This window comes from Azolla caroliniana, unplaced genomic scaffold, assembly GCF_043228905.1.
Source record: "Azolla caroliniana isolate FFs.n. ecotype wild unplaced genomic scaffold, voAzoCaro1.0.p SCAF_1, whole genome shotgun sequence".
NCBI lineage: Eukaryota > Viridiplantae > Streptophyta > Polypodiopsida > Salviniales > Salviniaceae > Azolla > Azolla caroliniana.
In genome coordinates this window covers 1,618,045-1,669,620 of record NW_028230436.1, presented here as the reverse complement: position 1 = coordinate 1,669,620, position 51,576 = coordinate 1,618,045, and the positions used below count along the sequence as shown (strand labels likewise).

Genomic DNA, 51,576 nt, shown 5'->3' with positions numbered 1-51,576 from the left:
AGTTTAAAGTTTTTGATCCCATAACGACTCAAGTGTATTTCTGATAATCTCCAAGTTAGGAGAACAAAAAGAGCTCTAGCTTCACACCATAATTATTCTTTTTTTGAGTTATCAAGAAAAGGATGCTCATTTTCCCAGCGAGGGTTTTTTGTGGAAATCAAGCAAGACCAGCTACAAGTGTTTGCAATATTGAAGCTTATTACCTTGTGATCAGGGAGGATGAGACTGCGGAAGATGATACAATTTTTTTTCAAAGTCAATAAATGTCAAATGCATGGTGAATATAGGAAAATGTATTGCTCATCGAGGAAGTATAAGATCAGATATTCTTTTGTTTTTGCAATAGATATTTGTTTTGAGATATAGGAATGTGGAGTCTGGGTTAGTTGTATGGACTCTTAACCACAAAATCGTGCGGTGTGATTGGTGTTGACCACTTTTCTGGGTATGTACTGTAGAAGGAAGCTGAAATTATGTTACTTAGGATAACTATGTAAAAAGAAGCTGAAAGGTCTCATTAATTCAGCCCTAGCTTTCTCTTGAGACTAGACGTAAGATGATTTTGTATTCAATTGTAAGGAGCTATGCTGTCTTTGGAGGGCTGAGAACCAGCAAACTACACATAATGGGATTGTCATTAGTACTAGTACCCCGGCGTATGTTCTAAATCTTTTGCTTCAGTTTAAGTACCTGTTTGAAAGTATCTTTGTGCTAAAGGATTTGTTGTGACTCGGTTCTTGTATTTTACCACAACAATAATGAATGGATCCAACACCAAATTACAAGTTCCCATAAAATAATTTGAAGCTCACCAGAGTTACTAACGTCATGGAAGCTGATTATCCTAAAAGTCTAAAAGCCCAAAGATTTAGTGGGCAAATGAAAAGACTTGGCAAGTATTTAAGATATCTTGCAAAAAATTCAAATACCCTTTTCTTGCATCACAATGAAGGATATTCCTTGTTTATACGGAGAAGATACTAGAAGTTCTTATTATCTAAACACCTCAATGGGATCTCCCATTTCATAACTTTGTTGCCACATTTGATATTCCAATCATAGTTGTGTTAATTCAAAAAAAACGGGAAAGGATGGTTCAAACTTATACCTATCCGTTATGCTAGACAAATGTGGATTTATAATGTAATCAAAAGGGTCAAGCCTTGGGCATTGTTTATGCAATCCCAAAATGTAGACATTACTTCTTGGTCAATGAGGTAATGTTTCATCTGGATCACCAAGCAGTTATATTATTTGACAATGTGGGTCTTACTTCTTCAACTGCTCATAGCAAGATAAGAGAGAAATGATTGGCAAATATAGCAAGCCTTAGGCAAACCAAGGAGACAAAGAACGCATAACAATAAATTGAAGGTCAAATGCTTGGTGTTGATTTACGTGAGATCAACTTGTGGGGGAGATCCCATATTATACATTATAGAAGTGCCATTCCAAGACTATCCACATTAACAATGGATTTCACACTACACAATCTCACAAATTTGACTTTATAATATGGCCTTTCAAACTTCACACTCTAGAATTTAAGATCATCCACTACCTTAGAGGCCATCATATCATATGCTCCAACATCGACAACTTACAAAGAGTAAGTTCATGTGGGTACTTACTACTAACAGTGAAACTAATGGATGGTGACTTCCAATAGTTCCGAATGGTAAAACAATTCAAGTGTTCTTTGTTCTTGATGACAGAAGGCAAATTGTGATGATTCATGATTCATGAATGAAGAATTATTAGTATGTTTGGCTACATATTGTATCTGTGAATGGGCCAAGTGGGAGAGATAGTAAATCACGTTGTGTTATGTAACATGGCCAATGTAATATGGCAAATTAGACATATTGGAGAAGCATCGTCCACTCTACAATCAAGTATAGCAGCACATAATGGTCCATGTGGAATGACAAATTAAACACAAAGAGTTCATGATGGAACTCTTTGGCACTATAGATCATTCCAATGGTTTTCCTCTCTTTAATGGAGTAATTTTGCTCTATGTTGGATAGTTTACAACTAGCATAGTAAACAAGTTGTTACAATTTCGGATCATATAGTTGCATTGACATGAACCCGATGGCGGAATCAGATGCATCGACAAACACACGAAACTCTTAGTTCAAATCTCGTTATCATACAAGTGGTGCAAGCAAGTTTTTAAGTGCTTGAAAATCACGATATTAGACCTTGGTCCACAAAAAGAGAGGTGTACTAAAGCATCCAAAGATTCATTGTAATTGCCTTAGAAAGTGCAAGGGACATGAGTGTCTCCCATTGTGGTGGTTCCAAAAAAAGTTTAAAAGACGAATAGTAAGGCAAGTATCATGTGCACATTCTCATTCCTTCACCCTACCCATATTGAACAGAATCATTGCTAGATGAATTGTCTAACCAAGAAAGTACACTTTCTTTGATGGATTCAATGGGTATAACCAAGTAAAGATGGATTTGAAAAATGAAACAACATTCGTTAGGATGATTTCTTATATGATTAGAGAGTTGACTAGAATACTTTTTTATTTGCCATTGCGGTGGTCATGTTGTCAATTCAAAATTTTCCACACCACCAACCCTAGGATTGCAATATTACTCTATGAAAATAAATGTAAGAATATTAAAAATTTAATCAAGATCTTTTGACATCAAACATTTCTAAACTTTTAAATAGTTTTCCAATGGAAACATAACAACTCAATCTAATTGAAGCAAAAACATGGTAAGAAAAATTATTCAATAATGATTATGCTTAAAGTTCATAGTTTTTTTTTTCAAAACAATATATCCTTCTGTTAGTTTTAAAAAAAGGTATATCAACTACACCATACAAAATAGATGGAAAGGAAGCAACTATCCTTCCCAAGCCCATCTTGTGTAAGACAATGGCTAGCCATGGATCCTTCATTTAAATGAGCTAAGGAAACAAATATATATACATCCAAAGTAGAAGAAAACAACCAACAAACAGGGAGAAAACTTCAAGATTATCATGGAATCTATCAATCGAAATATTGGAATGCAACTCCAAAGCGTAAAATTCATAGTTGGTAAGATTTGTGAATGTTAAAACATTTCAATAGTGCATCTCACTAGTTTTCAATTTAAAAATGTCCAATCTGGTTGGGCTTTCTATAGAGATACTAAACCTGTTCTTCAATCCTCACTCAATTTGTGGCAAGCAAATATTGTTAAATACTTATGATCTCATATTAAAGAAATGTAAAGTTTTGTAAGGCAAAGTTTTCATTATGATTACGGCTTTGATTATGCTTCTATGCACAAATCCCACTTCTCTTTATAATTGCAACACATCACAGGCGGTGACATCCTCAACTCAACCATTGGCATATTTTTTAGGTAGTGACGGTACCCTTGGGGAGTCAACTATATAGAAAGTCTTCTTATCATGTGCGTTTGAGCAATCTTTTACAAACCACTTAGTACTAGAAAACCCCTAGAACATACCACCACTTATTTTTTTAAATAAACTAATAGCTTAAGCCCTTTGTATCAATATATTATTTCAAGTCATATGTTAATAACCTATTCATATAGTTTTTCATTTCTAGACTTCAATCTCTACACCTCAACAAAGACTAAGTTCTACATCATGTTTTACGCTTAACCACTTCATGATTGTAAGTATATGTGACATGTGCCAGCATTGTTATTAGGTCAAGGGTTAAATTTAGTAGCTTTGTCTTGTCTTTTGCTTATCATAATATGAAACTTCTATGTATGAGAGGGCCCTTTTAATAACCGTCACATTAACATGTAGTTGCACAATTTCCCTACTAGATAGAGCCAAGATCTACCTTAATCAAAATCATGTTATAACCAATAACATTAATATCCTCTTTCCTCAAGATTGCCTTGTCTACAAGACTCCAAGAATTGTATTGTTGATGTAGCCACACATCCAATTAGATGAAAATAGTGTGACCATGTACCATTGGATGGTACAAGATGGATTTTCAATCATAGTTGAGTATTCATGTTCAAAAGGCATCAAAATGCATTCCCCTTTGAATGAACATACCAACTTGTTATTCGTCACTTGAATGATTTGTGGAGTATTAAGCCCAATCCCTTTGATATTGAGTTGACAATTAGCCTAAATAGCAAGGGATATTTGAATTTCTCTATCCTTTTGTTTACTAATCATCCAACTAATTTATGACCTTTGATGTTTATATACATCTAAGAAATTTGTATATAAATCATAAAACCCCATGTATTTCCTATTCTTTAGTGGATACCATGTTTATTTAAGGATGGTATCCCTTTTAATTGTTGCCAAGTTCTTCTTTCGTATAGTGTGGGGTGCCTATATTTCTCATCCTGTAATATTATATTCAAACATAATAAAAAATTTGTATGGTGTCTCAGTCAAGACAAATGATCTAGATTTAAGTTCCTTCACTTCCATGAATTTACCATGTTAATTTTTTATTGTTCTTTCATGTTCATGATACTATAAATGTAATGGGAAATCAATTCAGTCTCATAACATTTTATTTATTCAATGAAAATTTCGACTTAAAATCACAAAACATGGATCGAGTTTCAATTGATTGTTATTAGTAATCTGAATTGCATCCCTACCAAAGGTGACAATTTGATGATGTGAAATGCAAGTCCCTAAAGGTGGAGTAACATGCCCAAGGCACCCTACATACAGGCGCGCACACGCATGCACGCTCAAACAAAGTGGAATCCTCATGAATAAGTTCTTGAGCCAATGCAATTCATAAGAAAGGTTCATATATATTTCACCAAAAGGGTTATAACAACAATGGTAGACGTGGATTTTGCTATGGAGCTTGTGGGAGTAACCTCATGCACTGTATGGATAAGATGACACACCCAATATGTATTGATGTCGAACACATGCATGCAAATACGACAAAGTGATGCTAATGGGGGCACCTATGTTTTGTATCAGAAGCATCTTACAGATCGAATCTATGATAAAAAAAGTTAAAAACTATTAAGTTAGGAATCATTTGATGAAGAGGGGAATTTTCGGGCAATACAACATGCTAAGGTTGATGTAAAAAGGTAAGTGTAAGGGTTAAGACTTTTTTTAAGATAAGCTTCACTTTTTCTTTACAACCCAACAACAATGTTAGTACAAATCTAACCATTTGTGAACTTTTCATACCAAATATTTGTTTTATTATTTATTCCAAATTAGTTGTTCTTGCTACACCCTAGACCATAAATATCAAGAAAATTTATGATAAGGATGTTTATCTTATACTACCATTTGTGGATACTTAAATACCTCTTACTTTGACACTTTTGATAATTTTGGATACAAATTCCTGTCAATGTGTCTTAAACTTCACGAAAAATATTCATCTCACCACTATATTGTTTTATATCTTGGATATAATGGGTAATCATTCTATCATTTCTTATTGTAATATGATAATGATGAATTCCTAGTCATTATAATCGTGTTAATATCCAAAACGATAATGTATTAATAATTGTCTTAATGTTTTGCAAATATGATAGATGGGTATATGTTTATATGTTTATTTATACACCACTAATCATGGTGTCATCAATCCTTTATCACTATAATAATAAGTTATGTTGTTGCTTTACTGCACATACAATTATTACATGGTTGGTTTGGTAGTTAAAAGTTAAATAGTTTTGTGTGTATTGAGGGTTAAATCTCTAACTTTACCAAAACAATGGGTATACAAATTATCAACTTTTGTCGGGTCAATGCCCAACATTTCTTATCACGATGTCAGACTTTTTAAATTTTTTATGATATATGAATGTGACAGGACTCTTAAGTCTACATTGAATCCCAATGAATTGTAGCTCTTGCTAGTGTGAACACGCACACAACAATGGAACCAATGATTAGAACCCAACATATACACATTACCCAAAGATGCCTCCTTACATCAAAATCTCTCTTCGTTTTCATCATCAGCCTTCTTCAAGCTTTGGGATCCTCAATGCTCATCTAAGATCTTGTTTGTTAAAATGAGGCACATTCTTCACATGAGGAAACTCAATACTAATAACTAACTACTAACTAACTAGCGCACACATTCTCCCACTATATTTTCTGCTAATTTTGTGGGCATTAAAGACCTCGTATTTGAGGTTTTATAATTACTCTAGGTAGACCATACCAGCTTTGTATGAGGCCTCCCTTGGAACCCCATCATGGTAGATACAATAGATAAACACACATATCCAAAGCTAGACCCCTCACATATCGGAAAATGTCTTGAAATACAAGGGAATTAGGTGCCACACCTAGCTAGGTATGTTGGGCCCTCTCTTGCAGAAATTGGTACCCTTGAGCTCTATATAGGGAGACACCTAGGTTCTAAGCATGTAGTTTCTTGCATGGATTATAAGTTCATAACGTTGAACAATACAACAAAAAATATATGGGAGAAAATATACATAATGTTACTCATGGGAAATGATTGTGATCTACTTAATGTAATGATATGCATAAGCACTACCTTAAGCACCATGGACCATTGTCCCAACACTTGTATGTTTTGAAGCTCAATCATCAAATGTCACTCTCAAATTTCAATTGGTTAATATATATATATATAGTGACACAACTCCCATAATTCAAGTGGGTGAGCTACTTTCGTCTTTTACACAGCTCAATTGTATTATTAGTGCACATTTTGACTCATCTTCCGAACATTGGAAAATGTGTGTAGGTAATGTATATGTGTAGTGATGAGATTTTGTCACATTATAACAATCAATATGAATGATTTCATTGTGCATTTTCCAGCCATTCATTTATATTGTAAACATACATGATAATGTAGAATGGAGCACTAAGTGAAACGATCAATGCCAAACTCCATACAAGGAAAAACACTATGTAATGAGACATTCATCATATTAGACTAATTGCAAGGTAAGGGATCACGATCCAACCAAATCTAATCCGAACATTAACAAAGTTATATGAGCCATACTTATCTATACAATGATTTGGGGCCAAGAAATGAATGAATTATAAGAGAGGTATTATCAATGATACAAAGAGAGGAACTATGACGACGATGTGAGTTAGCCATGGTGATGACAAACAAACATCGAAATATAACTATGTTGTTATCTTTCTTTTATTGTTGTATAGGGAGTGTGACCAGCCTCTCAATGAGGGAGAGTGTTAAAATGAAGCAAAGAAGAAGAGTTTGAGAGTATCCTAGTGTATATAAGATTTTGTCTAGTTATAAATGAATTAATTGGTGCTTTCCATGGAAAACCATACTTCTTTGTCCATGACAAAAAACCCTTAATGCACAAGACCAAACACATACACACAACACACACACAGACAAAAGAAAAGAAGAAGAACAAATGAGCGTTTCATACGTTTGTTATTGAGAATTGGTTCCGGCGTCACGATCACCACCACCACCGCTAGCTGCCTCGCTAGGCGTACCTTCGATATGTCGGCGCTGATGGCGATGATGATGAGGATTATGACGGGATACAGTGGTGCCGGCTCCGACATTATGGGTTTGTTCGTCCTCGTGCGGCACAAGGGTAGATGGGCTCGACCTAGAGATCACACTAGTGGGAAATGCATTCACATTGAAAGCATGGGCAAGCATACCCAGATGTTGGTCTGCACTAGAAGAAGAAGATGATGATGATGATGATGATGACCCCATCACTGGCACGTGCAGGCTGCTTATGGCATGGTGCCCATATTGAACCCCATGGTGGTGACCTGGTATGAAACTGTGGTCCATATTAGTGGCACCCATCCCACCTCCTATTCTATGCATGAATGAGAGTGAACTTGTAGTTGGGAGCATGGGTGGTGTCGATCCGCCACTGCCGGCCACATCGGAAGTGGAAGCCGATGTCGTGGCCGTGGATGGAGAGAGATATTCACCTGTCGGGCCAGGCATTGCGTGCATACGATACATGGCTCCAGCATTCGAAGGACCATGTGCACTGGGGAATGCCCACAATTGCTGCTGCTGTTGTTGTTGTTGATGATGATGGTGTTGTTGCTGTTGTTGTTGTGGGTCGAGAGAAGGACCTGACAAAATGGTGCCGCCATTGCCGCCTCCGGTGCCGGTCACCGGAAGCATCCAAAATGCCCCCGGCAATCCTGTGTTGATCATGCTGTTGGTTAATGCCGGCGGTGTCGGCCCGGCTGCAAGTGCCCACATTGGCATCAAACCGCCCGAGCCTGCACCCGCACCCCCTACCCCTACCGCGCCCGCGCCCCCGTAAATGTGAGATGGTGTCGCAGTTGACGTACTCATCGGCCTCATCACCGACAGCAATGGCCTTGTGATATCCGATGTTTGCTGTTGATCCACATGATCCTTCAGATGGCTCAAAGGTCCAACTCTCAGCCTCTTTTTGCTAGGTGAATCTGAACCTCCACCCCCTCCGGCCCCAGTTCCTTCCCCTGTCTGCTCGACCACCACCATATGATTCAAACCACTCTGATCCGGATGTTGTTGCAAGCCGGACATGGCAATCGCATCCTGATGCTGATTATGCCCCAAGGATGCGTGATGATGATGATGATGATGATGATCTCCTTGACCAATGTATAACCCCATACTCCTCATATGCGTGCCGTGTTGATCATGTGGAGGAGTAGCACCCCCTAGATGATGATGATGATGGTCCCAGTGATCATCCGTACGAGGTGTCCGGCCACTATAACCTGCATGGTGATCCGAATTCCCCACATCCCGGCTCAGGGCCGACAATCCAAGCGCTGTGGTGCCGCCGACATGGTGGAAGTTTCCGGTAATCATCATGCTGTTTGCGGCGCTAGGGTTCCGGGATGCAGCGTGATGAGTGTTGGATGTGGAGGGTGAGGGGTTAAGGTTAGAGTACGAGGAAGGCATGATGGAGCGCATGGAGCCACTGGAGGTCTGGAAGGAGGCCGGGATCGTGCCGGTGCCGGTTGCGGCAATCACGGCAGGCTCCGCGTGGTGGAGCAGCCACTCCACCGTCTCTCCGTCCGACTTGTGGCCCAATTCACGCGTGAGTTGGAAGATCCGGGCCGCGCACGCAGCAGGCATCCGGATCCGCCTGCCCCGCCCATCCACTTTGGTGTGCCGGTCTTTAGTGGAGCTCCTCTTAGGGGCAGGCTTCTTGGGGACAACGTTAAGCTCAATGTTGTTGGAATTAGGGTTCAGATGGTGATGGTGATGATGGTGATGATGCCCCAGCACCATATTCCCTATGTTATTAGTAGGTGTGCTAGATTGACCATGTGCGGAGGGCCCAGCTAACTGCTTCAATGGCAAGGGTAATGTTTTACTGCTACTGCTTGCAATGACCTGATCTTCTTCTTCTCCTCGTCCTCCTCCTTCTTCTATTTGTGCCTCTCTTCCTCTTCTTCTCTCTTGACCTTGATCCCTTTCTTCTTCTTCGTCTTCTTCGTCCTCTTCTTCCTGGTCTTCTTCTTCTTCTTCTGCTCCAGCTTGATCTTGACTTTGATGATGTTGATGTTGAGAGGGTGCAATGCTATTACCCGTGCTTGAGATTGCCAAAGATGCATCAAGAGTTGGATTTGTAGCAGTGGAACTAGAGATTGCACCATTCATCACCATGGTTCCTGTATTTTGGAATTGACTGGCCCTACAATAAGATCATATATAGTTGACCTGACTTCACTTGGAATGATGCAATGAGAGATTGGGTACCCTTCTCCTGATCTAATTACATTAGGAGCACATTGTAATGGAGTTACCAAGTGACGGAGTCGTCTGTTAGTGAATAGATCGATCGACCTATCGATCTATCCATGCAGAAAAATGGGATGCTACATGTGCATACATGTATGCAAATAAGTAGAGGAGATCATTGAATGGTTTCTGGTATGAACCCTTGTGTGTTTACACCAGATCATTAGCTAGCCATATATATTATGTATATGGATCCAATATGACATATTGGAATCTATGGATTCCTTTAGTCTTCTTTACAAATAGTTAGCTACACAAATTAGGCATGCCTTATGAGCTCAATCCAGAGCTAGGATTTAATGGGGCAAACAAGGAAAACAGAACATGATGGATTAGGGTTGGGATTGGGATTGGGATTGGGATTGGGATTGTGGAGTTACAGGATTCTGAACATTGGGGAGGCAGAGATTAATTAAGTGGAGAGGACCTTAGAAATGTGATTGGAATGGGTATGACCAGATCAAGGTAGAAAGATTTGGAGGAAGGAAGGGGTGTGTTTTTTTTACACTTGAGATTTGGTAATGGAACAGGGGAGAGGAGAGAGAAAGAGAGAGAACCTTTTTAGCTGGCTGCTTTGGCTAGACTCCAAAACTTATTTTAAGTGTTGGTTGAAGTTTATTAGATAAAGAACTTAAAAGTAGGTTTTGGTTATTTACAGATGTAACCTTACCTTTCCCTTCCCTTTCTTTTCCCTCCACTCCACTCCACACTCTCAATCTGTGTCCATTCATACATACTTACTACTAGTACTAGTAGAGTATAAAGGATTGATCCATTCATGCCTTCTCCTCACCACCACCACCACCACCACCACATGACGTACCCACGTTATGGAAAACGACAAAACCACAACAAACGAAAGAAAAAGAAAAAAATTTAACAAAGGAGGAGAAGACGAATACGAGTTTAAAAAGCGAAAAAGGCTAAATGTGATATAGAGAAAGAAGATTTTGATGTGCTTTTCCTTTTCCTTTATTTTCTTTTGCAACCTTTACACCCCTGAATGAGAGGGAGGGAGGGAGGGAGAGAATCGTATATATTACCGTCTTTTAAGAGGCTGAAAATGGTGTATGTGCCGGACCGCACGAGAGAGAGATTACATCTTAAACCTTTGTCTCGTGTGAGAGCGAGATGCAAGAGAGGGAGTGATCGAGATAGCGTGGGAGTAAAATTAAGGAAACAAACAAACCAAGTAAAGAAGATGAAGAAGAAAAGAAAGTAAAAACAAAAAACACAAAAGAGTGAGGAAATGATGAAAAAGTGAGAGACATTGCCCAGGCTTGCTCTGCCACAAGGTGAGCTGTGAAGGGGACAAAACAACAAAACTATTAAGAAAAAGGGCGCATACACACACACAAACACACACAAAAGAAAGGAAGATAAAGGAACAAAGACATGTAGACAAGATAGAAAGTAAAAAAGTACCCTCCCTTTTGGCTAAAAACGATAAAAAAGTGTTTCCTCTTTATTATGGGTGGAATTTTATTACCCCCTCCTAACCCTTTTCCTCACCCTCGCCTTGATCCGTCTCTCGATCTCTAGATTCTCATCCACTTTTCTTTTCCTCTTTGATCGCTATACCTATGTTAGCTCCATGTCATCAGTGACACCCTTGCTCAAATTAATGTGTCATCTCATCCCCTGGTGCACATATGCTTTCAAAGCTCTAACCGAAAGCTTAATCGGCGGGATGCCAGACAAACCCAGTTTAATTCGCACAACCTCACTTTCAATCAGAGCTTCCAAAGCAACCGAATCAAGATAGTTCTCATTGGTGTAAACAAGCACCAACCACCCTCTTGAGTGTGGTCCATGGATTGACTAGCGAATTTAATTTAACAACTTTATGCATTTCAAAGAAACTTAGAGAGAGTTTTGGTGTTATTTCTTCACTTCACCACTTATTTATATGTATTTGTTTCCCCCTCTAACATAGTCCCCTTTAGTGCACTACTTTTAGTTTCATTGGTTACTCTTTTGAGTATATGCTATACCACTTCTACACTCGTTCCTCAACAAAGGTTTTTGGAATATGAGACTTGAGCAAGGACAAAATCAACTAATCAAGGTCTATGAGTGCTTGGTTAAGTGGCCCATATAGGATTTTGCAAGCAATGTTGGATACGGGACTCGTAACATGTCCATTCCATAACTATTAGTACTTCTGGCAGGGAATCTCAATGAGGTGAAATACATTTCGTACATTTCAAGATGTCCACCATGTTAGCTTCTAATGAGTCAATGGGAACAATAGATCCAAAGAACTAGTTGGTCATCAATGGAATTTGGTAGTATGGAAAAGCGGAATGAGAACGCGTTGTGTACAATTGTCATGGCTACAACTAATGAAGATTATGCATGCATTCAAGGCAAGGTGGTGAATGTTAGGGCCAAAGCCAAAAAGGCATTGAATTGGAAAAGGAAATGAGAAAAAGAAAAGAAAGAAGGATTGAATATTTACATGCAAGAAGAACAAGGATAGCGCCTATAAAATGTGTTACAATAACTGTTGCATGGCATGTTAGAGTAACATGAGTTTAATGACAAGTACCATGAGCCAAGATGCACACAACACAATCAAAGCATGGGTGTATATGGATATCAATCATGAAAATTTGTTACAAGATCTAGGGTATTCGCAAGATTCTGTGTGAATTCCCATATTGTTTGGTCATTCCATAAAATGTAAGCAGTTCCCAGTCAACCCAATCATCATCTTTATGGTTGATGAAGCAACTAAGATACTACTCTAGCATATATTATTTGTGCTTTCAATTTAATTATCAATATGTGCATAAAAACTGAAAGAGATCTTACAAGAGATTTTGTCTAGCTTGAGCAAGTGCTTCAATATTTCAAGATGAATTATGGTCCACATTGGCCAACGATGTCATTTGGAGAATCATGATGCTTGAATATTTCACATATAATCAAATATGTTGCCTCTTGAATATTAGCAATTGCTGCATGGAAAGAAATTTCTCATCTCAATGAACTAATACACTATAATGAGAATAGGTTTTGACCTAGTTACGCCAACATACATCATCACTAGTCATAAGTCTTCTGCACACACAACATGGGTTATTTTCTCATTTGTATGTTGGCTTATTCATAATATTGTGCAAACAAATATACATCATCACTAGTTGTAAGTCTTTACGCACTCAAAAATGAATGTCATGCACCTTTGTGGGTGACATGATCGGGTTACGTATACACCAACACACATGATCGCTAGTTCTAAGTCCTATGCACTAAAAAATGATTTGTCATGATCCCGTTTGGGTATCATGGTCATACTCTCATATCTAAAGACAAAGACCATTAGAAGCACAAATAAGAATTTTTTTTAAATGTTCCATTGCTACACTTGAGCTAATGGTAATCCATATGAAAAAGTGCTTGGAATAATGTGAAACAAGTTTTTTTTATCAAGAGGCATTGTCATATGAGAGTGTTTGGAACAATATGAAACATGTTTTATTGAGGAATTATCTAGATAGACATTTGTGCAAATGGAATCAAGGATGCTTGAATTTAGGGATGCTTTGAAGAAATTAGCTATCATATGTCATAGGTGATCAAGACCCAAAAGGATTTGGTTCTAATGGTCAAAACAAACTCTATTTGGACAAGGCATCAAATAAGAGTGGTGAGATGAACACCCATGCCATACAATATTAGGAAATTAAAACATGTGATTCGAAACTACACCTAATGATCTTATCGTTTATTCAAGAATTGGGCATCGAATTTGATACATGCGAGGCACTTATGATCATTATACATGATGATTTGGTTAGGAGAACCCTCCAAAAATAGGTGCCACTACACAATAATAAACAACTAGAAGCTCATGAATTTTGTAATTGATTTTTGTAGCGTCAATGTTTTTGCCAATGAAAAGGTGCTAGATACATGTTGTTGCATGGAATACCAAATTTGTCAACTTCCATGAAAACCAGCTTGATTAGATCAACATGGACTGAAATTGGGATGAATGTAAACGCTTGCTTTAAGTTGTCAAATGCTACAATTGCACTTGAAGTTCATGTACAAATCTTGAAATAATCTTGATGAGCTTGCCACAAAAGTTTGAAAATCCTAACAAATATCCCACATCGTGCATTGAACATGGTGTCTACTATTATTTTATCATTAAGTTTATATCATGATGTAACGAAAGTAGAATTTACACATATTTATAATTAGAGTATTGTCTTTAGAAGTTCTCAAATAACTAATAATAATAGTTTTAATATTTAGGTTTTCATGAATTTATTAACATTATGTATTATACTTACTTTTATACTCATAGGCGTGTTATTTGAAGAAACAAATAAGCCCCAACATGAGATAAAACAAAGTGATAAGGATTACACTATTTATGACTAGTATTGAATCCTCGAAGATGAAGATTCGGATCTTTGGGTTCTCACTCACGACCAAAGTAGAACAATTTCTAAGTTACTAAAAGTGCAATATAATTAACAATTCCTTTAACAATGATACACTTAAAATGACTATGCGCCATCTAATCTAAAGGGTATGAGATCAATGGCAAGGCGTATTTATTTCGAATGATGACCTTTTCCAATCATGGATAATTATTTAGTGAAATTACATCACATTCTTTAGTTCTAACAACCCTATAAGGCTTAACATTTCAAATCTCCTCATATTGTGATTTTTGGGGAACTACCTTATATTTTGTACAAGTGGCTAATGATTAATGGGCTTGTAATATGAAAGCAACCTTTTCAGGTTTCCAAATTATATTAAAGGGCAAGAGCTCTCATGTAAAAGGGGAACTTGGGTGCCCTAACTGACTAGTTATTGGTATGCAATCTCTCCTGTTTGTATCCATTAAGAATCACTTTCTTCCATGAGCTTTTTCACATTAATTAATTGAGGTATATATATATATTATCGATTATTTGAGACAACTCATATGTTCCTTGTGTAGCAATTATCTATTTAATTGAGACCAACATATATTTTTAATTAGTGTAGTGATTAGGTGTGTGTTAATTTTAGATGAACTTAAGAAGCCATAGAGGCATATAGAATTGTGTGGAGTTGAAAGGTAACTAGTTTTATGCATTATGATGTGGTCTTTGCCATTGGGGAGCAATGCACCCCAATCCTTCCCTATAATTGTTATAGATTAGGTGGATGATATGAAGTCATGGTCTATCCATGATGATGTATCAATTGCAATCTAGATTGCTTGCTTGCATAACTTACTTAATGACAAGTTTCAACATTCTAGATATTTGCCAAACATATGGAATGCATGCATCGAAGGTATGTCTACTCGAATCTTCCGCAGTTCTCTACATTTTTCTTGTTTGTTGATTGAGCAAAAAAACATTCGCTGGTTGTAACCAAATGGTTGATACTTTGAAAACTTTTGGAACCACCTCACAAACTAGAACGAATCATGGATAAGCAAGACAAAATAACTCATGGCCTAATTAAATGGACGACTAAGTTTAGAAGTTGTAAGAGTCATTACATATTCTTTGACTCCTAATCTAGGGTTACTCTGGAGTTGTAGCCAAGCAATGGTTGGACAGAGAAGTTTATTGCTATATCTAATAAGTTCAATATTGTAATTTATTATAATGTACTCGGATGTGTAGCAACTTTAGAAGTGATGGATGACCTTGGCTATGTGAAGCTCTCTCTTGTTTTTTTAAGACTTACATATGAGAGAAGACTTTTGTTATAAAACAACAGAGAAAGGAAGAGAGGGAGCTTTCGAAGAAGGTTTAGAATAAAGGAGCCTTTTAATTGCAGATCATTTTTCGTACATCTCTGTTGCTTCCCCTGATCGTGGAAATATTCAGGTAAGCTTTTGCATAATCTCTATGTCTCTCTCACACACACACAGAATTGTTTTCATACATATTTAGTGTCTTTTTTGTTGTGTTTTGGAGAGAGAGAGAGAGAGAGAGAGAGATCCATTTCATAGACGTTCAGTACTTGTTTGATCATCTTTCTGTTCAGATAGATAAATGTATAGTTTTTACTATCATTCTCAGAGGTCAACTATGGCCTATAGGACTATAGTTATAGTCTTTGTTTGATTATCAGAGAGGCTTTGTTTATATATGGTTTGGTTTTATTGATAGTTTCTCGTTTTCATGTAGCTGCAAAACTCATTATTATTCTAAATCTGTAAGTCATTATGGCAATCCAACAAGCAACCTTTGCTGCCGGGTGTTTCTGGAGTGTTGAGTTGGCATTCCAACGAGTTCCTGGTGTAGTAAAGGTGAGCATATTTTGTTAATTCCGATCCATTTTGTTAATCCCTTGTTTGGACCATTTGTTTGCCTACTTCTTTTTCCTTCTGTCATGCACATGTTACCAATTCAGCAATGGTGCTGCACGTTAATCAAACAATTTACAATGATATCCATTTTTATTAAACAATCACTACAATATTTATGCGACCAGACCACTGTAGGGTACACCCAGGGTACTACGAAGAACCCTACTTATCAAGAAGTATGCTCTGGGAAAACAAATCATGTGGAAGCAGTTCTGGTTGAGTATGATTCAGATCAAGTAACGTATGAGGAACTTTTGAAGGTGTTTTGGAGCAAACATGATCCCACACAATCTAATGGACAGGTCAGTAGAATAGTGTTATAATTTGAGCCAGGGATATGTGTACACTGTATGAAATAAGTGTTGTAGCTTTAGTACATATATATATATATATACTAAAGCTAGTATCTGAAAATTTTGTGTCTGCATTTTGAAGGGAAATGATATTGGCACACAGTATCGGTCAGGCATCTACTTCCACGTCCCTGAACATGAGCAACTAGCGAAGTCTTCGTTGGAGAAAGAAGAACATCATCTTGAGAAAAAGATTATGACTGAGATTCTGCCAGCAGCCGAGTTTTTCCCTGCAGAAGAGTATCACCAGCAATATCTTGAGAATGGTGGTCGTTTCGGTCTCAAACAATCAGCCAGGAAAGGCTGCAATGATCCTATCAGATGCTATGGATGATGATGATGATGATAAACAATTGGCCATCTTTCTAAATTTCTGTTGCTACTCTATATTGGAGGCTGTATAATTACATGATTAAATAATTAACAATAACATATCATCAAAGGTTGGATCACTAGGTTATTTACATCACACTTTGAAAGACTTTAAATAAACCTCTACATTCTAATGTTATGATTGGTTTTATTATTTTGAAAGACTATTGGAGGAATGGTTTTTACACTTCCATGATTTGGTTAACAATCACCTTTATATTATCTAGTTGGAGCAAGTCACCTCATGCAAAAGTCTGGTTACTGCCACGTCCGACCTTCCATTCAAGGATTTATTTTATACACTCTTTCTTGGTTTCTCTCACCCTACTCTTTCATTTATATGAATCTATGATGTTACCACTTCCTCTTTCATCTCCCGAAAAGTGCTTTGAGCCTCACCTTCTACCTGGCCGTATTTGTTGTGTTGAGGCCCAGTTATGTGAATCCTTAGGCATGTGTTAGTTAATGTATGATTTTGTGCATTCAAGTCATGCATGTGTTGAGAGAACCCTGACAACTGAATGATCCTTTAACAGTTTGTTGTGGTCCAATGTATTAGTACTTGTTTCAAAGGTGCAGTTCCAGGGACTCAGCCTTGAAAATACCTTTTTTGCGCTCATCCTTGATTAGAAGAGGGACGTGATAAATGTTATGGCATGCACAACACTACTGGAATGTAAATGGTTGCATTGCTTATTGAGTGAGCACATGCTTTACAACCATAATCACAAAGCTATTCAGTGGTTAAATGTATCAAAGTAGTGGAATTTTATTCTTCATGCCTATCAACACTATCTTGTGCATTTTCAGACAAACAATCATATCTCTTGAGAGAATGGCATAGGCCCTTTCAAGATTACAGTTTGACAGTAGAATGGCATCACCTTTTACATCATCCGAATATATGTTTTAACATCATTTAAGTACATTTTAATGGATGTGGCAACCATCCTAGAAGCTCCCCTGTCAAAAATTCTTACTCTCATTTAATACATTCCTGTCCCTTGATGCAACAATATGGTTAATTGGAGGGAGCTGCTAGATAGTACACAACATAGGAATATTTTCAATAACCTCTCTTCTCCCACCAACAAACCACACCCGGAATTTTGTAAAATAACCGCCTTGTATAGACTCCCTTATTGCTTTAAAAAAATTCAAGTAATGATGTGTATTATGTCTGCAAAACAATTGTAGAAAGAGGGTCTTTATTAGATTCTATTCACAAGATACTAAAGTGTTGACAATCTCAACATGCCAAATGCACAATTACAAAGGATTACCTTATCTATATAGTTTGCAAGAAGACAACCTCAACACTTGAAAACCAAAACATAGTAGTTTTATGTTTTATGTCTCATCATACAGAACTATTGAAGTAGGATAACAGAAATGATAACGCAAAATAAGCGCTATAATGGGACTACGTTTCATGATATATTCCTATAGCAACTTGAACGTGAACGCTAGTGAATCAGGTTTTGCTCTTTTTATATGATTGTGTCCAAAGAGCAAGTTCAAAAACTGAAGAGTAATGCAGCACAATACATAAAAATAAACGAATTGACATATCCTGAAAGGCAAAACCAAACATATGATACTAATATAATCTACAAAATAAGATACAAGAAAAGCAACAATATTTAGCATATTGGAGAGATGATTGATAGAAAGAGGAATATAACCCATATCCTGGACCATCTAGTATTCATTTGGAAACAAAAAATAATTATTCCCATAAGTAATACTCACATATCAAGGAGAGTCTGAGCCAACATTTCATGTGTATTCAGTAAATGATTTATATACGCTTTCGTATGTTTCACACATGTATAGCATCTGCACTCTTCTAGTATCGGTGATGTGTCATTTCTGCTTAAGAAAAACAAAAAGAATGTATAAAATAATGATTTCAATACTAACTTATACTTGCAGTCTACTTATTCAAGACAAATGACAGAGATCATACGCTGCATTTGCCAAATGGTCAACTAATTAACTTACTATCATCCCTCCTCCAATGCCGTTGCTCACGAAAAATACAACTTCAGACTAAATTCTAAATTATTCACACCCACTCAAGCCACAACTTCATGTTTCATTAAATTACATTGAACAGTACCATTCCACATATATCTAGATTTCCCTACATCTACCATTCTGCAGCACCTCTAGGAAAGAAAAAACTTCAACCAATGAGTCCAAGCATTCATATTGTGAATACTGCAATCAACTGGGTTGTCTACACTGTTTTAAAACCCAAATAATGGTCTATGTCCACTTTTCTTCAGTAAGAAAGGAAAAAACAACTCAAGGATAGTACAGTTGGCTGGAGCTAAGAGCTGGTGGATTGTTGCCAATCATGCATTACTAGCATGTCTCTACACAGTGCACACAATACATATGGAAATGAGTGGCAAGGTGTCTATGGTTTTCCCTATGCAACATAAGATGTCTATGGTTTTCCCTACGTTCAATGTGCCTACTGGTCAACAAATAGCCTTAGTAACATCATCATGCACACTGGGCCCTGCCTCTAGAGTCGAGATACAGGAGACAAATAACTCTCTAACAGACATTGGTGGTAGGTAAAGACTGTATACCAAGCATCCCAAAATTAGTTATGAACCAGTTATCTGAACTCAAATGGCTCCAGTGTGTAGGAATGAGAAGGATTTTATGCCAAGTAGGGTTTGCTACTTACAAATGATCAATTAGTAGAATTATGTGAGAAGTTCCTCTGGAAATTACCCATGATGTGTTGGTGTAATGGTAATGGGGGGACACTCCAACCGCTAGGTTGGAGGTTCGAGTCTCCCCGCACCAACATACATGCCTAAAAAGGGCGGTTTGTGCCCGTAAGTGACGACGACGAAGATGGTGACGGTGACAACAATGATGGTTTCGACGATGAAGAAGGTAAAATGTAGCCTGTCTACAAGTTGCATGATGGAACGTGGTGCGAGTCTCATCATATCCTAGAGGTCATCCTGTGCATGTATCTCACTCGTACCATTCGGTACACCCCCTGATGGACTATGTACTGCTAATAGAACATGACTTCGGGCGAGCCAAAGATAAAAAATACTAAAAGTTCCTCTGGAAATTCTAAAAATAGAGCCCATTTGACATCCTGTGGAAATATCGATGCCCACGGAGAATCCATTTGACATCCTGTAAAATTCCTATTTATGCATGATACCCAAGTAAAACCACAAAGGTGACGAAGTGTGACGTTGCATTATGACCAGTTAGCACCCCAAAATATCATAACAGACCTGGCCTCCACCCACAAATGAAGACACCACATGTCTAAAGGCCAAATGCATTCTACTTCTGCTCTTACAGTAGGCTTAAATTTATAACAATTGACCTACCCTCCATACAACAAGTGAAGAGCAACATGGCTAAAAGACATATTCATTTTTCTTCTCCACTTCAGGTGGTGATAGGTGATTTTGTTTGTGTTGGTTTTCCATTTGAGCACCTCTTATGCTAAGCTTAACATTGTGCACTATATCTTTTCTAATCTCCCCTCCTTAGGCCTCAAGTGCTGCGCAATGGCTTGTGATTTCCTGTGTAAAGTGATACTCCAAGCTTGGCTATAAGAATGTAGATGATATGGCTATTTATATTCTAGACTTTGAGATTACCTTGCCAGAGAAAATATATAGGACCACCTCATAACCTTATAGAAGAAAATGAATCGTTTCAATTATGTGCCATGAATAAGGTGTCTGTGAATCATGACTTATAATGGCTGCACTACGATAAGTGGCAGTAATATATTATAGATCTTATTCATTGGGATTCAAGGTATAAGACATCACTATTCCAAAGTCAAGTCTTGTCACTCTTGAAAATAAGGTGATCACTTCGGACCATTCAAGTTCCTAGACACGTTAGCAAATTTGTTTGAATATGACAAAATTGAGATGGCTGCACTACAAGAACACCAGAACAGTACCTATAACAAAGAGCACGCAAATTGATTTTTGTGGTGTCTGATCCAATATCAGCATTACCACTTCTCTTCACACTAAATCCCACCATATTTGTGGGGAATGTCATCGCAAAGCCACCCATGGTAAGAACATGCGGATATCTGTTTAATTTAAGGATGTGTAACATGTGATTGCATCAAGTACTTCAATATTCTGTTATAAGTATATGCAAGGATACGTGCTATCGAAAACATCTACACCTGCTGACACTGCCTGCAGCACCTCCTCTGCAATAAACACTCCAACATAACTAAGCACTGTTTTGATTGGAATTTGATATTAAATGCTGTAAACAATAAAAGTAGATACCTGGCATGCCAAGCCCACTGATATGGCGTAGCTTTTCATTTGGCAAGTTCGACTATTGCATCACAAAATATATTCTTAGAGAATAACAAATTGAAGCTCTAAGTACAGGGTTTGAAAACTAAGGCAGTACCATAATAGCTTCAAGCAGTGGTCCACGTTCTTCTGCAGATTCACCTAATCCGAACCCACACAGAGAAAATCCTACAACAATTAACCATTTCGGTTAGCCAAATTTTCATTAAAAAGTATGATGTTATGCTTAAACATGTGGAATTGTGAAGGCACGAAATACTTAAACAGAACCCAAAATCTAGACCCTAGCTACCTAAACATTGGCAGGGCTCAAAAAGTAGACAGAAATTTGTTATTACACGAAAAAAAAAAAGGTTATTACTAACAAGCTTTCTATTCTCCACAGACTTCCTAAATTGCACGCCTTTACAGAATCAGGGTTCAGTACAGGCAGATTTAATAAGGGGTTATGTAAATTTACATGCACTGTTACCTCAGCAACATAGATGTAACTCTCAATACATGCAATGCCAAAGTTTGACTGCATGAGCAATTATAGGTTAAATTCAATCTTGAGTTCATATTATATAATTGAATCGCATCACTTTGTTCGGTTTTCTTATGAACAAAAGTTATTTTAAAATTCTTAAGGATGAATTCACTTTGTTACCTGCATTCACTCATCAATGCAGGTAACAAAAAGAAACAAAGCAAAAAGTGTCTTTTTACTCTAGCTTACTGACATGAAATGACCTGAAATATGATTATAAACAGCCAACAACCAGATTTTGTGCCTGATCATTGAGTTGAAATTGCTGCCATCTCAAAATATCCGTCATGGCCAGATCCAATATAGAATGTGTAGTAGGACAAGGAAAATGCTTCCAATTGCTATGTGATAATAACCTTGATCTTGTGAACATATGCATATCAGAACAATGGTTCTAACTCCCGTTGGCATCAGTAACATTCATGACAAAGAAAGATGGTTCTAACAATTAAACCATATATATATAAGAAGAGGAAGTTATGATTTGCTTTTTTTTTGCCAACTTGCACTTTTGGATTGATCGTTTGGTTTATCCATTTTTTATGATATTTTTCCTTATAACATTATTTCTCCAAGTAATGTGGAGGTTAACCCAGGATGTCCATTCTCACCTGCACTCATTGGCCTATGCATTGATAAATTGGACGAATCAGTGAATATGGTGCAAGAGATTAACACAATGTCATTAACATATGGTAACATCAGTATGGCCATCCCTGCCAAGCATGATCGCGAACAATCAATCTGTCTATTTAATTAGAGTGATAATTATTACTATCTTCATTCCATGTCATTAAAGCTTTCCATGGGTGCAAACAAATTTACTTTTTTCACAAATCAGTAGACTATTTCATTCACATATACAAACACTTAATCTATCTATATGTTTCAGAATAATGAATATTTTGATATCGGACCCACTTTTAACACATATTTTGGCGTTAAAATGTGAAATATAGCATAAAAGTAAATTTACCTGCTACATCACGATTAGAAGTCTCCTTTGCAGAGTGTTTCCTCTCTTCAACTGAGGACCCACCAACAATGGACCCAAGCAAACTATTAGCCTCCATCTGGAAGTCATGGAAAACTTCGACATTCTTATATATTATAGACAAAGAAAAAATAATTATACTCAATGAAGGTTTTTAGCCTCAGTGCAAAGTCTTAATTTGATAGTCAAAATAATATTTAGGGCAAAAAAGAAAATCATTTATATCCATGCAAATAGATGAATTCATGCATACATATGTTTGTGTCTAAATGTAGATATATGTAATAGCTTCACTCCTCAAGCAATTAGCTCTCTGCATACAGCTCCTCCATCTATATAGCTCTTCTTGACTACAATCCATGCTTTTGGTTGACTATCTATCACAAATGCTCCCCTAACTCACCTGCTATGCTTCTCTAATCTATAATCCTCTATTCAACATGTTAATGGAAAAAATAAGTAGCACCTGCTCCTATATAAACCCACTCTAAGAAATCGTCTATACTCATTCATTAATTTTGTAGCTCTCTAAAATACAGCTAGGTACCTTTTAAGACATATACATGTTCCTTTCTTATCAATAGGAGCAAACGCTCTCAAGGCAAAACTGAACTTTCCATGGATACAAACTTTGAGACAATCCGCGGGCAACAACGAATCACTTTTAAGTTTTCTAGCCAGAGAACTCTATTTATGTAGAATGTATCTCTTAGGGATTCTCTTATGTACACAAGCGCCCTCAGGACATGCAGAAGGCCTCATTCCCTGCTGACCTCTACACCGGAAGTCACATGCCTCAATTCAACCACTTCTTCCTCTTCTTGAGTTTTCTAACTTCAATTCAACCAACCAAACAATGCCCAATATAATGACATTTTATCCATGTCCAGCAAATAAAAAACCACATTTGTTTAGTGTTACTTCCCATTTGCTGACTATCTAGCTTCACTTCCAATTTCTGCTAACGACATAAATAATGTATATTTCTCGAATCTGTAGTGAAATGTACATTTTGAACAGCAATTGAACCCAAAACTTTAATATTAGATGCATCCAGAGGTTACCATTCCTAACAACCATGTATCTTAGTGTCTTGTTCCAGCACTTACCTTTTTTTGTTGCCGTATTGACTGTAGTATAAATGACTGGTGGAAGGAATAAGAAAGTCATATGGAAATAGGCAGAAAAGGAGATCACAATGACAGTCTCTGCTGATACAAGGAGAGGCATAACACTGCTGAACTTTTTCACATGCAATGTTACTCATTGTAGATTTAAATGGATTTTAAAAGCCTTCATCTGACATTGGTTAAATATTGAATTATTGATGACAGCTCTACTTGATCAAGCTTAAGATCATATACGTCTGGAAAAAGGATTGAGAAAAAAATTAATGAAACAAAACAAAACGAAAGGTTTTATTAGCATCTTCAAAAGGCCAAAGTAGCCAAAGAGACCATGTGAATCTTATAGAAGATAAAATAATAAGCCCAAAAAACAACAGCTTTTGAACAAAAACAAAAACACAACAAATAAAAAAAACCCACAAAAAAGAGATACAAACAAAAAGAAGCTGAATCCTGACCCTTGATCGATAGAATTTAACATATTTCCAAAATTAGATTCATTAATCAAACCTAAATAATATCAAGAGTTTGGTCTGATGTAAAGATTTGTTCAATGACGCAAGAATTGAACATAAAAAATACGAAAACTCATGACTTCACAATATCAAGGTTTTTTTGTTTGCATATGTATATGACGTTTTTTTATCTGCACAAGCAGTATGAATTCTGAAAAGAAATTTTTAAAAACAGAAAATAAATGAGAATGGCCAAAGCAGCACACAAAATACATGGAATAGAATTCCAGTATTCCTATAAAACATACTTGTTTCAAAGCTAAGCATTGATCAAGCCAACAGAGTGTTCTCTCACTCGACAGCTTATTGCGTTTACTTGAAGCTGAACATGGAATCTCATCTGGGAGACTAGTCCAAACGTCAGGCTGCATTACATTCACAATATTCATATAGTCTGCAGGAGTAACCTGTAGAACAAGGTTGAAGCTACCACATTATGAAACAAATAAAGAAAATTTTAGATTCATCATAGACGATTTAACATTGTAATGGAAGCACACCAGCCTGCGGCCAAAAGGTGTCTGGAAAGAAGCACCTAGCTTGTTGCTCGTGTCGGGTTCTGCATAACAAATAATGGAGTCTCTTGCAATGGCCACTACAGCAAAATCAGGCAAACTAATAAGCTTGTGAAGACCTCCAACTGTAGCCAGAGTTTTTGGTGATGGTCCATCAATACTACAAAAGACAACTGTGGTTAGAAGACTTTTCATTTAGAACCTAGATATACATTATGGTATTACTTTCTGTATGTTATCCCCTATAAAGCTCCCAAGGTAGCCACCACAGAAAGGGTGTCTGCATATTTCTGATAGTATATTGAATTATAATCATGGTATCGAAGCCAACTTTTTACAATATTCATAAAGCAGAAATTTTGAGATGAAACATGGGATCATCAGGGTTGGGGATGCCTCTCACTCCTTTTGTCTCATTTGAAGAACTTTTATACTGAATAGTATGCAAACTCAAAAAACACTTATGATAACTAAGCTACAGTCAAGGTCAAGCTATTTTCCCATAATCTCTGTTATATGAACATAGAACACACATAAATGAAACATAAAGTCCTAGGGGAGAGAGAATTCTAAGAAATACACACACACACATACTTTACTGCTGGATTTTGTTTTCATCACAAAAGATTTCTGACAAGCTATTCAAAAATTCTGACATTGGCATTGTTCCAAACATGAAGCATGCACAAGGTGATTGCGCTTACAAATGAATGCCAATGGTTGATCAAGTACCACAACATAGAAGACAGATATGACTGAATGGAAGGATGGTGCCAAACAAAAGAGTGGGTGAATTTGAACTTACAAATGAAGGGGGCTGGCTTGTATAGCACGAGCATCCTGGTGAAGGTCAGGGAGGTGATCAGGAGGGATGAACTCCGGGAGGCCTTTACGAGTGGAGAGGAGGAGGCAGGGGGTGTCGAGAGATAGAGATTGAGAAGGAAAGGGAAGAGGAGTGTGGCCAGCACCGTTGCCACTACTGCCGCCCAGGAACAGGGTTCCCACTCTCGCCCTCGATTCACCCCCACAACGCACCACGAACCTCATCTGCTATCTCTCTCTCTCTCTCTCTCTCTCTCTCTCCAAAATTGAAATGCTGAGCAGAGGACGAGGATTTTTAACAAGATTTTAACAGAAGAAGCTGTTTTGCTTTTGTTTTTGTGCTTTTGCGTTTCTTTCTTTCCTTTTTCTTCAAACCCAAAAAAGGAAGGAAAGTCCCTCCCCTCCCTATTCACGGCTTCCAATCTCTCGATCTCATTCAATAAAGTAGTATGTACATATATGTAGGGTTGAATTTATTACAAATATTATCATCAATAGGGTTATTTCCAACGACAAGGTAACATAACCTATTATGAGGACGCAATGCATTGCCCATAGATCCTAGCTACCTGTTGCAGTAATCCAACCCATGGAGTTTGTCAACCAATAACCCATTTAGCATACACTGATCATCATCAAACACCCTATTACCTAAAGCCAAACACTACCTTATATTATGAGGAGCACAAAGCTTTAAATTTATCAACACAAAACTACGACATAACAATCCAAATGGTATTTGCATTAGACTTGTAAGGAATGTAAGGAACGTGTGATTAGTGGTCTCCTTAGTTATTGAAGAGAGGAAGCATATCTCATTGAAATGTGTGTTTTAAGTTGCAAACAAACCTTTCAAGCATGGAATTGAATATGAAATTATCTTATCATTTCAAACATTTGATGCTACCAACCTACACATCTAGTAATGTGTCATGAAATCTACACTTTTGCCACTACCCAAACCATATCTTCAATATCTAAAGCACAACTGGCATTATATAAAATTCGCACAATAAGGGGTGCTAGTAGCTACAAACCTTGCAATGATTTAACCCTATGGTGCTTGCTCAACAATCACAAAGCTATTACCTAGGTGCAATTCTCAATAACAATGGATTTTGTTAAAGATTACAATAAAAACTTCACTTCAGAAAAAAACAAAATCATTTTTATCATATGGTAAAGAGCATTTTGAACTCATTTTCACATATTTTGCTTTGAGGGGTGCCATTCTTGATAACAATGAGTTTTGTAAATGATAACTATAAAAAGTTTGCTTCAGATAAAAAATCATGCATTTTTGTCATGTGGTAAAGAGCATTTTGAACTCATTTTCACATATTTTGCTTTGAGCTACCTAAACTCATGGAAGAACATCCATCAAAGAGTATGGGTTCACCCTCAATCACAGATCTCAATACTATAAAGGCCATCCAAAACTCAATCTTTGCGTGGAACCCTTGTTCAGAACCTTGAACAATAACTAATTGATTGTTTTGTAGATAGTGACATTGAGAAATCATCCACATCAATTGTTTTCTCCTAAAAAATCCAACCTCCATCATGTATCCAGGATGCAAGTAAATGCCATTCAGATGCCACACATGATCTTAACCCACAAATGCATCCCTCAACAATGAATCCACTAAAATTAATATGCCCTCGGATATTTACAATCTCATTATCAAGATTTCTCAAGAATCTCTACCACAAGAAATCGTGACAATTACACATCTCATTTACAAGCTTTTTCAAGAATTTCCTCCATATATATTTGCACAAAGATGGAGGAGGATCCAAGATAAAGGTATGTCCATGAGTCTTAGACACAAGGTAGTAAAACATTGTGCATCATCAAGAATGATGTGGACAGGAAGTAGACACACGCCGCCGAAGATCCTCAAACACATGCATGCTCTCAGGATCAAACCCTCCAGCGAACTAATGCACAAAAAAGGACCAATTTTAATGTTAGATTTGGTGTTTGGGCCAAATATACAAGCCTTTTTCAGTAGAAAAGAAGAACAGGGTACCTGATGAACACGAAGTGCAAATCTCACACCTTGGAGCAAAAGAAACTCCCTTTGTGGCACTTTCAAGGTGTATGCATCTGCTGCTGAGTCAAGCTCAGATATCACACGCTTCATGAATTTCCTAGCCAGTTGCACAGCAGCAACTTTGATCTGTGGAATGTCCTTGTAAGACAGCACATAATAAGAAAACATGTATGTGCTCACAAGTATTTCTGTGCATACCTTGCCAACCAAACCAGAATCAAGCATCCACTGGGTTGGAATAGATAAATCATTATATTGGGATATAGCCGTGTCACGGATCCTTAAAAGAGGACACACACAGTGCTCCACTCTGAAAGCCAAAAAACTTGAACTGAGATCAATACGCCACAAGTTATCAATCTTCTAACTTGACAATGGGAACTTACTTTTCTAGAGTTAAAAGCATTTTGTTTAGAGATGCGTCACATGTTAGATTGCTATCATCGTTAAAAGAACTAATCTCGGCTTCTAGTTTCCTCAGTCTCAGATATTCATATGCTGCCTCTCTCAAGGAATTTGATTTGGTTTCTGGCCAGTCAAAATGCTTTAGGATAGCTTGATCATCAACCTGCTAGAGTACATAGATCAAACAATCCAGTTGCTCTTAAATGCCCTTATCCAGATTGTAGGATTGAAAGAGAAAAAACCTCACCAGAAAGGATAATTCTTCATCAAGCCAAGAAACAAATGCTATCATATCCTCAATTTCATCATAGGCAGCAGTTTGGACTTCTCTCGCAAGGTATTGGATAAAATCACCTTGTGTATCAACATTTGTTTTAATCTGAACCCAGCACGTAAACTTATTAACTCTTAACAAATGAACACTAAAAATATTAAAATACTCAGAGTAAAAGAATCATACAGGCAATGCGACTGATGAGTTTTCAATCTCATGAATACTAGCAGCTAAAGGTTCTCCAACACTATAATTTTTTTCTTTGGGTCTCATGAGTGAGTGATAAGATGCTGGTAGCTCTGCGGCTTTTTGCACCCCTTTTCCTTCAACCAATCCTTGTAACTGCCTACTTGCAGTTGGTGGAGGCCCAGGCATTTGAGAAGGAATTAGTGTTGATGCTAGATCAGGGCCTAATGGGATTTCCATAGACTTCTTAACATTATCTGAATAACGTTTTAAAGAAGGCTTTGGCACAGGTATAGGAATCCTACAATCCCTTTTCTGCAAATCAGTCACTTTTGAATTGTTTTTCTCCATGTTTTTTGATAGTACCGTGACAGGTTGGAGCATTTCCCTAAGCTTCACAATTCTACCCTGATCAACGTTCTCTTTCAGATATCTCACTCTTGCTGGTGCCAAATTGTGTCTCTGCTTAAGCAAAAGACTCTTTTCTATTTCAGTATCCACCACAGACTTTGAGATAATGCCAAATGAAGGAAGAACTACACCGAAATGTTTGGCACTACTAACTTTTGACCTTCTTTTTAGAGGGGCTAACTCTCCAAGAGACTCATTCGAGTCAGAAATTGAATTCCTGGAACTTTGAAAATTACTTGCTCCAATAGCAACGGATGGATAATCACTAGCATTCCTCATTAAAAGACTTTGAAGCGAGTCTTTCAGCTTTGAGGATCCATGAATGGGACTTGACATTCCACTGTCTAAGCTTTTTAGCTCTGAAGATGTCGATGTTGAAGACTGTGAGTCACGCTTACTCCTTCCCCATTTCTTGAACCTCTTAATAAAGCTCGACTTCTTAGATCTTGAATTCCGTTCTGAATTACTATCCATAAAAGAATCATCTGGGTCATGCTCTGAAGGTGTGGATGGCAATGATGAAATCGACTCAAAATCTTGTTCCATGGCCTTTGAGTTTACATTCTCAAGCTCTCCATGTTCAAGCATAAGTTGTATTGCTTTCTGTTTTGATTTTGGACTAAGATTTTTCACCAAAGCAAGGTCCATTGCCTTCTGAATTATAACCTTATAATGCTGTACCTCATTTTTTAAACAAACATGAACCCATCTCAAGTCTACAAGTTCTTCAACATCAATTAACCTGCTCATCTGAAGGTCTTCTACTTGTTTCCGTAGTTCTTCATTTTCTTGCGTGAGTGTTGAGGTTTGCATCTCCACCTTTGCCATTATATCAGTCTGCTATCATGCAAATAGGGCTGTTATATCCCTAACAAAACAGATAATACAAGAAAATTACTTGAGTAAAATTATACCTCTGTCACACTGGAAAGCTCAACAATCTTAGCCTCTGCTTCATCAAGTTTTACTTTTAGTTCGTGTTCCTGATGCTTAAGATCGTTGCACTCCTTGCTCAATCTTCTTGTTTCAGATTCAAACTCATTCAATTTCTGCAATTTTCTCTCCATCTCTAAGCACTTCTTAGCAGCCTCCTGTTCTCTCTTTTGAAGCTCAGATATCTGCTGCTTTAGAAACAAAAGTTGTTCCGTTGATTGATTGGCATCAGTCTGCAAAGTTTTTTGAAGTTCCTTGATTTTATCCCTGGCAATACTAAGTTCCTCCTTTAGACATTTTTGACTTATTTGTAGATCCTTAATTTTACCCTCAGCAAGATCAAGTTCCTCCTTCATACACGCTTTGCCTTGAACTTCTTTCTCTATCTCATCTTTTTGTTCTTGCAAAGAATTCAGAAAAGCACAGAGCTTCTCTATTTCTTCATTCTTTTTAAGCAGTTGCCTTTCTAACTCTATACAGTTAATTTTTTGGTCCATCAGACCATAGTGCTGCAACAATTCTGCCTCATGTTTCATTTCTCTCTCTTCGAAGTTTTCTATAATAGACTTCAATTCGGCATTCTTTCTAAGCAGTTGCCTTTCCAACTCTAAATAGTTATTCTCCTGCTCCTTTACACCATAGTAATGCAACAACTCTGTCTCAAGCTTCATTTCTCTCTCTCTCAAGTCCTCTATAATAGACTTCAATTCAGCAATCTCCTCAGAACTGTTTGATCTTGAGTTACCTTGGTCAGTGAATGTCGTTAGAGCTTCGAAGGCCTGCAACCCGTCATCATCATCTGAGTTTGAGTCATACTTAGACTCACCACTACTAACTGAATCGTACTTCAACCTCTGTCCATTTTCACAGGAGTTTCCTCCTGAAGCAGAGTTATCAGAATCCAACGAGATGTCAATGACTTCTTGACAGAGATCATCGAACTCTGGTAGTAGAAGTCGATCATTCCCTTCAAAACTTCTGTCACTCAAGGATGGACTGACAAGGCTCGCACATTTCATTGCATCCTCCTAGAAACCAAAAAACTCCATAAACTCTGTCTCTAATATATGCATATGTCTACATCTACGTCTACATATATGTATACATCTAAATATATGTCTACCTCTACCTCTACCTCTACCTCTATGTATATGTTAATGTATATGTATTCACAATTCTTCGCCGAAATACATGTATATGTATTTGTATACGTATATTATGTGTGTGCGTGTGTATATATATATATATATATATATGTAGTCCTTCCTAAGGAAAATGCAAAATACCTGCCCGTTTGGTTCATCCGGGGAAAAAATTTAAAAGTGAAAAACAAACCTTCTTTTCCAATGACCCATGTTTATTTGCACATGTGTGGATCTCCTTGTCATAATGAGAAACTCCTCCTTCTCTTCCCAGAGGTTCTGCCATTAACAAAAGCAGGGTTGTTGAATCTTTGAAAATATAATGCGAGCTTAAAGAACAAGGAACCTACTAATGTCCGATTTAGCAATGTTTAAGACCACCATTCAACAGAAAATACGTCTGACATCAGCAAGAAAAGCAATAAAGAAGAACATAAGGATATCTTCGCAAAAACAACAGATCATTAGAAACCCACCCTGGGAGTCCTTTTTTTTATCATGGTTGGTCTTTAACTGTGCATATTTGATAGCTGCAATGGAACAGGCCACTGCAAGAACCACACGAGCTAACATGTAATAATAATAGAATGGGCGAGGATAGAAATGGCAGCATCATACGCTCTGCAGGAGAATATAAAAAATGAATGATTCATGGATCGCAATAAAATAAACATAACAAAGATACAGAGAAAACACCTCAAAAGAAGAAATTTGATATATAATTATATTGAGCAAACCTTAAACTAGAAAATACATTTTCGGAACAAACCAGAACCTAATCAACGAAGTTAAAAGCCAATAGGAGTACACGAACCTAAACTTTGTCTTGAAGGATAGCTTTAGAAGACAATAAGCTATGGCATGCTTTTACAAAGTTTGTTGAATCACTCTCACTTTACTTTTGCGGCTCTGTAAGGAAGAAGAAGAAGTTGATGGATACAGTGTCCTTCATGGGCACTGCCGCCTCACGAGAACAAGCACGCGCGCGCACATCACGGAGAGAGAGAGAGAGGGAGAGAGAGAGAGAGAATGAGAGATCCTTGTTGCGGCAGAACAAAAACGAGAGACACAAAAACAGATCCTTCTTGCACTCTAAGGATACCAATTCAAACTTTTTCAAAAGATATTCTGTAATTGCAACAGGGAGTGGTTTTTGGTATAACCCAAGTCACAATTAATCTTTTATTTAAGCATTACAATGGGACCCATCACAAGTTCCTAGGATTCGCATTTCTTTGGTGAAACGATTATGTCCCGACTCCCACGTGATCCTTCTCTGTAAAATGTTCTCTATAGTAGTAAAAATTGCCAGCAGGGCTCACTCTTTACCTAAACTCTACTATTATAAGTACTGGAGGTTAGCTTGGATACTCTTTAATGATGGATTTGATTACAGATCGTTTCCTACTGTAAGGTGACATTTCTCCTCTTCCTAGCAATATTTACGTGGCCTAGATAATAAAAGGCAATATCTTCGTAGGTTGGTGTCTATCAGTCTACTATTCTTAAGCAACAAAGAAACATGCATGTATATCAACTTTGAAGATGAAAACAACTGAAATGACTGAACAATGAAACATCTAAAGACAGAATGTCAAGCTCCTAATAATTGCAAATGTAACTATTGAAGTAGTTCATCCCTTCCTTATAATCAAGTGATGTATTAGTCAACTAGAATGTTATAATTTTTATAGATTTTAACCTCAGGGTGAAAACTCCACATTCCTATCATTTTGAGAATGAAAATAAAACCCCACATCATACCTAACCATCACCCTCCATTCACCTTTTTATGAAACCATCCTTGGAAGTTATGTTTTTATATAGAACCATCCTTGACTATTGACATCGATCATGCATTCATTATGAAGGTAGCCAAACCATCTATTAGCTTTAGTTTGAAGGATGGAGTTCTAATGCTAGAATATTAAATACATAGATATATATACCAGGATCATATTTCCTTCGTCCTTGTTTTAAAAAGGGGGGATGCACCATGAGGGCTCTTAGTTTCATACAACAATAAAGCGCGTGATTTAAGGGGAAAAGAACATGTGTCGTTGAGTTTACAATAATAACCGAATGCTAGCATTCCAACTAAAAGCAATACTTTGCGACACTTTTCAGCACAAGCTTTGTGACACAGAGATAGTTTAGTAATAAAATCTTTTTATAAATCTATTAAACCTTAACTTTTATTAAAGTACTCATTCGCAGACAATGGCAAGCAAACAATCGTTACAATGTCAAGAAATTAGCTGAATGTCTTAGTAATAAGGTAAACTTTCCAGATCATGAAGCTTTCAATAGATGAACAAATATATTAGAACAGGAAGTGAGTTATTTGAGCTAATCGATTATCTGGTTTGATTATGGATGCTAATGGCTAAGGAGCTGGAAAACTAATCACTGTTTCGAACAGAATTTCGAATTGATTTATCCAGGATGTACAAAAAATAAACTGTTCAGGTAAGCAGGAGACGGATTAAGAATGAGAAGTAACACCAACTAAAAACGCTTTTTTTAACTTGAAGGTCCATAGCCAGATCTAATTTGGCGGTCTAAAACCGCTTTGGCAGTTCAAAACGAGAACAAATGGCAGAAAGCCAGAGCTTTTTCTTTTCGAGGAAGGGGCCTCCTCTAACTCTATTTCTCGTAAACGTTCGAAGTTTATAACAAGAAAAAACGGATTAAGTTACATGGAAAAGAAATAATGGTCCTCAGAGATTGACGAATCAGTGGATACATAGTGTTTACATCGTTGTGAATCAATTCTCCTTCTCCTTCTCCTTCTCTCTGGGGTAGTCAAAAACACCAAAGGTTTCTGGAAGAGGGGTGACAAAAACAAAGAAATATGAAGAAAGGAGGATTTACCAGTGAATGAGCGATTCTGTCAATGCTGTTCTTCTTTGGTGGAAACAGAAGAAGATGCAGAACAAGATCGATTGAGCAGAGAATTGACGAAGGAGAAGGCGACGACGGAGAAATTAATTCTGATTTTCTTTATTTGGAAAATGAAATTATGTGACGGATATTTGAAATTTGAATATTTGGGTTCACATTTTGGCTTGGGGTGGGCCGGACAAATCAAATGCGGGAATTGATCCGCCACAAAAAAAACGGGAAAAAGCCAAAAGAAAACAAAAGAGAACGAAGTCAAAGGAATTTCGTTAGTCTGCATTCACTCATCTCCCTTCACTTCGATGCAAATATATATGCATTGAAGTCGGATGGGTCACTGTAGAACCTACCTTTTAGTAACTACTTCTAATTCTGCGGGTTCCTGTGACAATGAACGGGATTTCATGAGAAGCATTCATCATATATGAGTCTTGTATCACTGTCAAGTCTTCACAATTATCGAAAAATCATGCTTATTGTCATTGTGCCTTGCCACAACTTAGTTAATGAGCATCAATTAGGAATCGCCATTGAGAATGTACCATGGCAACAAAGAAAGTGGGCGCAATAGTTGGTAAAGAGCATCATGGGATCAATGTCAATTATAACTCAAATGGTAGGCGATATAGGCACTTGGCTATTATAGAATTCACTACAATCTGTGACGATCGTAAGGGTTTCAAACTCCCATGTACAAACATGGCCATCACATGGATGTGAATGGTAGTTGGGCAACAAATGCTAGGTTGTGACCGTGCATACGTCCAATGATGTTGTATGCAAAAAAATGATAAGCTTGTCAAACCATTATTGTTCAACATCGATAATTTGTATATGACCCTGTAGTTCATGCTCTTTTCATACACGATTGAATTCATTTTCTTTAATGGTGTTGTTTGCTTCTACTCAACATAGAGAGTAGTTTAGTCAAACATTACCATTGCGTTGGATCGGTTTGATGACGTTAAGAATGTCTCTATATATGCACCCACAATTCAACAAGCTTATCATCTACTCCCATGATGCATGTCCTCGTTTGGTCAAGGTGCACACTCATCATTCATTACTATTACAACGATCTTATAAATTCCCCTAGTATCTAACGCAACCATTCTCATTTTTTTATTGACAATCAATATCAAAGTTTGTCGTAAAGCTACCACATGCTCATTTTGATAAATTCAAACTTGTGGTATGGGATGCTAACCATTGGATTTGATGTAACCTCGCTTGTTGCTAACCCGTTATTCTAGAGGATGTGTCTTTAGTACTTTATTGTTGGAAGGCAAGTCATAAGTATGGCTTTGCCTTGTATTTACATGTACAATCAATTTCATGCATTTGTGGATCTCAAGAGAGATGCAAAAGTACTTTAATTTGTTCGTATGGTAGTTTTTTAAATATTTACATGGTATATTTACTAAGATGTTCTTTCTAGAGTTTTGGGGTTAGAACGATAATATATATTGCTAATCATTGTTTAAGAATAATTCTATATTTGTTGCATTGATCCTTCTTTAACCTTTCACGTGTAAAACTCTCACACTTGTGAATATTTCCTTTTAATGTTCTCTCCAATGTCATGGGGCATTCTCCCACACAAATAATGATGTAACTACTTTGCCATTGCTATGTGTTGAACTTATCGTCTCTCCTACCTAATTGTTGGTTCTTGGCACTTGCTTTTTGGTTTTGACATATCAAAATATCACTCACCATTTCACAACCCCTTTTCTCGAGGTGGAGCACAATATGTCACTAAACTCATTGTGAGTTGGCATAGAAATAGTTAGCATTGTTATTAAGAATGTTGACAAACTTCTCAGCTTACATTTGGTTAGATCTTTGGTTGAAGTGGTACATTTGAGGAGGCCTTGTTCCTAATGAACATTACTTCTTACATGATGTGGTTACGATGACGTCCTCAATATTATGTCTAAAATTGTACCATGTTTGTATAAATAGCGTTTAATGAGAACGTTGCGAACTACACACTTTGTCCTTGACTCGAAAATATGTACCCTTAGGCTGTATCTTTATACTCCTAACTTTTCACTCTTACCCTAGATCAATCCTTGAAAGAACAATTACATATTACAAGGTTGGAGTAAATATATGGTCAATTCACATCCCTTTTTTTTTCATAGATTGGTTGATTGTAGAGAAATTGGAGAGGTAATGTTTTGTTGCCTAAGACAAGGCAAGTTGCTTGTGCACATTCTCAAATGCCGACTAAACTGAACTACATATATGTATGTAATGGCTTTTACAAACATTCACTTTTCACACTTGGCACCAAAGCATAACATTAACATACATATGTACATACATTCCCACGACATTTCCAGAGGAGATCTCGGTTCTCTGTGTTTTGGCTCTGTCTCGTTCTCTCTCTTCATGGCTCAGGACGCAGTCAAAGAGGAGAGAGTGGAGGCCATTCTTGGCCATGTCTTTGGCCACACAGACTCCGACTCCGACTCTGACGGCCATACCAATGTTCAGTCCAGCACCCCTTTCCAAGTAATACCACAGGTATGATTGTTCATCATCAGGATCATTGGCATCAGTAGAGGAATCATGAAAATCTTAAGATTGCATACATGAACAAGGACAACCTATCTTTTAGATTGCCCGTGGTGCAGACCTCTTAGGTATGAATTGATGTGTGTCCTTGAAAGTAAGAAAAGATATATTAATTTCTACTAGAGGCTGAAATCGGCCCACCATACTAAATGACATGAGCAGTGTCAAGTTATCCATACTGTCAAATTTAAAGCTCTGGATTCGCAAATGATCAATGCCAATTATCTTAGTGCATGAGATGGATTTACAGTTGGCAATAGTTTTTGAGCTGGTTTTACAAGCGGGAAGTGTGTAACCACTAATAGGGGGTTGAGAAGCTTTGTGTGGCATAATGATCAATGATCATGCTTGTAGTGTATGAGATGGTTTTTCTTGCTGTAGACCATGGTGGAGCAAGACAACAACGAAGTACATTGACAGCAAAGGAAGTACACGGACCATAGTTTTGCTCGGAAATGACATACAATGAACTCCTAAGGTTAGTTGATAATATTTCCCCTGTGCCTTGTGCCTTGGTCTCTGTCAACATCAGCATTCCATTGTTTGCTCAATGGCAACTCCCTGGCACTTTTGTTGGGGGAGTTGTGTCGTTTGAAAGAAGTCAGTCATGTGTGACTGCCTCTCATCCATATGCTAATATCGATTCCCTTTGCTTCTTAAGCTCAAGGATACCTTGCCCATAACGACGTAGATTGACCGGTATCATTTACCTAGGGTGGCATGCTTGGTAAAAAAATGTGGAATCTTCTCGTTGACGTGATTTTAGAAATGACATATCCCTACAGAAATGCTCTGGAACTCTCGTTAGCATAACTTGCAAATTCTGCTTGCCCTAGATTTGCATGTTGCCAGTCCGGTTTGAATCTCTGGCCTACCACTAACCCCTACCTCTACTTATCATTATGGATTCATTTCTATACCAAGGTGCTCTTCTAGGTAATGTAATACTTGGATGAGTATTCTAGGTTCTGTCCTGCATTTTATGATGAAGAGATTAGTACTTTAATTGAAATTTATCATGCAAGTTATTTAATATTAAAGATATTTGAAAATATCCTCTCATCTTTTGTATGATTTCTCTTCTTAAAATTTCCAGCTTGAGGTTCTCTCTTGGTTCAATGGTATGCCATTTTTTGTCACAAGTATTTTTCTCAACTGTCATTTGAACAATTTAAGTTTGTAGTCAAGTAGTTTATTTTAGGATACACCTGTTGATTATTAACACATAGAAAAATTAACTGGAGAAAGATGATTGCAGGTGCATGCAGATCATGTTTGGAAGAGGATCGATGCCATGAAAGGCCTGTGGATTTGTAAAAATTTCATGACCGTCAAACAACAAGATCAACTATTATATGAGATCAATGCAGGTTATATTTCTCCTATTGATTATCTTCTTTTTCCTTTTGTATCTAATGCAAGTTCTATTTGTGTGGTGCATAATATCTCTGTATATTTTATGTAATGCAGAGGGTTGGTTTGTAGATGGGTTCCATAACCAGGTAGGAGTATTTTAAATTAGAGCAAATGTAAATTTAATTAAACAGAATGCAATTTTTGAAGTGTAGTAAATGTTTGCTTTTTAAATTTTTTTACTTCCTTTTTAGGCAATGAGATTCAAGGATCTACCAAGGTGGGCAGTGGGCCTATCAGATTGTATATACCGTGCTATTTGCTCATACATTTTTGCTGATGACTCGCTTTCTCCCTACTCATCTTCCCAGAACAATGTTAATGATTTCCCCTTGAGTCTTGGTGTACTATCAAGAGTTCCTCTTTTTGATCAAATGATTGTGAATCATTACAACCCAAGAGAGGTAAACTATGCTATGTTGAAGGGTAGGACATAATTTATACACATGGAATAATGAGAGAGAGAGCGGAAGAAAGATATGTTTATTAAGTGTCCAACCCACAATGTTGAACGGACCTTAGGTTGATCTGGGTTGATTTGATGTTAAACAATAGACCACAGCAAGTGCAAAATACCTCAAGAATGATCATCTGTTAAGTCATCTATGTATAAGAGCTTGGTCAGCTCATTCCCAAGCCTACCTTAGTGATTCCCTATTCGTCTACACATTCATGAACCATTTCTTCAAGATCATCTATGCATATGCATCATGCTCGACTCCAATTGTCACTTGAGAGTATTTCCACAACTGCCTTTTTATAGAGCCTTGCTTACCTATTCATGTGTTCAGAAGGTGCTTGCTGCTCTTCCAGTATTTTCCAAAACTCTTCCCCTGACTATCTCAAATGTTTTTCGACCACAATGCAACAATAGAGAACTTTTTTGCCTGCCAATCTGCTCATGAGCCCTGGTGGTTGAGCTCCACCCATGTGCACTTCATTGAGCAGGGAAGCTATCGCTGTCCCTAATGTGAGTGCTGTAAATATATCAGAGTGTGTACCTTTGAGAAAGAGAGAATATTAGAGATGTTTCTTCTCCTTACAGGGGATATGCGCACATGTGGATCTGTTACAGTTCGAGGATGGCATAGCAATTTTGTCCTTACAGTCTGCATGTGTGATGCATTTTGCCCATCTCTTTGAAGGAACATCAAGTTGCCACCCTGGCTATCTAGCAAGAGATCCAAAGGAAATTGTCTCAAGAGTGGAGGATAAAATACCAATTTTACTTGAACCAGGAGATCTTATCCTCTTATCTGGTGAAGCTCGTTATAAATGGACACATGAAATTAATCGAGGTGAAGAGTCCCAGGTGTGGAACGGAGAAAGAATTACCCAAAGTAAGAGAATTTCAATCACTTTGCGTAAATTGGTCATACAGAACGAAGGTGAGTGATGTCGACCGAGTAAAAAAGGACATCTCACCATCAATGCTATGTACTATTATTTTAGGGGTCAATTATATGCCTATTTTGCTGTTAATCAATCAAAAGTTAGCCATATTGTGGGAAAGAATTTATTGTTGACAGTTGATGGAAGAATTTGTCTGATCACTCCACAAAGCTATTTTGCTTTTTTGACATTCGTGTGACATTATAGCAGTTGAGGTCTTGTCCATAGACGCAAAACTGAGGCCTTGATGACATGGATCCAGCAATATGTGGATCACATGTTCTGACCACCTAAGAGTATAGTTTGTTGAGTCACATGTTCTGACCACCATTGGGTCACATCTCTGAAAATTGGAATGGATTTATCAAATATCAATAAGTGGTCCAACATGTGCAAATTTTGTATACTTCTCAAAACCAAGTTAATGGCACTCTGAGCAATTCATTGTTATCACTTATATCAGAACATACTCATACATCATAGATAAATGATCGTCATTAAATGTGGTCCAATCTTTTGAGCATAGACGGACTTTAAGAGAGCAATGCCTCTAGTTTGCAAACTTTTCATTATTCCCACAAATTTTAAATACCTAATGACCTGTTGGCCGTTTCAACTCAATGTTAACACAAAAATCTGAAAGAAATGTCAAAAACGTGTGATCATGGTACTGAAAAATGTACACTTAATTTTCTGTGTCCATATAATAATGGCTCAAACTTGTGATCCCTTAACTTTCTTTCTTTCTTTTTTCCAAAAAATGATCTTATAACTATTAGGATAACATTGTCATTAACTCATTTAATAGACCATTGCAACAATGTGTTAGCAAAGTCTTATGACCAGGTATATTTAATATTCAAAGCATGAAACATGAATTTGCAGCAGTCATCACCAATGAACTGAAAACATATTGTAACACTACCATCAATCTAGGGAAGATAGTATATATTACTGTATTCATATGTACATTCCTTGATACTGTATACATTGTAAAATGCTCGTCCACCTACACCTGTCTGTATACAGAATGAGCACAGACAGATGTAATTATACACATCAAATCTTGATCAATATGGTGCAACTAAATAAACAAAAGTGGTGTGCTCAAATTTGTTAAATAAAGAGGTAAGCTCACATTCACATGCTTCAAATCTAAAATGATCGCACATATTGCTGGTTTTCCCCATAGCCAGTCCAAAAACAAAAAGATTACGACAATTGATGAGAAAGCTTAAATACTTTCAAGGCATATACAAAATAATCAAGCCCTTCTGAGACCCCATATGTGTGCAGGTTACGAGCACACTAAATTTTAATGCAATAGTAAAATGACTCGATGCAGCATTTTACACTTTGCATCACAGTATCTATTGTTCCATGTAAGTGCAGTATCTCAAAGTATACACACTCACCAACCTCACGTGGATCTTCCTCTAGAAGCATCCTCTGTATAGTGTTCCCATCTTGAATGATCTAGATGATCAAAACCTTCAAGTTCAGCTATAGCGAGTAGATATTCAGTAAGACGAACCAGTTCCTGATCCGTTGCACGATTGAGGTGAGCTTTTCTGAAGGGTCTAATTACAAGACCATTTTGTGGATTCATAACAAAATTGCGCCTCAAGTCATCAAACATGATCGTGTTACTCTGGTTGTAAAACTGAACATTACAAAATCCCAAATTAAAGTCGGGCATTAAATGAAAATTTGAACCTTTGAAATAAGTGCAGTCCTTAAAAGTTCATAAAACTGACTTCACAAAACACATGAATAATCATGTATAAAAAATAAGAATAATCATCAACAAAATAATAACAAAAATTATATATTTCACAGCAGCAAAAATGATACCACAGACACCTAATCACAAATATACATCCAGAAGTGTATGTGCATGCAATGGGTGTACACATGTACAATATTTATTATGTGGGTTCATTATTGCTTAACCAACATCAATTAATGGCTTCTAAAGCTGAAACCAACACATGACAAAGATCAAAGAAAGTGTTTTGAATAGAAAAGTGACAATGTTCACTAATGGATAAAGCACTTACTTGTGGATATTTTCCCCATATTAGTCCCAGCGGCTTACAGTCGAAAACCCCACGAGACTCAGACTGCACACTTATCATAGCAAGATGATCAAGTAAAGCAGTGATTTTATAATTAGGATTGTTGAGAACTCCAAGCTCTTTCATCTTTACTTCCACCCACTTCATGCTGTTATCATAATTTTAAATAAGAATTGAAGGTATTTCTTGTAATAAATTTAAGGCGGATGAGATGTACAAAAAAACCAGACATTTTACCATTTAATTATTTTGGTCATACATAAACAATATACACTATCTCCTGAAACTGAGGACAATAATATCTTTACCTTGTAGCAGACCAAATGATAATATCATACTCTGAATAAACAGCTGTCAAGAATTCATGAAGATCTGCCAACACACGAACATAATCAATCATCCTCGGTGATTTCTGGCAAATATTAGAGCAGAAATATATCTATAAGCTTACATGGACGCATCAGTTCATGCGGATTTTCAGCTGGAGATCTGTGGTCGAATAATGTGTAATCAATATCCAATACAACCAGTTTTTTTGACTCACGAGGGTTATTCAGAATTCGCATCTGCATGATGATGATCAGTCCAAAAATCAATTGATACCGGTTTTTAAAAGTCTAACCAAAAGTAGAGACCTTTGTCTCACTATTTACAGAATCTATGAGTGGAAACATCTGGAATAACAGCCAAACATCTACCTTGTATTGCTCAATGCGGCGTCTTAATTTTTGCTTGTTCACTTCCCTGTCTTGGATGTCCAAGTTGTCAACCTCTTCAAACTCAAAATCATCCAGAATCTCTGGAGCATCTACTGGTTCTACAAGTAATTCATCCTCCACGGTGCTGCAGACCTTTGGTTAGAATTTTTCTTTGTCAAAAACTGCCATTTGACTTTTACAGTTTGCATGAATCGTGTGGATTTCATGTACTCACTGTTTAAACAACAGTTTAATGCTAAAATCCCAAGGTGATCATTCATCTATGTTTTGTTCTAAACACAACTATTTTTTGTGGTGACTATTCTACATATTCTCCAGCTTTACAAGGATTAAATTCTTTTTATGTAATAGAGTCTACATTTCTCTGTAAATTGTAGCGTAAAATATTATAAGACACAGACACTTCAATATAAGAAAAGGCAAGATATAAATCTATATTGTTTCACTGAAAAATATTTTCTTAAATTTAAACATGCTCATAGGTAAGGATCAGTTACTCTCATTCAACATGAAACATGGTGGCACAGAAAGAGTAGCCTCTGAGCACCTGATATTTACTTTCTTTAAAACACCTATGCAAAACACTGCAGCTACATCTTATGTTACCCAGTCAAGTGAAAGAAGAGATACAACTGGAGACTGTGGTAATAAAGAGAAGTCAACCAGAGCAGACAGCATTTTAGGGTGCTACAAAATCCAGCTAATTAGGGGAATCTACTGCCATATTGGTTGCTAGTATTTTTAGTTGATGATGTATCATTTACCATACACCACTCGGGGGCTTGTTATCTGTCAACAGAAACTACCTGAGGCTATATCATCTACAGAGAATTATGGTCCTGTGAATTGTCACCCTCTAAGTATTCCATCTGTTCCCTTTAAAAGAATTGACAGTCTAATCTGTCTACCCATACTTAGTTGGTGTTAAACAGCATGACCTTGCAAAACGTGTGTACTGCATATCTAGGTGTCTTTGTAATGCAAATGGAGAATCTGAAATTGGCATATTATCATCCGTACATATTAGTAAGGGCATGATGATTCTTGCAAGGGACACCCCCGGTCAATCCAATCTTTGTATGTAATTAGGTACCTCATCAATATAATTGCGGAAGAAAATGAAAGGGAGTAACCAGAGGCAAACATCCTTATTTATAGAAACAAAGTTTAGTGTTCCTTTGCTGAGCAGGTCCACAAAAGAGTGCTGCACAAAACTAAGCATATAATCATTCATCCATGTGTGACGAATTTCTTTACTATGAAGGAACTATGCATTCCTCTTGAAACAAAGCTGCAAACTGCCATTATGCTTGAGTATCATGATGTTCCCCACATGAGTCATTCAAATCATTACAGAGAAATGCCATAATTCTTGAAAGTACTGCAAAATATGGTATTCCTTGTACAGATTTCTATCGAATACAGTATATGTGGTCGCAAGCTCTTAGAACATTTTTGGACAGCTAATATTTATGAACTTCAAATTACTTTACACTGCAAAACTAGCAAGTACCTGGAAACTGATGGGCAAACTGAATAAGGTAATCAAGAACCCAAAAACAACCATGTTGTCGAATTGAAAATAAACAATAAATTTGGGGCAACAACCGTTCAGTATTACAGTTTAAACATAACGGAGTCAAACATTCCGCTACAGATTGCCATTGAGAACACCAGAGATTGTAGATTGCAGAAAGAAAAATGATAGCAAGTTAATGATTTTCTTTGAGACTTTTCTGGAATGAGAAAATTTCAGATTGTTCACAACATTGATCCTCAAAAAAAGAAATTTAAGACAGCTTACTAATCAGTCCTCAAAATCACAAACACTCCATGTTCAATCATATATATAATGTGGTTGATACAAAAAATACCAAAATGTAGGAACCTTTTATTCTCGATCAAAACTCAAAGCTACATATTACCCATGGCAGATCAATACGTAGAATGTGGCACAAACACACATAAAAGACCATATTAGCAAGGCCCTTCATTGCGAAACGAATTGTCTCGTGATCCAAGTTAGTATCTCGGGTGAGTTATGTACGTAAGCAAATATGTAGAGATAAAGGGAGGTGGCATGACACATACCCGAGCATCATGATCTTGACATTAGGTTTGAGGGGGATTTGAGAGAGAATGACAGAGTCCTCTGCGGGTCTGGATCCGAGTTTGAGGTTGAGAAGCTTTTGCCGCTTGGGAAGTACGTTGGTGATCTCGCAGATCCGTCGCTTTAGCTCCCCCACCGTGTCTTCTGCACAAAGCCTCACGGTGTAGTCTTTGCCCACCCATTTCACGCTCACAGTAAGCTCTTCCTCGGATGCAGGGGAAGAAGAAGAAGAAGAAGAAGCGGAGGAGGAGGAGGAAGCCATGTGTGTACGTACGTATATAGGTTGTTGTTTCCCGCACAAAGAGAAAACAGAAGCTCTGCAGACATATGCAATACGTATAAGGGAAATACGTCTACGTCTACGCCCACAGTTCTACTTCTACTGTACAGTGTACACTCTACTCTGTTCTCAAAGATGAGACAACATTTTTAGATGTAAATATCTTCTTGTTTTGGTCTTATAGGCTCCTTTGGCCCCTTCAAAGACGTTAACATATCTTCCTTTCTCCTCTCACTCTTCTTCAAAAACATGCACACATAGTAGAGGTCTTGTGTTTATTTATTAAATAGAATGACCACACGAGACGGCGACCAACTCTTTCATTGGTGGGTGTCACATGGTCCTCTAGTGGTAACAAGCGAGAGGACAAGTTTTGTTCGAGCTGCGGTTATTCCTGAAAACAAACACATAGAATACGACCTTCCATGGCTATGGCCCTTTCCATGAGACTTGGAAAAACGTCTACGAACCAATGTCGAGAATCTTATTGTTTCCATTTCCAATGCTAATATGTCAACTACCGTCGTCATTTGTCTCGTTTACTTGGCCACTTCCCATTGAAACCTCCCATGTTCACCATTCATGCAGGTAGGAGGGTTGTAATAGATTGTATGGATACTTTGTAGCCTTTGGGCATCTTTTCATTAAAACCTCCCATGTTCATAGTTGTAACTTGTTCCCACTATTTTTCTTTTTTTTGAGTTGATGTCCATTTCTTACACTACACAAATAGGAAGGGTGTTGATCCTTAGGCATTGCACTCTCTTCAAAACATTGTGCTTCTTCTGTGAGAAAGATGACACACAAGTCTTGAAGATTAAATTTATAACATTGTTATCTATTTTGCTAAAATTGTTTTTCTACTCTTGCCGGATGACTCGTCCTAATTTGCTCCACTAGTTCACTTGCATTGATTCACACGTTTGCTCATCTGCCTTCTTTATCATCATCTCACCCTCATGACCACACGTGTGCATATATTGTCGCCCATCCATTGCATTTCATTGACATAATAATGATATCACTATTGAATAATCTCAGCTTCCATTTTGATTAAAAATGTTTTTTTAACAAGTAACAATAGGGATGATGGGTTGCCTTTGGCAACATCCTTAAAATACTAGCACATTTCACATGCTTGGACTTTATATGGATCCAAGAGGATGTCGATCACACATTCCTTACATCTCTCTTTGAGGGCAAATTCGGGGTGCTATAGTGCAAGGATGACCATTGTTGAGAGACTTTTGCCACCCTTTCCATCAATTTTCATGAAGGGAGCGAATGATTTATCCACCCTGTCATAGATAAGGCAGTGCTAGATTCTCTCAAACATCAGGGTCAATGGTACGAATGGACTACAATTTAAGAGTCTCTTCATGGAGAGCACCACAATACCAAAACACGTACATGGACTAAAATAAGTTATGTCTGTTTTGATAACGAAGGGGTGTGTGTGTGGGGTGGGGGGGGGGGGGGGACCATGCGTGAAATGTGTGAGGTAGGAGCGAGTTATGGGGGTATCTCGAAGGGAGGGGTTAACTCACTTGCTTGCCATAAGATCACGATAGAGCTGACTAGATACATCCATAGATCCATAGCTGAGATGGGAAAGAGGGGAGAAAAAAGATTTTATATACATATCGTGTGGCACCCAATATCACACTCATAACCTCCTCATCTCGCTTCGTGTGTGTTTGTCTGTACATACATACATACATTATTACATACATACATATGTTACATATAAATTTATATACATAACCAACCCCTACACTACGATTCAACACACCCACGAGTAAGCAAGGTAAGACGCGGCCAGAGAAGAGAAGAGAAGAGAAGACGCGAGACCAGAGCAGAAAATCACATGACAGGATTCGTCGATCAGATCGAATATTCACACTGATTCTCGGAGAAAAGAAAGACGAAGAAGAAAGAATCGGCGAATATTTAATATGAACATCAATTGGGCCGGAAGCAGCGAGGATTGGCAGGCCAATGGGTGGGCAGTCTCGCCTTTTCTTCTCCTCCTGGTTCTTCTTCTTCTTGCCATTCATGCGCTGCGATTCCTCTCCTTCTCCTCCTTTACACGGGCTTCTTCTTCTTCTTCTTCTTCTTCTTCTTCTACTACTACTACGCCTACCATCATTAGCACCAAGAGGTATGTATGTATTATTGAGTCGAATCCTTTATCCTCCATGTTTTTTCGTTTCTCTTGTTTGATGCACCATAATCGATGAAAAATAGGATTTTAATTCAGGTTATGTCGTCTCATTGTCTTTCCTTTGGAGATATTTGTTAGGGAGGCTTCATAGTAGCTCTATATACACGATTTTGGCTCTTGGGAAACTTCATGTATTTATGGATATATATGGTGTGGCTTCATGTTAGCGAAGTATATATTGATGTAATCTTCTCAATGACATTGGTTCTTGGAGATGGTGCTAGCAATTTATTGCTTTAAATAATCTTCATTATTGTGCCGGTCCTCGGAGATGTTAGGGATGCTTAATGCTTGATAGCTATATATTTATTTAATTTTCATTATGATGTGGGTACTTTGGAGCTGCCAGGGAAGCTTCATTTTGGCTATATACATATATTATACTGATATAAAATTTCATTGTTATGTGTTTCCTTCGGAAATGTTTATTATGGAGGATTCATGTGGTTATATAATATATTTATGTAGATAACATTCTCTATGAATGTTATTGGAAAAACGTTTTGATGGATGTGGATATCTGACATGGAAGCCATACATTCATTGATTACTAAATCCAATTCTTTGGCAGTATATGTGTATCAAACCTTTATTGAAAAAGTGTTTTTGATCAATAATGAATGTTGGACATCTTGAACTTCCAATATCAATATATATCAAATATAGTTATATAAGCAAATTGTGAATAAGATATGTCTAGTTCCTTCACTTAAATGATTTTTGTGTTTTTGTTTTTATTTAACCTATAGTGGAAATGGAGTCATGATGGCAGTAGAAAGTGCTCCTATTGTGACAGAAACTGACCTGAAGCAACTGCTTGATGTGTTACTTGAGAAGGGTAGTGTTTTATCAGATGATGGCAAGCATGTCCCTTGGACGCCTGTTGTGGATAAACATAATGATAGACTGTCATATAATGCAAAACAACGGGAACCTGAGGTCTGTTCTAAACACTTCTTCTCTATTATTAATTTTGGAAACTTATTGTAAAGCATATCAATTCCATGACAAGCTTGTTGGATTGCTATTCTATCTATAAACAGGATGGAAAGCCAATAGAGTACCTTAGCACATCTGTCTTCAGGAATTGCTCTCCCAAACAACTGAGGGATTTCTACATGGACAATGATTATCGGATGCAATGGGACAACACTTTCCGAGAGTTTGAACAACTTGATGTTAGTGAACTGAATGGCCAAGAAATTGGTCGTTTCATTAAGAGGTTCCCTTTCATCCGGCCCAGAGAGTATGTGATGGCTTGGAGGCTATGGGAAGGAGACGATGGATCTTACTACTGTTTTGCCAAGGTTTGAAAGACATGAATATTCATTGGTTTGTTTGAATTGATGCCAACAAAAATCTATGCACTTTCTCAGTGTGATATAGCTGTTGTGTGTGTTATTCAAAAAACCAGCACTTTCTCAGTGTGATATAGCTGTTGTGTGTGTTATTCAAAAAACCAAGCAAGGCTGTTAGACACAAGTTTCTGGCACTAAGAACCAAAAAGTTGTAAAGGATAGTTGAAATTTCAAGTATATATACTTGGGAGATCGAGCCCTAGCCCTGCAGTATATAAACTCTTATATAATAACACTGTGTGTGGACAAAATAGTTGCATTCTTCTTTTTTAATTTGGCAACCTTCTGAATAGGAGACATATATTTACTTTATATCCAGCATTGTGATCATCCTCGAGCACAACGCGGTGCATCACATACTCGGGTTGAGCACTACCTCTCTGGATGGCATATATACAAAGGTTTGCTAATGAGCTGTTTTTATCATTTGTCATATTCCCACAAAAGATCCGTATATTAGTAAAAGAACAGAGAGATTGTGGCTGAGTCATGAAGGCATTATAGGAGTGCTGTTTATTCCCTATGTATGATTGTGCATTGTTTGGGGTTAAATCTTTTATTTCTCTCCTCTTATATTTACAAATATGTTTTCTCTCTCATTTTGCAGTTCCAGGGACCAATGATTGCGAGATAAAGATGTGGCATCAGGAAGATACCACATCGGTTGCAAAAATGGCATTTTCTTGTAGAATATGGAATTATATGTGCCTCACGGAAAAGAGCCTTCGGAACCATAAAAAGACTCAATACAATGGAGAACGGAATGCAGTTACATTGTCTCAGCCGGTAAGAGCCAGATGTCATGAAGATTTAATAACATTGTGATTTCTAGTGTTGGTGAAAGAAAAGTAAAGGTTGTTGAATCTAGTGTGGCATAGTATAACATTAAGAAATAGAAAGAGGAAAAAATGGATCAAAGTAGAACTTGCTACCCTTAAATAGAGAGAATGTCGATAGGTTAAATGTTGTTAAACTTGGTTATTAGAATGGAACTCGTTAACATCAAGCAGGTCAAATACTCATGGAACTCCAAGTTTTGGAAATTTAGTAGCTTTAGAGAGAATCAACCTATGCCAAATTGGCTTATATATATATATATATATATATCAAACTTGGTTAAATGTTGTTAAACTTGGTTATTAGAAGGGAACTCGTTAACCTCAAACAGGTCAAATGCTCATGGAAATCCAAGTTTTGAAAATTTAGTAGCTTTAGAGAGAATTAACCTAGGCCAAATTGGCTTATATATATATATATATATATATATATATATATATATATATCAAATGAGTTGGGCTATATAAACATGTGGATATTGATATATTAGGTTATGGGTGATTTTATTCACTTAAAAAATTATTTTTTCTTCATAATGCAGTTGCCCCATGGTTTACTAAATTTAAGTGAATATATATATATATATATATCAAATGAGATGGACTATATAAACATGTGAATATTGATATATTAGGTTATGGGCGATTTTATTCACTTAAAAAAATATTTTTTCTTCATAATGCAGTTGCCCCATGGTTTAATGAATTTAAGTGACTTTCCATCTTCTGTCACGTCAAAACCGAGTTTGAGAATCCAAGGTAATGAGAAAAGAAGTATTTCTATGAAGCAAACTGGTAAATGGATGGCAAATGGGATGTTGGTCCTTGGTGCAGCAGCCTTTTGCACACGGGGGTCAGCACCGATAGGTGCAAAAATAGCTGCTATATATGCAATTAAGAAACTTGTACAACCTTCTAAATCAGTAAGACATCAACATCCACGACAACAATAATATACATACTAATCAATGCTCTCATTTGTTTCCTTGTCATATATATATGCGTATGGGTGTTGTAAGCAATGCCCATCAAGGCATATAATATTTTGTATATATAAATATATTGTGCTAAGCACTAAAAGCATTGGTATATAGCCGTAGATTTGCATGATAATTAAGAAGCACTTATCGTGTAATCAATGCAAGTTACATACTAATTCATGTGATTTATCTTTCCTCGATGCTTAATTGTCTAGTGATTGTAAGCTTAACAAATGATCTTTGACTTCATTATAGATCTTCTAATCAGTACAATTAGCTTCTTAATTATTGTTGCTATTGTATTAGAGATTCTATTCAAAGAATTACTCAGTAGTGTGTTATGCATGTTTTGTCACTAATGTTGGTAAATGTCAAATATTGGGTGGCATTAAGAATTCTTGTTACTTGATAGTGGAGAAAAGCATGTTTTAGGCTCCTTGGGTGTGTGTGTGTGTGTGTGTGAGAGAGAGAGAGAGAGCTTATTGAACTTATCTAAGCATATGATGGCCCGTAGATTTTCATTATTACAAGACATGTGTTCAAACTCACAATCATGGATATCTATTGTTCAATATTTCATTGAGAACAAGGGGTTAACACATGGGAGGATAACGATTAAGGCCTCGTGGTGGCAATTACTTAATGTATGTATTTCACTTACGATTTCGAGCTCTACATGTGTTCAACACTTGGTTACCTCATGACAAGAAGCACTCTTGTTATGTGTATGGAAACCATAATCTAGTAGAGAGCATTGTAATTCTTTGCAAAAAGAGTTGCTTGTGTCTTCTCGGTTATTATGTTGGTTAGGAAAGAAGAGATTGCGCTCTCAATTTAATCGTTTATTTCGTTTGGGGGTCAAAGAGGTGGGAGATATACTTGAGGCTTCATCTCAAAGAATTTTAGAGTTTGTTGAAGCGTGACAATTATTACACATTCCACCTAATTATGGGTTTATTTGACAAAAACTATAAATATATTCCATTGATGCTAGGTCCCTTATCTTTACAAAAAGGAGAACAACCGTGGATTGATTGGTGTTTAAAGGGTCAAATGTCTATGTTACAAGTGATTACTAATCTTTTGTATCATTGTTTCGTTGAGTCTCTTGGATGGTTATCATCTACAGTTGAAGAAGAATGGAGATTACACATATCTGATCATGGGTGGTGGCAGATCTTACAACGTAGTTGGCATTTTAAATTGCCACTTGTAGCAAAGGTCTTCATTTGGAGAGTTTTGATTGGAGGATTGCCTTTGGGGTTAGCTCTAAAGCGTCGTGGATTAACAACGGGTAATTACTTTTTTTGCATTGTTCAAATGGAAGATAGTATTCATTGATTTATACAATGTCAGATTGCTTGTCAAATTTGGAGTTACATTTCTCAAATTTGGCAAGTTTGATCATAGTGTTATTTGTCACCTAGACAGTGGGTGTTTGCACAATTTGCATCGGTTGACCCAAAGTCAGAAATGGAGATTGTTTTTCTATTTCTAAGATATTGGGGATTGCATCATAATTGGAATATGCACAACGCTTTTGTATTTGATGATAAACATGGAGTGAAAGCATGTGTATGAAAGTTGAAGGGAGTACGAATGTGGCAATTTTCTTTATTG

At 37.1% G+C, this 51,576-nt stretch overlaps 8 protein-coding genes across 14 annotated transcripts in view; 4 read left to right on the top strand and 4 right to left on the bottom strand.

Moving 5' to 3' along the window:
• Positions 1 to 686, top strand: part of LOC147868197 (pentatricopeptide repeat-containing protein At5g16860-like) — a 3,384-nt gene extending 2,698 nt beyond the window's left edge. Inside the window, exon 2 of the mRNA XM_087316456.1 lies at positions 1 to 686. This exon is cut by the window's left edge and continues 609 nt beyond it. The gene's annotated coding sequence lies outside the window, so the exon portion shown is untranslated.
• Positions 687 to 6,953: 6,267 nt separating this feature from the next.
• LOC147868196 (uncharacterized) lies at positions 6,954 to 10,306 on the bottom strand. The gene has a single exon (XM_087316432.1). It carries the CDS (start codon positions 9,624 to 9,626, stop codon positions 7,413 to 7,415), a length of 2,214 nt encoding a protein of 737 aa, XP_087172558.1. The 5' UTR covers positions 9,627 to 10,306; the 3' UTR covers positions 6,954 to 7,412.
• A 5,151-nt stretch (positions 10,307 to 15,457) lies between these two features.
• LOC147868195 (peptide methionine sulfoxide reductase A1-like) lies at positions 15,458 to 17,017 on the top strand. The gene is made up of 4 exons (XM_087316444.1): positions 15,458 to 15,616; positions 15,920 to 16,041; positions 16,227 to 16,403; positions 16,537 to 17,017. The coding sequence occupies exons 2-4, from the start codon at positions 15,958 to 15,960 to the stop codon at positions 16,786 to 16,788; spliced, it is 513 nt and encodes a 170-aa protein (XP_087172570.1). The 5' UTR covers positions 15,458 to 15,616; positions 15,920 to 15,957; the 3' UTR covers positions 16,789 to 17,017.
• A 636-nt stretch (positions 17,018 to 17,653) lies between these two features.
• On the bottom strand, positions 17,654 to 25,929 carry LOC147868194 (uncharacterized). Of its 2 annotated transcripts, none has more exons than XM_087316410.1 (10): positions 25,658 to 25,929; positions 24,838 to 25,012; positions 24,586 to 24,744; positions 22,678 to 22,774; positions 21,270 to 21,340; positions 21,140 to 21,191; positions 21,009 to 21,057; positions 20,794 to 20,931; positions 18,579 to 18,698; positions 17,654 to 18,006 (listed from the first exon to the last, which is right to left on the bottom strand). In XM_087316410.1, the coding sequence occupies exons 1-10, from the start codon at positions 25,897 to 25,899 to the stop codon at positions 17,865 to 17,867; spliced, it is 1,245 nt and encodes a 414-aa protein (XP_087172536.1). In that variant the 5' UTR covers positions 25,900 to 25,929; the 3' UTR covers positions 17,654 to 17,864. The 2 variants fall into 2 exon arrangements, with proteins under 2 accessions (XP_087172536.1, XP_087172545.1); XM_087316419.1 differs by having other exon boundaries at positions 24,838 to 24,932; positions 25,658 to 25,825.
• Positions 25,930 to 27,300: 1,371 nt separating this feature from the next.
• On the bottom strand, positions 27,301 to 34,084 carry LOC147868193 (protein CHUP1, chloroplastic-like). Of its 4 annotated transcripts, none has more exons than XM_087316380.1 (10): positions 33,957 to 34,084; positions 31,559 to 31,703; positions 31,276 to 31,361; positions 29,922 to 30,968; positions 28,597 to 29,844; positions 28,384 to 28,515; positions 28,118 to 28,302; positions 27,930 to 28,041; positions 27,708 to 27,857; positions 27,301 to 27,615 (listed from the first exon to the last, which is right to left on the bottom strand). In XM_087316380.1, exons 2-10 carry the CDS (start codon positions 31,653 to 31,655, stop codon positions 27,529 to 27,531), a joined length of 3,144 nt encoding a protein of 1,047 aa, XP_087172506.1. In that variant the 5' UTR covers positions 31,656 to 31,703; positions 33,957 to 34,084; the 3' UTR covers positions 27,301 to 27,528. The 4 variants fall into 4 exon arrangements, with proteins under 4 accessions (XP_087172506.1, XP_087172499.1, XP_087172515.1 ...); XM_087316373.1 differs by lacking the exon at positions 33,957 to 34,084 and adding an exon at positions 31,820 to 32,115; XM_087316389.1 differs by lacking the exon at positions 33,957 to 34,084 and adding an exon at positions 31,820 to 32,115 and having other exon boundaries at positions 28,118 to 28,299.
• Positions 34,085 to 36,280: 2,196 nt separating this feature from the next.
• On the top strand, positions 36,281 to 39,559 carry LOC147868192 (2-oxoglutarate (2OG) and Fe(II)-dependent oxygenase superfamily protein). 3 transcript variants are annotated; one of them, XR_015529461.1, is made up of 6 exons: positions 36,281 to 36,515; positions 37,825 to 37,936; positions 38,037 to 38,068; positions 38,174 to 38,383; positions 38,771 to 38,949; positions 39,025 to 39,165. XR_015529461.1 is itself a non-coding variant. In XM_087316359.1 (5 exons), exons 1-5 carry the CDS (start codon positions 36,303 to 36,305, stop codon positions 38,882 to 38,884), a joined length of 681 nt encoding a protein of 226 aa, XP_087172485.1. In that variant the 5' UTR covers positions 36,281 to 36,302; the 3' UTR covers positions 38,885 to 39,104. The 3 variants fall into 3 exon arrangements, 2 of the variants coding, with proteins under 2 accessions (XP_087172485.1, XP_087172475.1); XM_087316359.1 differs by having other exon boundaries at positions 38,771 to 39,104; XM_087316349.1 differs by lacking the exon at positions 38,771 to 38,949 and having other exon boundaries at positions 36,286 to 36,515; positions 39,025 to 39,559.
• A 1,061-nt stretch (positions 39,560 to 40,620) lies between these two features.
• LOC147868191 (ubiquitin family protein) lies at positions 40,621 to 44,635 on the bottom strand. The gene is made up of 6 exons (XM_087316337.1): positions 44,260 to 44,635; positions 42,148 to 42,292; positions 41,901 to 42,015; positions 41,758 to 41,821; positions 41,432 to 41,597; positions 40,621 to 41,034 (listed from the first exon to the last, which is right to left on the bottom strand). Exons 1-6 carry the CDS (start codon positions 44,538 to 44,540, stop codon positions 40,792 to 40,794), a joined length of 1,014 nt encoding a protein of 337 aa, XP_087172463.1. The 5' UTR covers positions 44,541 to 44,635; the 3' UTR covers positions 40,621 to 40,791.
• Positions 44,636 to 46,361: 1,726 nt separating this feature from the next.
• LOC147868190 (uncharacterized) lies at positions 46,362 to 50,151 on the top strand. The gene is made up of 6 exons (XM_087316325.1): positions 46,362 to 46,719; positions 47,532 to 47,721; positions 47,826 to 48,089; positions 48,460 to 48,541; positions 48,748 to 48,926; positions 49,663 to 50,151. Exons 1-6 carry the CDS (start codon positions 46,514 to 46,516, stop codon positions 49,927 to 49,929), a joined length of 1,188 nt encoding a protein of 395 aa, XP_087172451.1. The 5' UTR covers positions 46,362 to 46,513; the 3' UTR covers positions 49,930 to 50,151.
• Positions 50,152 to 51,576: the final 1,425 nt, after the last annotated feature.

Excerpts from the sequence above, each read along its gene's own strand:
- LOC147868196 (XM_087316432.1), bottom strand. The coding sequence starts at position 9,626 with ATGGTGATGAATGGTGCAATCTCTAGTTCCACTGCTACAAATCCAACT.
- LOC147868195 (XM_087316444.1), top strand. The coding sequence starts at position 15,958 with ATGGCAATCCAACAAGCAACCTTTGCTGCCGGGTGTTTCTGGAGTGTT. Across the intron at positions 16,042-16,226 it reads GAGTTCCTGGTGTAGTAAAG|ACCACTGTAGGGTACACCCA; the intron begins GTGAGCATATTT and ends TTATGCGACCAG. Across the intron at positions 16,404-16,536 it reads CCACACAATCTAATGGACAG|GGAAATGATATTGGCACACA; the intron begins GTCAGTAGAATA and ends TGCATTTTGAAG.
- LOC147868194 (XM_087316410.1), bottom strand. The coding sequence starts at position 25,899 with ATGAGGTTCGTGGTGCGTTGTGGGGGTGAATCGAGGGCGAGAGTGGGA. Across the intron at positions 25,013-25,657 it reads CAAGCCAGCCCCCTTCATTT|TATTGATGGACCATCACCAA; the intron begins GTAAGTTCAAAT and ends TGTCTTTTGTAG. Across the intron at positions 21,058-21,139 it reads CAGTGGGCTTGGCATGCCAG|AGGAGGTGCTGCAGGCAGTG; the intron begins GTATCTACTTTT and ends TGTTTATTGCAG.
- LOC147868193 (XM_087316380.1), bottom strand. The coding sequence starts at position 31,655 with ATGTTAGCTCGTGTGGTTCTTGCAGTGGCCTGTTCCATTGCAGCTATC. Across the intron at positions 29,845-29,921 it reads AGCTTTCCAGTGTGACAGAG|ACTGATATAATGGCAAAGGT; the intron begins GTATAATTTTAC and ends GCATGATAGCAG. Across the intron at positions 27,616-27,707 it reads TTGCACTTCGTGTTCATCAG|TTCGCTGGAGGGTTTGATCC; the intron begins GTACCCTGTTCT and ends TTTGTGCATTAG.
- LOC147868192 (XM_087316349.1), top strand. The coding sequence starts at position 36,303 with ATGTACATACATTCCCACGACATTTCCAGAGGAGATCTCGGTTCTCTG. Across the intron at positions 36,516-37,824 it reads CTTTCCAAGTAATACCACAG|GTGCATGCAGATCATGTTTG; the intron begins GTATGATTGTTC and ends AGATGATTGCAG. Across the intron at positions 38,384-39,024 it reads ATCATTACAACCCAAGAGAG|GGGATATGCGCACATGTGGA; the intron begins GTAAACTATGCT and ends TTCTCCTTACAG.
- LOC147868191 (XM_087316337.1), bottom strand. The coding sequence starts at position 44,540 with ATGGCTTCCTCCTCCTCCTCCGCTTCTTCTTCTTCTTCTTCTTCCCCT. Across the intron at positions 42,293-44,259 it reads GTCAAGATCATGATGCTCGG|CACCGTGGAGGATGAATTAC; the intron begins GTATGTGTCATG and ends AAAGGTCTGCAG. Across the intron at positions 41,822-41,900 it reads GCATGAACTGATGCGTCCAT|ATCTTCATGAATTCTTGACA; the intron begins GTAAGCTTATAG and ends GTGTGTTGGCAG.
- LOC147868190 (XM_087316325.1), top strand. The coding sequence starts at position 46,514 with ATGAACATCAATTGGGCCGGAAGCAGCGAGGATTGGCAGGCCAATGGG. Across the intron at positions 47,722-47,825 it reads CAAAACAACGGGAACCTGAG|GATGGAAAGCCAATAGAGTA; the intron begins GTCTGTTCTAAA and ends ATCTATAAACAG. Across the intron at positions 48,542-48,747 it reads TGGATGGCATATATACAAAG|TTCCAGGGACCAATGATTGC; the intron begins GTTTGCTAATGA and ends CTCATTTTGCAG.